The sequence below is a fragment of the Mus musculus genome, chromosome 6, assembly GCF_000001635.26.
Source record: "Mus musculus strain C57BL/6J chromosome 6, GRCm38.p6 C57BL/6J".
Taxonomy (NCBI): Eukaryota; Metazoa; Chordata; class Mammalia; order Rodentia; family Muridae; genus Mus; species Mus musculus.
The window spans coordinates 3947018-4019106 of NC_000072.6; the positions used below are offsets into that span (position 1 = coordinate 3947018).

At 38.3% G+C, this 72089-nt stretch overlaps 3 protein-coding genes across 12 annotated transcripts; 2 read left to right on the forward strand and 1 right to left on the reverse strand.

Moving 5' to 3' along the window:
* Nucleotides 1-15571: 15571 nt before the first annotated feature.
* On the reverse strand, nt 15572-41961 carry Tfpi2 (tissue factor pathway inhibitor 2). Of its 6 annotated transcripts, NM_001381908.1 has the most exons (7): nt 41806-41919; nt 27514-27633; nt 21220-21339; nt 20851-21033; nt 18340-18522; nt 16789-16959; nt 15572-16430 (listed from the first exon to the last, which is right to left on the reverse strand). In NM_001381908.1, the coding sequence occupies exons 2-7, from the start codon at nt 27587-27589 to the stop codon at nt 16363-16365; spliced, it is 801 nt and encodes a 266-aa protein (NP_001368837.1). In that variant the 5' UTR covers nt 27590-27633; nt 41806-41919; the 3' UTR covers nt 15572-16362. The 6 variants fall into 6 exon arrangements, 5 of the variants coding, with proteins under 5 accessions (NP_001368837.1, XP_011239357.1, NP_001368836.1 ...); XM_011241055.3 differs by lacking the exon at nt 27514-27633 and having other exon boundaries at nt 41806-41960; NM_001381907.1 differs by lacking the exon at nt 21220-21339.
* Nucleotides 41962-42064: 103 nt separating this feature from the next.
* On the forward strand, nt 42065-50419 carry Gngt1 (guanine nucleotide binding protein (G protein), gamma transducing activity polypeptide 1). 5 transcript variants are annotated; one of them, XM_017321388.2, is made up of 3 exons: nt 42065-42282; nt 47200-47302; nt 49635-49884. In XM_017321388.2, exons 2-3 carry the CDS (start codon nt 47207-47209, stop codon nt 49761-49763), a joined length of 225 nt encoding a protein of 74 aa, XP_017176877.1. In that variant the 5' UTR covers nt 42065-42282; nt 47200-47206; the 3' UTR covers nt 49764-49884. The 5 variants fall into 5 exon arrangements, with proteins under 5 accessions (XP_017176877.1, XP_017176878.1, XP_006505049.1 ...); XM_017321389.2 differs by lacking the exon at nt 42065-42282 and adding an exon at nt 44855-45476; XM_006504986.2 differs by lacking the exon at nt 42065-42282 and adding an exon at nt 45861-45995.
* Nucleotides 50420-56969: 6550 nt separating this feature from the next.
* Nucleotides 56970-61428, forward strand: Gng11 (guanine nucleotide binding protein (G protein), gamma 11). Its single transcript, NM_025331.2, has 2 exons — nt 56970-57394; nt 61018-61428. The coding sequence occupies exons 1-2, from the start codon at nt 57299-57301 to the stop codon at nt 61141-61143; spliced, it is 222 nt and encodes a 73-aa protein (NP_079607.1). The 5' UTR covers nt 56970-57298; the 3' UTR covers nt 61144-61428.
* The last annotated feature ends 10661 nt before the right edge of the window (nt 61429-72089 follow it).

Here is a 72089-nt window from a genome sequence, read left to right on the forward strand (position 1 = left end):
TTTGCCAAAAATTTATCAAGAAATTTAACCATAAATCCTCAAGAAAGTATATAGAATTTTTTATTTCCCATCAATGAGCATATAAACGTTTCTTAATCTGTAGATAGAAAGAAAAAATATAGAAGAGAGTAAAAGTGATAAATTAGACTTAATGTGACACTAATTCATCACCAGACCCTATGTGGAAATGAACAGTCAGCCAAGGACTAAGAAATAACCCTGAAAGTTTTTTGTATGTGCACTAACTTACATCCAGAAGACACAGAAATTTCTTTAATTCAGCAATAGAAAGAAAATAATATAAACAGACAGTGGTTTTCAGTAAATACTTCAGAAAGAAAAATAGCATGAACTAAGCACATGAACAACTTCACAGTACATTGATTACCAAAGGAATGTAAGCTAAAAGCACTGTGAGTCATTATTGCCATGATAGCTTTAAAAAATGGCAAATGACATAAATGCAGCCCAAAACAAACACAACAGCAGCAACAACAACAGTAACAACAACAAAGGAATTAAGTGAAAGAAGTATACTTTGCATTTCAGAATAGAGGAGAACTTAACAGAGCATCAGTGCCTCTATTGGAAGATATGTAGATGTAAGTATGAAAATGAAGGAAAATTTTTTTGGTGATAGCAATAGTTGTCTTTATTTTACTAATCCATTTTATTGTTTGCATATTTTACTGCAAAACCGCACACTTACTGTGAGGGACGTGAAAGAGCAAAGTGAAAGGTATAAGATGAGCTAATAAAGAATGAATACCATCAAGTACATTAAGCATAGGTATGAAAACATCAAAATAAAATATTACTTTGTATTTAAATATATGCTAATAAAAATCCTAAATCCAAAGAAAGAAATGAACAGATTCTGAAGCAGGTCTTATCCTGGGAGATAGGAACTATGTATCTATAGGATGAATGAAACCAGTCTCTGTGTGCACTTGTACTTTTGATAAAATATGTAATAAGTATTGTGATTACTTTATATCAATCTGGATTTCAGTGAAAATGAACAAACACAATTAACTCCATAAAATTCTATGTAGATTCCTATCAAAACAATAATTTTGTAGACATGAATAGTTTGAAAAACTATTTCATGAAATATTATTTTTAAAAAGTCTTGCTAACATCTCTACATACTTATTTGTTCCAGGCCTTCTTCAACATGAAAATAATCGAGAACCTTCTAGAAGTAGCACAAGCTTGCAGTCATCTTTAATGACAGCTCAACCTCTCTGTATCCACTCTGCTAACAAACAACCTGTCTCTGGGGGGATTTCCCATGTGAAATATTGGGAGAGTGACTACTTTTCTATGTTGGATGCTCAGCCTCTGCATTCTCCAGACATGTGGATGTAATAAGATTCCCCCCTGAACTAGATCTTCAATGAGCAAGGGACATAGACATGTTCGTTATGGTCCCCTGATGCTTCATAGGTCTGTTTCTTTGCTGGTCTATTTTCTCTTCCGTTCTTTAACAGTGTCCTTCTGGTCTCATCCACAGCTGAGTGTGTGTGGACCATGGACCACTCATTGAAAGCTTTGGATAGAGAAGAAAAGCTTGGGTAGGGTCAACCTGAAGCAAATGAAGCACGTCCTGCAGTTCTCTGTGTTTCCAGTCATTTCCTCAGGATAGATGCCATGTTCTCCCGCTCACTACCCTGCCCAGGGTGACTTTCTATTAGCTACCAATATGCTATATGCTCAAATGTACTAATTTGCCTAAGAACCTAAAGATCACTGTGGTCACTGGATATTTGGTCTCATTTGTGATGTTTATACTACTCAAGTACTGCTTCAAGTCTTTTCCTTCTTTGTATGGAAGCATATGTCATCCTCAACCCCCATTGTTCCATTAGTTATTTTAAAAATCAACTCAGGAGTTGGCTGAGGAAATTAATTCATGTATATTCTCACTTACATGCATTTATTTGTCCATCTGCCAAGTCTTGAGCCAACATATCTTCAATATCCTGGTGCATTTGTTTCCAGAGCCTCACATTTAACAGGAGGACATCCACTTTCCACCCTTTAATGTACTGATACCCATCACCCCAGAGCACTGGAGAATGTTACTTCCTGCTCTTACAATACTCTCCCTTACAATGTCCCATCTCAATCCCCCTCTCACCAGGTCTTCTTGGTAGAATTAATCCATCTATCACCCTCCTGAAACCTGCCAATTTGAGATTGCAAATAAGTTTTGCAAGTGAGAGGAGTTAACCACCCTGCAGCGTCTGAACCCACTGAGCCCAAAGGCTGCACTCTGAGCAAATGGTGCATGATTATGCTATCTCATTATTAGTAATGCTCATTTCACTAATCTAAACCATGTGTGTTACACTTGAGTTGCCATGACTTGGTGCTGAGGAGCAACACAAAACTCTAATTAGTCTAGAGTTACAGAAGAAAAAAAAAGGTGTCATTTTGTTTCTTATGATGTTAGAAAAAATGTGGACATTATTCTGTAGAAACAAAGTTGTTTTCCTCCTAATAAATGTAACTTTGTAATTTGTATAGAAATTTGCAGTATCTATTTGTAATCACCCACTATTCACAGTCAAGGAGAAACTTCAATATGAAAAGAAAAATCAAAAACATAATCCCATTTACATGCTATCTTGTATGTCTTGACTCCTATTCTGGAAGCCCAGTGGAATTTCAGATGATGTCTCTCAATCATGCCTGAATGGTGTGAACTAAACATTTCCATTCCTGAATTCCCTGGCAGAAAGAATGCCTGCCAGGCCTAGTTTGTACTTTCAGAGTTGTCAAGAGCTGTCTGTACTCCTTTGTTGATGGCTTAGTCCCTGGGAGATCTGGGGTGGGGGGTCTGGTTGGTTGATATTGTTGTTCTTCCTATTGGGTTGCAAACCCCTTCAACTCCTCCAGTCCTTTCTCTAACTCCTCTATTAGGGACCCCACACTCAGTCCAATGGTTGGCTGCTAACATTTGCCTCTGTATTTGTAAGGCTCTGGCAGGGCCTCTCACAAAGGACTACACATGGCTCCAGCTGCATATATAGCAGAGGATGGCCTTGTCAGGCATCAGTGGAAGCCCTTGGTCCTGTGAAGACTTGATAGATGCCCTAGTGTAAGGGAATTGAGGGCAGGGAGGTAGGAGTGGATGGGTGGATGGAGGAACACCCTCATAGAAACAGGGGGAGGGAGGATGTAACAGGTTGTTTCTCGGAGGGAGGGAAACCGGGAAAGGGGATAACATTTGAAATGTAAATAAAAAACAATCCAAGAAAATATAATATACATGTATCTATATCTATAACCAAAAAATAAATAAGGAATTTCAGCATGTCAAAAAAAAAAAAAAAAAAGAGCTGTCAGTACATGTAGCAATGCTCTGGTCGTTAGCAGTCCTCAAGTAAGAACACAAACATGGCATGTTGGTTATTAAAAAAAAAAAACACACTGACTGGTTAGTTTAAAATCAATAGCTGTAGTGAATGATCAAGAAGCCACTTGGTCTACCATAATTAACTCCTGTTATTTTATTCCTAAGCAAAAACAATCTGAGCACTTGTACAACCAGGCAATTATTACACACATACAAGTGTGATTTTGAGTCTTTAAACAAACTACAAGTCAAGTCTGAAATACCAAAATGATAACACAAACATATGAAGACCCTTAAAATGTGATATTTTAAATTTCATTAAAAATAGTTATCAGTGACCTTAGTTTGCTAATCATTTAAAACACACAGAGAAAAGTAGAAACATTAAAAATGTTTTCATAGTTGGGGAAATGCCTCAGTGGGTGAAAGATGGTTATGCAGCCATGAGGACCTGCATCTGAGCTCTCAGAGCACCTGTAAAGCTGGCTGTGGCTGCATGTGTTAGTATCCCTAACGCTCCCAAGGAAACATGAGAGGCAGAGATAGATGAATCCCAGAAAATCACAGGTCAGTTATCCTGGCATATACTGGAGCAAAAATAATAAGAGAACCTGTTTCAAATATAGTGGGATCCTGGAACTGAGGCCTGATGTTTTCTTCTTACATTCATGTGCATGCCTTTCACATTCATGCACACACACATGCACGTACACACATATACACAGAGAGAGAGAGAGAGAGAGAGAGAAAGGAGAGAGAGACAAACAGAGAGAGAGAGAGACAAACAGAGAGAGAAAGAGAGAAACAGACACATTTAGAACTAATTGTTCTAAAATGACTAGTTTAGAATAACCTGAAAGCTCATTACATCAGGTAGCATGTCAAAGGCAGTCTGTGAGCAATCGAGAGTAAATGAAGGAGACTACCAGTTCAGAAAACACAGCATAGAACCCTTTTCTGTTCCTCCCCTCTACTAAGTACAAATGGAAGCTCTTGGAATGGCATTAGAGGCAACTAAGGAAACTTCTGAATGGTGACATGAGAGGTCAAGTTTAGGTAGTAGCTCATGCGTAGATGTGTGATACATCCAGACTGCCCATCCAATGAGGCCAAGTCAGGCATCTTGGACAAATAGTTTCCAAAACTTCTAGGAAAGTTCTAATAAAATGATAACAACATAAATAAATATACTGCTAAGTGGATTGGGTAGAAAAACAGGAGCCGTGAAGTGCAGATGTATAAACTGGGGACAGACTAAAAGAATTTATTCAATAAAATAAGCAGAACCTGGAAATTTTCCACTCATAAGAAAATACTCAAATTTTACATCACAGGATCCTCAGAAGGAAATAATGCAAGCAGTTGTATGAAGATTTTGTGATGGAGCAATGATTGGAAGGTCCCCAAACTGAAGAAAAGCGAAGAATCTGGAATAAAAAACATCCTCCAAACAGGATTGTTACCAAGCAGTTAACACCACTGTAATCAAAGGAAAAGAAAAGACCAGGAAAACATCCAGACAAACAAGATGCATTGCCACAAAGACAACAGTTTATGGGACAAAGTTTCTTATCTAAAACCATAGAGGACAGATGAAATGGGTCATATTTTAAGTACTGAAAATATAATTTTCAATTATGTATTTTCTATCCAGAGGAATTTTCCTTTAGCTAGGATTAAACAAATTATTTTTTTCTAACACACCTACCTTTGAAGATGATTGGCTAAAGCAAGTACCTCATATAGAAAGGGAACATAAGACAAAGAATTCCATAGTATCAGGCATGAAGGAGGAGCAAGAGAAAAGAAGTACTGCATCTAGAACACAATAATATTTATTGTTGCTTTTTAAAATTATGCTTGAAGAGAAAAATTAAAATTTATATCTATCAAAGCATTTGTATCTGAAGGTGGAGAAAATAAAGCTCTACTAAATAGGATAAGCGCCTCCCACACTTCACTTAAAGTTGCAAAATGTTGGTATTACTTAGCTATAACAAGTCACATGTTTACATTGTAGCACACGGGGCAAATGCTTTGAAAACTATGCAGAGATGCACTCCCAAGTCCCTTAGGCAAGTAAGGAGAGCATGAAGACAATAGAGAGTTAGAGGAAGAAAATAGAAGATATGATTGTGTTTATAGGTATCTCATAGGCAAGTGGTCTAAACAGACTAACCAAAGGACACATATTGGTTAAAGAGAAAAAGAAAATCCCAGCAATATATTGCTTATAGGAAATTCAGTGCAAACCCCAAGAGGTCAGTTGAAAATACAAACAGGAAAGTTATGTCAAATAGTGATTTTCTTAAAGAGGAATAAACAGCTGCATTGGTGTGTGGTAAATAGACTTCAGAACAAAGAGACAACATGGTAACAGGAGGAAGAATCTTTCAGGGATATGCAATCAGATTAAAAGTGTGCACAGCAGATTCCTGTCGTTCATGGTGAAAAACATGGTATCCCCATGAAAGGAGAGGAGAAAGTCCAGCTCACATTTGGAAGGTGTTCACACAACACCATAACACAATCCACAAAGCAAACACCTATTTATTCAAAACAATAGTTATTGTACACAATTCTCTGTAGGAACTGTGGATAAAATTCGAGTCTAAGTACTTGCTCATGTTGAGGATTTCTTCAAAGAGTAACAAAAGTATCCACAAGTACATAAAAATAAAAGAAAGAAAACCATAATGACACTGAATTTTAAAGTTACTAAAATCCAGTTATCAGAGTCAGAAAAAAATGTACATGTATAAAAATATTAAGAAATTTATTAAAATGCAAAAAGGCACAGTGGGATCACATCTAATTGAATGTTTATATTAATGTCTAATAAACTAAATGTCTTAATATTAAATGTTAGTTTTAAAAAGGTATGCCATTTAAAATTGTGAAGGGCAGTCAGAGCAGAAACACCAAGGCAGGAATGCAGGCACAGATGTAGAAACGGAGCCCATGGAGGATTCTGATGAATGGCCTGCGTCTCAAGCTCACATTCAATATCTTGCTTATACTGCCCAGGACCATCTTTGCTGTCATTTTGTGGACCGCTGTGGGCTGAGTCCTCCAACATCAAGACCTGTATTCACCGTGCAGCTCAAACTGAAATCATTGCATTGACCCTGCAGGCCAATCTGATAGAGACATTTTCTCAGTGCAGGTAGCATTGTCCCAAGGTGACCCAAGTTCTACTGAAACTGACAAAAAAATTGATCAGTACAACAATTATATTAAAAGTTCTAATATTTGTGTAAGTTTTACAGTTTCAGAATTTGCATATGTATTCATTTTGAGTTATCTGAGCCTTTTATTTCAAAGGGTTAAAAAAAGAGAATAAAATATGATCATTATATACACAGATTTCTAACTAAACCCATAATATATATTTGATTTAGAGTAAACTTCCTACTAAATTAGAAAGATTTTTTATACTGCATTAATTTGATAAGCAATATGAGAAAGAGAAAAAAGTTTATAAAAGCTAGGATAAAATAAAATTATTATTCTTCATTAAATGTGTGGTGTTTTATCTGGGAGGTCTGGGCAATAGAACAAGAAAGGAGAAAAATGAGACGTTTCATATTGACAACGCAAGGACATATCACTAATTGCAATTTTATGGAAGCAGCTGAAATACTACTATAGCTAATGGAAAAAGTATTGCTTGCTTGACAGAAAATAAGGACACCAAAAGTGTTCCCTTTCTGCCAATTAGTGTTTGGGAGCAGGGGAGTAAGGTTTGTGACACTGACCAATAACAGAAACAATAACATTTTTAAAATTTTTCAATGTATTTGAGTTAATAGTGATGTTCCTAAGAAACATTTTTTCTGCGATTTTGCTGTCATGTCCTACAGAGAAGAATGTTTGTGTCATCTGTTTCTTTCCTTTTAAACAGAAGGGATCTCATCTTTGAGGACAGCAAAAAGGCTTCAATGTTGAAAATTCTGGGAACAGAGCGTGGATTTGGAGTCCATCCTTAGGATATAGGACTGAAGCTCAGCACATGGAAAGAATTCAGCCAGCGTTTTATTCCTATGGGTTTTTAAAATAAAATGTGGGTCCCAGAAATCTACTAACACTGGCAAGAGAGCAAGCACAATAGGATCTGTGGTTAAAAGACATCAGATCTCTTTTAGATAGACCTCCCACAATCATCTCTGAATAATCTGGTCATGGGTGAATTAAAAAGACATAGCTGTGTTAGAATTACATATGTATCTTGTCTCTTGTACTACAAACAAATTGTATGTTCTATATAGACCTATGTCCCATTGAAAGACAGTTTGTCTGTGCCAGTGACTGAGCAAAAGGGACATGAGAGTGACTAAGGAGACATAGATTTGTTGATATGTTCATCTAAAGTGTAGACACTTTGAAGCAGAGTTGTTTTCAGCAGGTAAGGATTAAACTGCTATTATAACAGTATTCTTGTTCCTCTAATATGCTTGAGAAACAACGAGCTACAAAGATATTCTTGAAATTAAAAATTAGGAATGAGTCACTTCTCTGTGTAAAAAAAAGTAAGTAAAGTTACCAAGAAGATTAACTTTAAAACACATGATACAATATGAATTTGTTGGGACAATTACAGTGCTGTGATGCGAATGAAATATTCCCAAAAGAGGGAAAGAACAGAGGGCAGACCTCTCCAGTATCAAACAAGAAAAAAAAGCCTTCCAAGCAAATGGCATAAGATTAATATAAGATTTGCATTCATTTCAGACCCAGAGGGGAGCAGCTGGGCTCTGCTGCAGACCTCTTTTCCCGGGTCATATCAATTTGTGCCTTTGCTAAAGAATCTATTAACGTCAAATGCTAGGGAAGCTAAGGTTACAAACGCTTGCATGGGCTAAGGAGCTTAGGCTCTAAAGGCAGTGTGGAGATACCTTTTCTATTCTGTAGGCATTCAGAGGTGTGAATACAAAAATCATATTAACCTAAAAAAGATAAAAGAAAAATTGATTCACATGTGGTCTTTAAAATAAAGATTATTTTAACTTTAACAAATTTAACAAATGAGACACCCATTTTCCCTAGGGTGATAATCAGTTTACATATAAATAATAATCTCTTCATGTCCCTGTCGTAGTAACAAGATCCATAATGAGATCTAATGAAGCCATGCATATCTTAAACTTAGATGAAAATTGAGAAGAGAAAAACCATAAACCTCAATTTGCACTTAACTGGAGAATAAAGGTAAAAAGTGTGTGAAAAGGAGTTGTTGAAACACACATAACCATACTCTTTTCAAAGTAATAAGGGTTTTACTGTGAAGTCTTCAGTCTGATGGGTCAGAAAGACAGCTATTGGAGAACTTCAGGAGGGGAGAGGTTTAAACATTTCAAGGTCAGGTGTAGCAGCCCTGGGTGGGGTGGGGGTGGGGGTGCTGAGAAGAGTGTGGGGAAGAAGAGGAACTCCAGGTTCAGTGAGAGAATCTGCCTCAAAAAAATATGATAGACACAGAGTAAGGAAGACACGTATGACCAACCTCGGGATTACATACATACATACATGCTTATGCATTGGTACACGCACACATGCACGCACGCACAAACACACACACACACAGACACACACACGTATACAAAGCTATAAAATTCTGAGGAGAAACACGGGGTTTGGGTGATCTCCTTGGAGTTGGATTCAACAATGATTTCTTGGATGCCACCCCACAAGCTCAATCAAACTGAAACATTTATGCACAGCAAAGGAAACGACGGGCAAATGAAACGCCATCATGTTAGATGGAAGAAAATGAATGTGTATCACATGTCTGCTATGGGTCACTATCCAAACCACATAGAAGAACATACAACTCAATAGCAAAACTAAAATAGGCAAGAACCCTGGACAGATATTTTCCCAATGAGCTTTAAAACAGTCGACAGTAAAATGAAAAAGATATTCCAATCACTTTTTAAGGAGGACATTACGATGAAAACCACAGTGAAATATCACCATGTTCTCATCTTCTATTACCTAAATGTCCAGAAATGATAAATTTGTGGAAAGGGCAAGGAAAAGGGAACCCTAACACAAACTGGGAATGTGTGTTGGTGAAATCATTGTGGAGAAAAGGATGGAGGGAGGCTCTTCAAAAAATCTGAAAATATAACTCCAACTATCTTTCTTCTGGTCATGTTCTCACACATACACATCTGCATGGCCCTATTCACTGAAACATTATACATAGCAGCCAATCCATGGATTATACAAATGTCCACTAAATGTCAGTTGATGAGCAATGAAATTATGAATGTCTGTCTGTCTGTCTGTCTGTCTGTCTGTGTATCTGGCTATTTATAATCTATTGTCTATAATCTACCTATTGTCTATAATCTATTTATCTACCTAGTACAATATTCAGCTCTGGAAATGGAGATGTTTCTATTGGTAACACTATGGAGTGTCTTAGAGGACATAAGTCAGGAAAACATAGAAAGAAAAATACTTATATGCATGCATATTGGCAGATTGCAATATAAGCAGAATCCAAACCATGGTTAGTAGGGATAAAGGAAAGGAAATGGGAAGACATTAAACAGAGAGTGCAGTTAGGTGAGATAGACAAGCCCAGGAGGGATCTAATATATGGCAAAGGGATTACAGTCATTAACTTTGTGCATTGAAAATAGGCTAAGACAACTGATTTTGGGTGCTTTTACCAGAAAAAGAAGTTCATAATGGAAGGTGACAGCTAAGTTGGTTACCTGTGATAACCATTTAAGGACATCTATATAAAAACATTAGGCTGTACAGCATACATTTATACAAAAACAAGTTTGATCTCTGTAATAATTTTGGAAACAGTAACTAAACCCAGATCGAAAAGACATTTTGTCACAGGTGAATGATGGATTTTTCTTACAGCCACAGTATTTGTCATATCTGAACAACTGCAGTTGGAAACAAACCGATGTAATGTATCAGTGCTCCCAGACAAAATGAAGTAGCTCTTCACCCAGTGATTTTTACCTCAAGCAAACAGAGTGCACATCTTAATCACTTGCTCGGATTCTGTATTGCGTCATTATTATCTTTGTCCTTTATTTTCAACATACTATAAGATGAATACAATAATACCTTTGAAACTTTAAAAATCTATTACTTTCCGATTCTGTTAGGAAAATAATTCAAAGGAGTATTAGTGTAACTAGAAATTTGCCATTACCCAAGTGCTTGGGAGCTATGATTAAACCTGCTTGAAGAGGTCTGGGACTTTTTGGCAATTGAGAGAAGAGTCAGTTTATGAGATGTTTACAGGAAAAGAGGATAACTCTTGAAAGATAAAATGTTGAGTAGAATAGAAGAGTATTTCTCAAAGCTTTATCATGGATTCTTCCTAACCTTTCAGAGCCCTTGATCACCATGCGTGTCTTTACTGGCACCGTCATGTAACAGACTGAGCTGTCAGGATTAATGTCCGTCTGTAAATACCATTGCACCCGCCCCGCCCCCAGATCAAACCCCTGGACACACAGCACATAACCATACATAGAATCTGAGAACCACGGCCTATAAAGCCTAAGCTCTATGGCATGTTTTCAATTTTCAGATAATTCAGTGCTGAGTTGTGGTTGGAGGTGAAACCAGAATTGAGAAGAATATGTATAGGATACAGAATACTCTGTTCATAAGCAACACAGTAATGACTTGGACACTAGTATAAAAACTCAAGAGGGAAACGAGGCTGAGGAGATGGCTGGTGGGTCATGTGCTGGCTAGACAAGCATAAAGACTTGAATTCAGGTCCCCAGCAGCCATGCTAAATCTGTGTGAAGTAGCAGACGTGGGTAAAAACAGAACGTGTGTGTGTGTGTGTGTGTGTGTGTGTGTGTGTGTGTGTGTGTGTGTGTATGCAGAGACAAGTTGATCTCTGGAGCTCATTGGCCAGACAGCCTATCTCAGTTGATATACCAAAGTAAAAGATCCTCTCTCAAAAAGTAAAGTGGAGAAGAGAGGTCAAGAAAATGTGTGAAGTCCATTTCTGTCCTAAAATACAGTTGCATGCACCCATGTAAGTACTCACCTGAACTTCTATGTACAGCACATGCATGCCACACACACACACATACAGTGATTTAATATAATTACAAAACTCGACAGAGTTTTGCCTGTTGGAAGCACCATGGCATTAGTATGGATAATTAGATTTGGAGCAGGTCTCAGCAGGATGGCAACAAGATTGTTTTGAAATCATAAAGAATGGTCATAACAAACTTACAGATATATACTTGATAAATAGTTATGAGTGACTATGAGACTGAAGGGAACAGGAATTATTCTGAATGGTTTTGACTCTCAGGTCTGCTTCTCTCCGTGTACTCTAGAATAATCTAATGCATAGATACTGTAGAATTTGACACTTCTGAACATTTTCCCATTTTTATTTTCAAAAAAGCAGAAGCTTGTAAAGATCAAGTCTTGTTGCCATAATGGGGTTCATCCAGTTGAAAGAGGATTAACACACACCATTCAGGTAATATTTTTTTATATCTACTCTTCAGGGTCATTCTATAAATTTAACCCTGTTGCACCATCTCAGGGACTTTTACAACCCAAGAACCGACATGAAAAGATATTCTCTTACTGGATAAGATCATTAGCTAATGATCTACAAGGCTTCAAGGCAAGATGGAGACCTGGAGATAGCACAGCACAGGGATTTTGAACCCCCATTTCCATTTCCATGGTTGTTACAATGCTTGTGATAAGGGAGATAGTAGTCCTACCCCAGAATACTTTAAATAAACACCCTATGCCTTCTGTTATGTGTCCCTGGGTGCATGTACATGCGTGTGTGTGTGTTGTGTTACCAAAGGAGACAGTCATCTATCCCATCTGTCTGATGAAAACACAAACGGGATTTTTTTTTCAGGCTGACAGTCAGTGATAAGAAGGAATTTCCCTTTTGTCTGGAAGATGTTCCATGACTAATTTAATTATTTTTTTCTTGTTTTCTAATTTAATATTACTTTACTTTTAGTATTTAATTGGCAAACAGTGGTTGTGCTTGACATATTTTTAATGAAATGGCAGGAGCCTGAGCTTTTAGAATGACTGTGTCTGTGGAAGTTCTACTTCTGACCAATGCTGAACAGATGGTATGTACAAAGGCTGAGTTGGGCCATGATTTCCTAAGACTTTTGATTATAGGGTGGTGTCTTAGAGTTTTCATTGCTGTGAAGAGACACCAGGATCAAGGCAACTCCTACAAAGGAAAATTTTTAATTGGGGCTGGATTACAGGTTAAAGACTTTCAGTCCCTTCTATCTAGGTGGGAGCATGGGGAAGGAGCTGAGAGTTCTACATCTTCATCTGAAGGCTGCCAGGAGAAGGTTACCATCCTCAAGCAGGCAGGAGCAAGCTCTCAAAACCCACCCCGATAGTCACACACTTCCTCCACAAGGTCACACCTACTCCAACAGGGTCACACCTCCAAATAGTGCCACTCTCTGTACCAAGCATATTAAAACAGCCCCAGGTAGCAATGACAGCAAATATATTAATTTTCCTGTGGAGAATCTTGGAGCTTCCAGAATTCCTAAAGGCTTTGCATTATTCAGTCTGTAATCCCAAAGCACAAACAACTCTGTTTATCTTCATTGTCTATAGTCACTGAGGAGTTCCAAACACAGGCTTTTTATTCAGACAAAACTTTTTAATAGCATGTTACTTTCTCTTGTTGCTATGGCACAGATTGTATTTCCTAGCCCTGGAAAACAAATGTGACCAAAGGATGAAACCATTTCATAAAACACTGGATTTGGTTGAACACTTTCCCTGGCTTCTAACGACTTACTCATTGTATTTCCTTCCAATATGGAAATTTGATTGCAAGGTTTAGAATCTTGGCTAAAGGATTCATTGTGTGTGTGTGTGTGTGTGTGTGTGTGTGTGAGTTTGTGTATATATGTGTGTATGTGACTGAGTGTGTGATTGCGGGTGCATATGAGTGATTGTGTGTATGTGCATGTATGTGTATGACAGATATGCAGGTCCTATACATTTATATTTATCTATGTACCAAAGTCCTTAGTTATTTTGATGCTCATGCTGCTCCCTTTTATGTCAGTGTGAGCCACTTAGTGTCACTCTCCTGTCTATCTTCCACAATTCATCAGCCCTTGATTGCTTCCTGAACTTTAGAATAATGTGTCCCAGGTTCCTCTGAATAGCTCTTGGGTCAGACTTGTGTTTGAGGACTTGGAAGGGAGCTGATTCTTGTTAGTAACATATATGATTATGAGAACATGAGTGAAGATCAATCGTACTTAGTGCAATGCAGTTGTCATAGCTGTAAGTAGTTTTAGTGGAAGGGGAATAGCATATACCCTAAGAAACACATGGTCTGTGCTCATATTAACATTTCTAATCCAAGCTTAAGGTTTTGAAGATTTCTATGTTTCTTCAAAGATTATATGCTTCTATGTATTACTTCTCTTGAAACTAAAATCCTATCGTGCCATAAAATATCCTATACATTGTAGATTCAGAGTAGTAGTAATGGCTGAGCAACAACCAATCCTAGTTAGAGTACTTCTTTTTTATATATATATTTTTCCAATTTTTATTAGGTATTTACTTCATTTACATTTCAAATGCTATCCCGAAAGTTCCCTATACGCCCCCCCACACACACACCTGCTCCTCTACCCACCCACTCCCACTTCTTGGCCCTGATGTTTCCCCTGTACTGGGGCATATAAAGTTTGCAAGACCAAGGGGCCTCTCTTCCCAACGATGGCAGACTAGGCCATCTTCTGCTACATATGCGGCTAGAGACACGAGCTCTGGGGGTACTGGTTAGTTCATATTGTTTTTCTCCTAGAATACTTTCTCTAGCTCCTCCATTGGAGGACCCGTGTTCCATCTAATAGCTGACTGTGAGCATCCACTTCTGTGTTTGCCAGGCACTGGCATAGCTTCACAAGAGACAGCTATATCAGGTTCCTTTCAGCAAAATCTTGCTGGTGTATGCAATAGTGTCTGAGTTTGGTGGCTGATTATGGGATGGACCCCTGGGTGGGGCAGTTTATGGATGGTCCATCCTTTCGTCTCACCAGCAATACCTCTCCTGGGTATCCAGAAGATGTTCCAACTGATAATAAGAACACATGCTCCACTATGTTCATAGCAGCCTTATTTATAATAGCCAGAAGCTGTAAAGAACCCAGATGTCCCTCAACAGAGGAATGCATACAGAAAATGTGGTACATTTACACAATAGAGTACTATTAAAAACAATGAATTTATGAAATTCCTAGGCAAATGGATGGATCTGGAGGGCATCATCCTGAGTGATGTAACCCAATCACATAAGAACTCACATGATATGCACTCACTGATAAGTGGATATTATCCCAGAAACTTAGAATATCCAAGATACAATTTGCAGAACACAGGAAACTCGAGAAAAATGAAGAACAAAGTGGGGACACTTCGCCTCTTCTTAGAATTGGGAACAAAACACCCATGGAATGAGTTACAGAGACAAAGTTAGAGTACTTCTAAATACTTTCTCTGATTTCTTTAGAATTTTTAGACCCTTAGGTTGTATATTGCTGAAGATTTATGGTCACATATTGTTTCTGAAAGCCACTGAAATTAAAACTCTATATTTGTGTACATATTCTACTATTCAACAGCTTCTTGGATCCCCAATTCCATTTGTTTTGGTTTTCTTTAACTTGTTTAAACTTATGTAAAATATAATAACAGTTTCAAAGTCAAAACTACAAAAGAATCATTTATCTAAACTCATTGCATATCCATTAACTCTTTCTTGCCTCCATCCTGTTCCAAGTTTATATCAATGAAGTATGTCAACATCTTCCACATTGTCTGAGAGTGTGAGTGTTTATTCTTGTTGCCCTAGTCCCGTTACCTCACTGTCTTCCTTGGGTCTGATCATACACACACAAACACTTTGCTCATGCCCCACGTGTCACTTCCTTGGCCAGTCTCATTCTGACATCTGGTTTGTTTACAGTTTTCTGCATCAGACAATATTCTCAAGCATACCTATCTTTTTTAAATAACCATGATAGGTTTTCAGATGTGTGTCTTTTCAGGCAAAGAGTGGATATACTTGTAATTTTGTTAAAGAGTTACTTTTAAATGTTAAATTTACTAAAATGATATATATAGGTTTTTTTTTCATTTTTCCTTTTACAAAGAAAGAAAACCACTATCTTATTGTAATAACCACTTTTAAAAATAATTTATTTGTGAAATTCAAGTCAAAGCATACATGCATTTTGGTGCAGGATATATCTTACATAGTACAAAAGATCCAGAAATTTCTATTCTCCCAAACATTTTGTCTGAGGGAATACTGTAGCACATATGGTCAAAGAAGATTTACTTGTCAAATGTGGAAAAATAAAGAGACACAGAATTAAATATATAATGATTTTTTTCTAGGAAAAATGTGTTTCTTTTCATAAATCACCAACATTTTAAATTCATCCAATAACAATTATAGCTCTTTTTTGTAATAACTCTTATTCTTCATAATATTGCAATATGGCAAGAAAGGAATTCAAGGACACTTGGCAAGGAATAAGTAATACCTCAGTGGAATGATTGAATAAAGTGTTCATGAATCGGTTACTGGTCTCCTGGAGCCTAAAATGCAATCTAAACCTTTAAGTTCATAATGAAGTGGTTTTGCCATTCCTAATGATGCCCATGTAGGTTAAAACTGCACATCTAAATTGTTTTCTGTTATTTTAGTAACTGTTGTCTTCTGAAATTAGTACTAGCTATCCCAAGAAGTTGGGCAAGTCATGTTCACATTCATATCGGATACATCACAAGGATTCAGTCTCTTAGACATTTGAACAGTACATCGAAAATGATAATTTCACATTTGGAAGGCAGCTTGGTATGAATAAAAGCACACAGATTAAAAAAAATAACAGATCAGTAAAATCAGAGGAGCAAATTACTAATGATTTGTTTCCTTCAGTATGAGAAAATGCTTAAGAAAGATGCTTCCAAAATCTGGGCAGGAAGTCACCTATCTTCCATCTCTTGGGCTTCTTCCAGCCTAAAGACAACAAAATAACAATTATCATGTGGCTTCAGTCTGACCTCCACTTTAAACCAACTTTTGTACCATACTTTTGATCTCGCCTCATTTCATCTAACTTGATCATAAAGTCATTAGTCACTCAGTTGCTCCTCTTCTACATGTGAAACTGAAGCTGTGACTACTGTCTCCTGTGGCTAGACGGTATAAGCCTACTGTCCGAGAAACCAAGGCAGCACTCACGGAGGCACTACACTTGTAGGATTATCGTTGAAGTGGCCATTTGGCACTAATAAAATGAATACAGAATGCTGTATTTGACTTTGGAGCTATTCATTTTCTTTGCTGGATGATTGGATAAGAGAAGTTTTATTACCTTTAACGCAGGCACGGTGGCAAGCATCCAGGTAATAAAAGTTATTCTCATTCCCACCACAGCCAGTATAGGTGAAAGTCTCACATGTTTTGTTTCTTGAATTAAAATAAAAGCGTGTCACATTGGCAGAACACAGACCTTCATCCTTTGGACTGGAGCAAAATGATGGAACTGTATGAAAAAGAAAAAGAAATTAGAAATACTGTAATACGAGACTAAGAGACAGTGATGCTCAGTGGAGTCTAGCTGGCAAAAATCCCACAGACAACTCATGCTGAATCCAAAATACTGAACCATTCAAAACAGGTCTATCTCGAGTCACTGGGACGGGAAGCTTACCAGCTCTATTTTGATTGTTCTATTTTTTATAAAATTCAGAATTTAAACTTATATGTGTGTGTGTGTGTGTGTGTGTGTGCATGTGTGTGTGCATGCGTGTGTGTCCTATGTTCTATGTTTATATCATTCTGCTCTCTAGTCAACACCTCCCATACCCATCCTTCTCAATTTTATAAGCTAAAATAATGCCTTCTAAACCTGTGTATTTACATACTTTTCAATGTAAAGAGTCATTAAGCCTCCAACTAGACATCCTAAAATGGGCTTAAGTTTCAGTACATGGCATACTTTGACATTCTTGGGCGAGTGCCATCACCTGAAACATTTACATGCATTCAGTACTTGATTATTCAGTACTCAACACAGTACAGCAACACAGCTCTACCAAACTCTTGGCCAAAGAGGAGGTCCTGATTTAATTATTTTAAATCTGTGTGTCTCTGCTACAAGAACAGAATACTTTTTGTGATATAATTACCAAAAAAAAAAAGAAAAAAAGAAAAAAAAAAGAAAAAAAAAACAGAAACAATACTTGGGAGCCACAGCTTTTCACATTTCAGGGTTTTCCAAATTCTGGAACATCTGCATATGTGCAATGAAATATCTTGCAGATGGGGTGCTAGGATTCAGTTCTAAATAAGAATTTCATAGTGCTTCGTATCCCCCCTCTATGCAGGATTTGAAGATAATGTAACTCAATAATATTAGTGCACCTGCTCTTTTACTGTTATCCATCAGCTGAGGTCAAGTGTGAAAACCTTCATTTTGGAAACAAGGCCAGTGCTAGAAAATTTCTGATCTCCAGTTTTTACATTACAGAGTTTCTAATTAGAGATGCTCAATTGATGTTCTCCAGGAACAAGAGAAAACGTAGCAACTTTTTGCTAATAGCCTTGTCACAGTCCAAACTTGAGAGCTTTGCACATCATTAACCTTCAGCTTGTACCCACACATGGAAGCACATAATAAGGACATAATGCTTCCTACAGGGCAGAAGCTGTTAAAGTCAACACACACACACACGAGAGAGAGAGAGAGAGACAGACAGACAGACAGACAGACAGACAGACAGACATGCAGTCACACAGGTACACACATAATTGTATAATCACCAGCATACAAACAATATTAATTTCAAATCAAATTATTGATCTTCATATAAAAATTTTAAAGGAAGACTTGAAATAGAAGTGCCACAATTAAAGTACTTACTATGTTTCCGTGGTTCACACAAGCCCTTACATGTAGCTTCCTCAGAGAATACATTTATAGTCCTGCTACACAGACCAGGCCTAAGGGGCTCACATGTCATGGTATTCAGGTTGAAGAAAAACCGTATATTGGGCTTATCACATGGATATGTTTTTAGCTCTGATCGACAAACTGGAGGAACTTCTGGGGGACAGGAAAGCAATAAAACACGTTATTCAAAGTAATCTTTCAGTTTTATGAAAAAGAGCAATAAGTCAGTGAGGAGTTGGGGCAAGAAGAATAAACCTTGTTCACTTTCAATAAGAATGTCAATGGGCCTCTCTTTGACTAGGCCATCTGATACATATGCAGCTAGAGTCACGAGCTCCGGGGGGTACTGGTTAGTTCATATTGTTGTTCCACCTATAGGATTGCAGATCCCTTTAGCTCCTTGGATACTTTCTCTATCTAGGTCCTCCATTGGGGACCCTGTGATCCATCCAATAGCTGACTGTGAGCATCCACTTCTGTGTTTGCCAGGCCCTGGCATAGTCTCACAAGAGACAGCTATATCAGGGTCCTTTCAGCAAAATCTTGCTAGTGTATGCAATGGTGTCAGCGTTTGGAAGCTGATTATGGGATGGATCCCTTGGTATGGCAGTCTCTAGATGGTCCACCCTTTCATCTCAGCTCCAAACTTTGTCTCTGTAACTCCTTCCATGGGTGTTTTGTTCCCAATTCTAAGAAGGGGCAAAGGGTCCACACTTTGGTCTTCATTCTTCTTGAGTTTCTGTGTTTAGCAAATTGTATCTTATATCTTGGGTATTCTAAGTTTCTGGGCTAATATCCACTTATCAGTGAGTACATATCATGTGAGTTTTTTGTGATTGGGGTCGTGCAAACTTTATATGCCTCAGTACAGGGGAACGTCAGGGCCAAGAAGTGGGAGTGGGTGGGTGGGGGAACGGAGGGGGGAGGGTATGGGGGACTTTTGGGATAGCATTGGAAATGTAAATGAAGAAAATGCCTAATTAAAAAAAGAAAAAAAAATAAGGACATATGCTCCACTATGCAAAAAAAAAAAAAAAAAAAAAAAAAAAAAAAAAAAAAAAGAATGTCAGTGGGCATAGCAACTATGGTAGTCATCAGGGGAGGTCTTCCAAAAGTGAATAGTACTATCATATGACCCAATTCTATCAAAGTCAAAGGTGTAGATAAAGCGTCCTGAGTGTACACATCACAGAAACATCTGCATATGCTTCTTTCTCCCCGTACTGAAGAGCTGAAGAACAGAGACACCCTAGTTGTCTAGTAACAGATGGATTTTAAAATAAATGTGGCTGAATTACGATGGAATATTTTTCAGATGAAGGTAAGGATGAAGTCACAATGTTTCTATGGAAATGCAAAACATGCAACACTCAGAAAGACAAACAGCACACATATCCTCCCGTAAACACTCTAACTTGAAGAGTATGTATGATGGAAGTATGTATGATGGCAGGTGGACGAGTGAAGCTTGGGAGGAAATAGATGTGGGAAGAGGGGCAAAGAGTGTACAGAGCACATGTGCCATGAGAACTGGAGATGTGACTACTTGGGGATAAGGGCCAGCAAAATGGGACAGAGGATGAGGAAGGTTCAGAGGGAAGGCAAGAACAAATAGTGGTATGTATGTATGAATGTATGTATGTATGTATGTATGTATGTATGTATGTGTGCATGTAGGAATGAGCCTAATAAAGCCCGGCATTTTGTATGCTAATCCAAGAAACTAATAAGATGCTAATAAAAGCCAAAGCAGCCTTCTTAGTAGTACTTTCAAAACATTACCATCATTTCTGAAACTACTGGGGGACGATAACCTTATTTCATACTGGAATAGTGAACTCCAAAAGTTCGCCCGCTCATCTGAAGGTAAGCTTTTGATAGACAGAGTGAGCAGGTTTGACTTGATTGTGATACAGGTTTCAAGTTCCGTAGAAGACCCTGTTATTCCCACCAATACATATTTCTTCCTGGCTGAGTTCCTTGGTGACCAAAGCCCCACACCATCCTTAATTGACCATCCATGTATAAAATGACAAAGTAAAAGAAAACAGACTCTTGTGAAGCCTGGCTGTCTATACCTCTACACTAACCCAAGTGTAAGTTAACAAAAGTAAAGTCAGATAGTGAGCTAAATCACACTTCAAAAAATAAGAACCAATAAAAAAATATTCTCTATGGACGGGTAATCGACAAGAGGCAACAGTGGTCTCAAAGACGTATTTCTGCAACTAATGTCCTGTCTGATGCGGAAGAGCACTCCTGTTTTCCCCTTGCATTTATTGTGACTTGAGAAGGGCTCATTGTATCTTTCCCAGACAGAGGTGCAATGGAATCTGGTAGTGAGATAAACTCTGTTAGTGGTTGTAGATTGGGAGTTCTTTTGGAGAAGCTTCAAAGCAATCATGTGGGAGGTGGGCATAAACTCTGGCCCGCCCCTTTTGTGCCGAGGCCGGTTATGTTCTGTCACCCCCAAACACTTACTCTCGATACTTCCGCAAGTCTGTTGGCAGAGGTCCCGACTGTGGAAATTGTTGGCATTGCCCAAGCAGCCTCCATAGTTGAATCTGCGGCACTTTTGCTGGTCTCTGTCATAGTAGAACTTGGGGATGAGGGCCTGACAAGGTCCTGCGTCCAAGGGCAAGAGGCAGATCTCTAAATTATTCCCTGTAAGAGGTCAGAAGGAACGAAACGAGGGAGGCGGTCAGATTTGGTGCCTAGCAGGGACTGGAAGATCTGACTCGAGTTCACCACAGAAGTTTCTGAACCAACTAGGGCACGACTTCCCCTCGGTGGCGGCAGGGACCTAAAGACAAGGAAGCGGATGCGGCAAGGGGGATCCTGGGCAGATACCTTGGGCAGACACTGAAGTGAGACCAAGAACGGAGCCCACCAGGAGCAGCGGCAAATTCCACAGTTGCAGGGGCATAGCAGGGTCCATAGTGTTGGGTGGTGCTGTGGTTCTCTGGACGCCTGGAGGGAGGAGAGTGCTAGTCGCCTGCTAGAAGAGCAGCCTTTAAGCCACCCCTGGACCCCCGACGGGGCGGAGCGCATAACGTGGCTGATTCACGCCTTAGGCAGAGCTCATCCCGCCCCCGCGTTCAGTGTGTTCCAAGAGGAATTTCCTGGGAATTGAGAAGTTGAGCCTGATTCCCAACGTTTTGCTTGCAGCCAAGGGGTGATGCCTGTGGAGTGCATGTGTGTCAGTGATGATGGGAAGTGGGCTAGCCAGAGGGAAATTACGGTGGAGGATTGCTCAACGCACCAGTTGCCAATTTGCACCTTCACCTAAAAGAAACCTGAATCCCAGAGCAGGAGTTGGAGAGAGAGAGGGAAACGACAGATCCACTGTTCTTATGGACTCTTGATCATCCCAATGGACTCTGAGATCAGAAATCTATTCCAAACGGATTCCGCTCAGTAGAATTTTTAGGGTAATGCTGATGGAATCTCCCTATAAAAAGTCAACACCATAATCAAGAATCGCAGCACAGTTTTTTCCTTTCTTTTCTGATTTTCCTTTTTTCTTTTGAGACAGTCCCGTGGATTCTAGGCTGGCTTTGAATTTGTTATGTAGTCAAGGATGACCTTGAAATTTTATCCTCCTGCCTTCACCTCCTCCTGGTTGTTGAAGAACTAGAGTTTCCATCATTGCAAAGGTTTCCTTTGAGATACAAGCCTGTACTAAGGCAGGGCAGCTGATTTCTGTGCCCATACAGAAGCTTTGGCCATTCTTAAATTTCATATGCATGAGATTCTAAATGAAGTACTCTTTAGGTTTATATTTTTGTTAGTTTTTTTAAATTTAGTTTTATTTATTTACTAATTATTTATTTGTTGATATTGCTTTTTGGAACAAGATCTAATGTAGGCCAGGCTGACTTCCAATTGGCTGTGTAGCGAAGGATAAACATTAACAAACGACTGCTGCCCCTTACTCTACCACCTCCTAAATGCTGATACTAGAAGCCCATGTCATGCTGACTGCCTGAGGATTTGTGATTTTTCTCAACTACTTTTTTGGTAATATGCCTATGTTGTGTTGTCAGTAGTTCAAATTTGAAATCCAACATACAAATACCACAGAGTCTCTAGCTTATACGTATGAATGAAGGTGTGGAATGTAACTTTTATGATTCCTGCATAAGGGAGTATAAGAAGCTGCCACATGGTTATCTGGGATGGTTTTCCATCCTGAGAGCAATGATGATCTTTGCAAATGGAACATAAAAGTCCAGAGAGATCTGCCTGGCAAATGGTCAGCCCCTTCCCACATATCCTAGTCAGCACAGCTAATAAAGTCCAGTACTCTCCTGATATAGATTAGATTATGGCCAACCTTTTGTTTACATGGCATCAAAATCAACATTTAAATTTTACATAAGAATTTTAGGGAAAATCGAGGGGAACTTTAAAGGACTCTCTTGATAAACATGTCTTTACTTCTTTCTTATTTCCTCTTGTTTATCTGACATTCTTTTAATGAGTAACTATCCCTGATTTTTCCTGAAAATACTAGGAATTTAAAGAAGATCTCTTTCAAGCTTCTGGAAGATTCTGAAGAGTACAGCAGACTGGTTCCCAGTAGTCCAGTACTCTGGGTAGGTTTGTGCATAACAACGTGCCCTGTTTTCAGGTCAAAGGGTAGAGTCAGATGACTTTGGAGACTAGCCTGGTCTAAAAGTGCGGCTAGCATTACTAGATAGCAACGATAAAGGACAGTCAGAGCCCTGAAAGCTTAACCACCAACTGGGTGGGGGAGATGAGGAGAAAGAATGCGCGAGAGGCAGTTGTCTCCCTGATTTACAGGTGCCATACTTTGAAGGTGGCCAGTTTCCAGCCAGGCCTTAAGCTTCATCTAATGAAAAGTTGGGCAGAGGTGAACATTATCCATGAGCCAGAGCCAGCTTAGCGTAGAAATCACTGAGATAGCCAGCAGATTCTAGAAGACAATCAACTTCCTCCCACATTCTAGGGAGAACGGGATTGGGTCCTCCTAGTCCTTTCCATGCAGTATCAGAGAAGGGGAATTTTCGAGATATTTCACCAGGTCATGTTCAGAAGAAAAGGTAGTTCCAAATTTACATATTTACGTATCCCCTTCTGGAATGCAATGACATATATCTCCAAATCGAACTAAGATAGATTTCAAAGACAGGTACCGAATGGGAGTTTTACCTCAATGCTGAAGATTGTTATTTCATGGCCCTATTTTGAACTAGTGGACATGTTTTAGCCTGCTGCTTCTGGCATAAATAATGAGCCTTTTGAAAGGGGGCAGCTTTTTTTTTTTTTTTTTTTTTTTTTTTTTTAATGGAAGGTGGCTGCTTTGCTAAGGAGATAGACTTGGAAAAATCAGAGATTAGAACTTTATTTCTCATTCTCTTAAACGCTCCAAACCTCAAAGACTAATTCAGTAAGAAAGTTCACTGCTGGGCCGCGATGTGTGATGCAGGTTAGACAGAAAGGGTCTGAGTGCAGGAAGAGGTTGTCAACTTCTTACACAGAGACCATTCACATCAGACCTAGCCAGGATCCCATTGACAGCCTTGGCAGACTACTTTAGTCTGGGTCAGGAAGCAGCAGTAGGGAATGGCCTTGTGGGACTCAAAGGTAGTCTTCTTCTCATCAGCTCACTCCTTGGAGTTAAAGAGGGCACCTCCTTGCATAGGAGGAGTTACACTGTTTGGGCTTCACTGTGCAGTGGATCTCAGGGAATAAGCCCAGGGAAGCTGATTCCAACAGTCAGGACCCTCAGAGCAACTCTCAGGCTCAGGGTAGAACTGGAACTTAAGAGACCTCTTCTTGATCCACTTAGACTTGAGCTTTGTACAAGGAGATAAGAATGGATCAATTCGCATTCTTCTACATGATAAACGCCAGTTTGTGCCAGCACCATTTGTTGAAAATGCTGTCTTTTTCCCATTGGATGGTTTTAGCTCCCTTGTCAAAGATCAGTGACCATAGGTGTGTGAATTCATTTCTGGGTCTTCAATTCTATTCCATTGATCTACTTGTCTGTCACTGTACCAGTACCATGCAGTTTTGTTTTTTTTTTATCACAATTGCTTTATTTAGTACAGCTTAATATGAGGCATGGTGATTCCACCAGAGGTTCTTTTATTGTTGAGAGTAGTTTTTGCTATCCTCGGTTTTTTATTATTCCAGATGAATTTGCAAATTGCCCTTTCTAACTCAGTGAAGAATTGAGTTGGAATTTTGATGGGGATTGCATTGAATCTGTAGATTGCTTTCGGCAGGATAGCCATTTTTACTATATTATTCCATGAGCATGGAAGATCTTTCCATCTTCTGAGATCTTCAATTTCTTTCTTCAGAGACTTTCAATTTCTTTCTTCAGAGACTTGAAGTTCTTATCATACAGACCTTTCACTTCCTTAGTCACACATAAGTATTTTATATTATTTGTGACTATTGTGAAGGGTGTTGTTTCCCTGGTTTCTTTCTCAGTCTGTTTATCCTTTGTGTAGAGAAAGGCCACTGATTTGTTTGAGTTAATTTTATATCCAGCTACTGCACTGAAGCTGTTTATTAGGTTTAGGAGTTCTCTGGTGGAATTTTTGGGGTCACTTATTTATACTATCATATCATCTGCAAATACTAATATTTTGACTTCTTCCCTTCCGGTTTGTATCCCCTTGATCTCCCTTTGTTGTCGAATTGCTCTGGCTAGAACTTCAAGTACTATATTGAATAGGTAGGGAGAAAGTGGGCAGCCTTGTCTAGTCCCTGATTTTAGTGGGATTGCTTCGAGTTTCTCTCCTTTTAGTTTGATGTTGACTACTGGTTTGCTGTAGATTGCTTTTAATATGTTTAGGTATGGGCCTTGAATTCCTGATCTTTCCAAGACTTTTATGATGAATGGGTGTTGGATTTTGTCAAATGCTTTGTGGCATCTAACAAAATGATCATGTGGTTTTTGTCTTTGAGTTTGTTTATATAGTGGATTTCAGTGATGGATTTTCATATATTAAACCATCCCTGCATCCCTGGGATGAAGCCTATTTGGTCATGATGGATGATCATTTTGATGTGTTCTTGGATTCAGTTTGCGAGGATTTTATTGAGTATTTTTGCATCGATATTCATAAGGGAAATTGGTCTGAAGTTCTCTTTCTTTGTTGGATCTTTGTGCGGTTTAGGTATCAGAGTAATTGTGGCTTCATAGAATGAATTGGGTAGAGTACTTTCTGTTTCTATTTTGTGGAATAGTTTGAGGAGACTTGGAATTAGGTCTTCTTTGAAGGTCTGATAGAACTCTGCACTAAACGTGTCTGGTCCTGGGCCTTTTTTGGTTGGGAGACTATTGATGACTGCTTCTATTTCTTTAGGGAAAATGGGACTGTTAAGATCATTAATATGGGTTTGGTGGCTAATTATGGGATGGATCCCTGGCTGGGGTAGTCTCTGGATAGTCCATCCTTTCATCTTAGCTTCAAACTTTGTCTCTGTAACTCCTTTCATGGGTATTTTGTTCCCTATTCTAAGGGGGAATGCAGTATCCACCCATTGATCTTTCCTCTTCTTGATTATCAGCCAGCAAACCCAGACACTATTGCACAATGCCAGAAAGATTTTGCTGAAAGCACCCTGTTATAGCTGTCTCATATGAGGCTATGCAGTGCCTGGCAAACACAGAAGTGGATGCTCACAGTCAGCTGTTGGATGGAACACAGGGGCCCCAATGGAGAAGCTAGAGAAAGTACCCAAGGAGCTGAAGAGGTCTGCAACCCTATAGGTGGAACAACATTATGAACTAACCTGTACCCCCAGAGCTCACATCTCTAGCTGCATATGTAGCAGAAGATGGCCTAGTCGGCCATCATTGGGAAGAGAGGCCCCTTGGTATTACAAACTTTATATGCCCCAGTACAGGGGAATGCCAGGGCCAAGAAGCAGGAGTAGGTAGGTAGGGAAGCAGGGCAGAGGGAGGGTATAGGGAACTTTCAGGATAGCATTTGAAATGTATATAAAGAAAATATCTAATATCTGTCTAGGAATTTGTCCATTTCTTCCATGTTTTCTGGTTTTGTTGAGTATAGCCTCTTTTTCTGTGGTGTAGCATCCTTTAGACACAGGCTAGAGATACACCATTGGGTGTGTTAGTTTCTGTCCTCTTTACTGTGCCAAATGGGGTGCATCTTGAAGGCTTCTGTGACCTTTGACTGAGGGAAGAAAGTTGAATAAGAGGGACAGTACCAAGCTTGAGAACACCAAGCCAGGCTGTGGGGGGAACTCCTGTCAGGGAGGAACCGACTCATTCTAATTGAAAAAGACTTGAGTGTTCTAACATAAGGGAATTTAATTTCTGAGAGAGATTCTGATATCACAAGACATACAATTTGAGGCATTTGGAAGGAGAAACGTGACTTCATGGCCACATGGCCTGACATGTCCATGTCCCTAAAGCTGTCAAAAGGTTTCCACAAGCCTAAGGACTGTTCCTTTGTCCAAAGTCAACAGGAAGAGGACTACTATGAGGAAACTGACAAAAATGTCTTCCTGATTGACTCATCCTTACCACAACAAATGACAGTTATAGTGTCTGTGGCCAAAGAGACACTCAAAATAGTTTAGTGTCCTGTAAAATATAGGTTACTGGGTTCTTAGGTTTTTTTTTTTTTTTTTTCAGAGCAACAAAAATAAAAGCTTTTATTTGTTCATTTGAATATAAAACAAGTGTTATCACAGATGTACAAAGCGTACTGGTGGTTGAACATACAAGAAGGTTGCTGTCCTTTGCACATAAAATTTTTGTTTGAAACTGTGATTGGTTGAGTACATGAGTTTTCTCTAACCAGTCACCACACTCTGAAGTAACGCTTTTAACATTCAACTGATAAAGGGACCGTCCCCTTGGGTAAAGTGTCAAGCAGGGTTAAATATATATAATAAACAAGCACCACGAGGAATCTGCTCCTGTTTGATTAGGTCTGTGTACCCTCTTTTGTGCAAGTTGAATACACGGTTTTGGCTGACTCCAAAAGCACATGGTCACAAGACAAACATTTTTCTTTTTAAAAAACATTCTCATGAATGATTTATCTTAGTTTTTTAATACGACACAAAACCAGAAGTATGTGGGTTTTACAGAGGTCAAAAGTAAGCTCTAGAATCCAAACTTACCTGGCCATGTCGATAAACTGTCATTGCTTGCAGAGCTGAGATTCAAACCTAACACTCTGGAGTCCCAGATCTGCATTCTTTCCAACTTCCAGGTCTGAACCAGGTGTCAAGATTTAAGTACTGAAATTCCATACAAAAGCTCTGGTGAGTCCCGAGCCCCTCTAGATGTACCTGATGTTTGTTCCTGGTTCCTCTCATATCTACCTTGGCCATAACAAGTGAATCTGGAGGAAATCTGCACTGTATTGATATGTAGTTTCCGATCCTTCAGTGTATTGCCCAGCCCTCATCCACAGACTCTACATTTGACTGAGAACTTAGAGAAAGAAGTGAGACACACAGTTTCCATCTTTGTTAACCTCTGAGGAGAAAAGTACTGTTTCTAGGTCTCTAGCAAATCATTGGAATCAGCTGAACCATGTGACTTGGGCTACATTTTATAACTTCATCTTACGGAGTTGGATTGATGATATAAGAAGCACTTCAGAGCTACCATAGCATAACAGGGCACAGTGGTGATAACTATATAAGCAAGTTCAGTAGAGTTCTTTTAATGAAAATTTAAGACTATTAATGTGTTCTAGGTTCCCTCATCAGCTGATTTTGTTGTCTGTTTCAAGGGCTTTACCTGAGTATATAATGAAACGTCTTGGGGATTGAACTCACATGTAAAACCCAAATTAATTTTTTTCATATGTAATTTGTATATAGAGTAAGAAGGTAATTTTATACACTATTTTAGGGTGTGTGTGTGTGTGTGTGTGTGTGTGTGTGTGTGAAGACTTTCGCTCAGTTGAAATCATGTAAAAGAGTTCTCAAGGCTGAGTGTTAAGTCATTCCAACTTTTATTCTTTGGTCAGAGGAAATTGAACCAACTGATTAAGAAAGAGCTGTCAACTAAGCAAGGACAAATATGAGAATGTGACATCAAGAAAAATAAGAGAGATGATTCAACTATGAGAAGAACTTAATATTATCACACACCATTTTTTTTTTAAGTTAGAAATTGCATAGGTTTTAAAAAGTAGTTTTCTGTGACCTTAATGACATTTCTTTAGAGTGTCCTATGTAGCTCTTTGAATATGTGTGGATGAGTCAGGTATGGGATTTTCCACACTGGTGGAGTTTTATTAGTGCACAGAAAGTTTCCTATTTGGGGGTATTTTGCATTTAGGATTTTAGGATTAGGGATACTCAATCAATAAGACATTTGCTTATTGACACTGTTCAGTACCGGGATAGCTGTAACTCAGATGTCTTTTACCCAACCATGAAGTTCATAATTCACCTGAGAGCAAACAGATAGAAACACAGTAAATATATTGCCATAATGCTCTAGAGGAACATCTGCCCAAACTGATAATCAGATTAGAGGATTGAGAGAGGTAATCACCAAAGCCCTCATTTTCTGTGTTATATTTAGCATAATGCAATAGACCTTGACCTTTCAAACATAGACAGTTTTTCTAGCAAAACAATGGACATTTGAGAATTTAGACAAAGTCTGTGTTGGCTATGTATTAATTATAAATGCTATATGCCCTCTAAATTTTCATTTGTTTTAGCTTATATTTGAAAGATTTTATATCTTAAAGTATACACAGGAGATAATCTACCATCTGTGCAACTGGCAGACAGTAGATGCAGTTTGAAAGGGATATGCATCTCCCAGGACTGTCAGTGCCTTTCTCAGATGATCATTAGCTATGGAGAGACTGAGTTGAAAGAACCTGTGCATTGGAAAGAGATGAGTATGCTGGCCTGCACTGCTTGCACATCAGCAGGGAAGCATGGAATGCTCCTGTCATCCAAATGAACCTACTAAGCACCCTATCTTTCAATCTCTTACAATCGCTATACTTCCCTGTGTATGGCTAAGGACTCCTGCCTTTCTCCTCACACCCGTGTAAGCATACCAACTGTGGTTATTCTTGTTTAGCTCATGTTTCTCCAGGAAAGAACATACCTATTGATTATCCAATACCAAATAGTCAGCCCTGAGAACATATATACAAATCACATTATACAGACCAAAAATGCCTTTATGTATTTATGAATATATATGTATGTACACGTAATTGTGCAATGACAGTTAAGGAAAGAAAAGATGTCATGAATTTAAAAGAGAATGATGAGGATACAGGAGAGGTTTTGGAAGGAAGAAAGGGAAGTGGAAAATGGTTTAATTATATCATAATATCAAAAAATAATCTTAAAGGAAGAACTACTCTGGATCAATTTGAAATAAATTTTTTGACTGCTGCTTGAAGTCTTTTCCTCTCTTGACCTTTCAAAGGCATTTCTCTATAACTCAATGTCTAATAAGACTCCATTTCATTGCTTAAATTTTCAGCCAAATTTACCCGAAGTGCTTATGGTTCTATCTGCCTCCACTTCCTCATCGCCTGCTTTCCTCTTCCTCTGCATTCCCTTCCACACAACATTCCATATTATGGACAGAAATAATAGGAGATGCTTTTATCAAAGACAACAGTTGTCACATTTTACAGGACTTCCTGGTACAGGTTATACCCCAAGCAGTTGTAGCCAAGATTACATTTCTATTTTGTCCACCTTTTTACCACTGCTTGACAATTGTTAGTCCTTTCTCATATTTGAAATGTTTTTCTTAGTCTTCATCTCACATTCTTCTGCCTTTCACCTACTTAGTCACCTCCTTCCTCTCAGTGGATCTGTTCCTTTCCCCTGGCTAAGCAGGAAAGGTTGCAGGAACACAGCAAGCCAAGGCTTCGTTTTGCCTTCACACTTCACATTCTAAAACCTTTGTACACATGCAAGAATATACATGCCTACATCAACGTATGATTGCATATACCTTTTATCCATCCTTCGAATCATTAACATTGACTACTTAATATCACCATTTAGCTCTCCAGCAGACATCTTGAACATTCTATGTCTTAACTGATCATGTATTTGTGTATCTCCAATTTTTAAAAATAAATAAATGACACCTCAGTGAAGTGTCTTAAGTCATGGTCTCTAAATACATTTCCATATGGCTTTTCAAAAGGCTTTCAGTATTAGCTATTCCTCACTGTAGTCTGTCCTCTGTGTCCTCTGTCCTCTACCCTGACCTCACATCGCTCCCATGTTTAATCCCCCTTTTTATACCCCACTTAATTCTTTTTTTTTTCCTTTTTCCTTTTTTTCCCCGTTTTTCCCAGACAGGGTTTCTCTGTGTAGCTCTGGCTGTCCTGGAACTCACTCTTATAAACCAGGCTGGCCTCGAACTCAGAAATCTGCCTGCCTCTGCCTCCCAAGTGCTGGGATTAGAGGCGTGCACCACCGCTTCCTGGCCCCACTTTCTTTTTACAACACTGTAGTCTATTTCCTTTTCCTCAGGAGATCACACAGTCAGTCCCTTACTTGCTCACCAATCTTTGTGGATACTCTTTATTTAAGTAAACAGCATTTTTAAGACACAACAGAACAGATGCACATATGAACTCACAGAGACTTTGACAGTATGTGCAAACACAACACAAGCTCGGGGCAGACAACATTTCAGCATGGAGGAGGGAAAACGGGCATAACCTCCTACCTCTAGCCAAGAAGCTATTTGAAAGTGATAGCCACCAGGGAAAAGAAAAAGAGTTTTCTTTACTGAAGTGGCATTTGTAAAAGTATCTTATGTTCAGCTGATGTGATTGTCTTGGAGGCTTCCTGCTTACTGCCTCTCTCTGCTAACCTAGCTTAGTCCCGGAAGCCTTCGCACAATCTAATCTAGGCCTGCAATGTTTTCAGCCTCTGAGACTTGCTGCTGAATAAGCTCACCCTTTCTAGTTCTTTCTGAACTTGGCTGGCTGATTCAACTCAGCTTTTTCTGGGTCAAAACTCTCGAAGCTGAAAGCACCCAAGGAGCTGAAGGGGTCTGCAACCCTATAGGTGGAACAACAATATGAACTAACCAGTACCCCGGAGCTCTTGACTCTAGCTGCATATGAAGCAGAAGATGGCCTAGTCGGCCATCACTGGAAAGAGAGGCCCCTTGGTATTGCAAACTTTATATGCTGCAGTACAGGGGAACGCCAGGGCCAAGAAGTGGGAGTGGGTGGGTAGGGGAGCAGGTGGGGGGGTATAGGAAAGTTTCTGGATAGTATTTGAAATGTATATAAATAAAATATTCAATAATAATAATAATAATAATAATAATAATAATAATAATAATAATAATAGAAAGAACCTCTCTAAGCTGACTGCTTTGATCTAGTTTCTCTCTCAGGCTTTCCTGAATTGCTTTGCTTGGCTTACACTTACTTTGGCAATGCAGTCAAATCTTTTGGCTCCTCCTCATTCTCTGGCTCATTCTGTCTTCACCTGTTCTAGCTCTTTGCAAGCTGTCTTTGTACAACTGTGCTGGTAGACCTGCCTCCTTCTCTCTCTATGTTGCTTTCTCATATGTTACCTCGCTTCTCTCTCTCTTCTTGTAAGAGATGGGCAGATCATATTCTGTCAGATCTTTCTCTTTTTCTGCCACTCAATTACACATCACTTTCAAACATGGGTGCTTCCTTCATCAAACTATCTTTACCTTCACTGTTGGGGATTAAAGGTGTGTGCTAAGGAAGTGTCTATGTTCCTGCCAGAGGGATTGAAGGTGTAAGCTAAGGGTTGAGCCACACCGCAACTGGAAGCAGGGATTTTATTGTTTTGCTTTTGTTGTTGTTGTTTTGTTCCGTAAATAACACAATCTCAGGGTCATAGCATGACCAAATATCCTACAACAGACACAATATGCCAACCACACAGAAGACAGGCTCCACGCTCAATAGTTGCCAACACAAATCAAACCTCAGTTTTTTCTTTGTTTGTTTTTGTGTTATTTGGCATGTTTTTTGGTTTTTTTTGTTTTGTTTTGTTTTGTTTTTGCTTTGTTTTGTTTTTGATGTGGACAAGGGATGGCCATTAAGGGAACTAAAGATAGCTCAAGATAATTGTATTAGCTCTAGCCCAGCAACATTTCAACCTCTCCATGGTCACTGAAACTGTCATCAGCCACTGATCCTTGTAGGAAGTTCAGCTTAAGGTGTGGGTTTTTCAGAACCTTAGTTCATGTTTCCCCATGTTGGCCAGGCATCCCAGTTTGTGCATGCAGGGACAAATGTTAATTGCCCCTGGTTTTTGGAAAGCTCAATCCTAAGGTCTGATGTAGATAAGAATGTGTAGTAGAGAGCAAAGCAGCTGTTAGACAAGAAGAAGAGCCTGTAAAGACCTGAAAGAAGAGCTTCCTTGACTGAATGAAGTCATTAATGAAGAGATTGAATAAAAACCTATGAGCTGCTATGATCCAAGTCTTACTTGTTTTATCTTATTTTATATTTGACATAGCATGGGCCATATAATACTGTCTGGCTTAACATGGTGAAGGGACTAGAGGAGGGAAGCACAATTTAACCAATCAAGTTACAGTGTTTTAAAACTTACTCATGCTATATTTATAATTATTTGAACCACATAACTTATTTTAGTTTAATTCATATTTGTTATCTTTTAGGGTATTTATTCCAATCTGATTTTATATCTATAATTTCATACTGAGTGGCAACTTCTATGCTTAAGAAAGATTGGCCTTTGATATTCAGATTAGTTTATTAATTGTTACCTGTGGATACTAACCTGACTTACTTCACTTGTATTGTACCAGATTTTTAGTTTGAGAAACTAAACGAAAAAACACTGAAGAAATTGAATAATTTAACAAGATTTTTATATTGAATATTATTAATAATAGTGATTCACTCGTGATTAAACTTGTTAAGATCAGAATTTTATAGACTTTATAGACATAATAATCCATCTTATTCTTTTAATTCTTTATAGAAAAGAAAATGAAACTCCAGAAGTTACTACGCTATTATCTACTTTCTTTTTTATTAGTAAAATATCAATATTGTTTAATTAGTTTTTAAAATCCTGGCAAATTGAAGTATAGGATATCTTAAATACTCAGTCAAGAAATGACTATAGGATATCTTAAATACTCAGTCAAGAAATTCTAACTTTTAAGGTATAGAATATTAAGATTGTTGTGATTATTAGAAATTGGCATCTTAGCTGGAAATATGGCTCAGCTCACTACTTAAGAGAGATTACATTTGTTCTTCCAGAGTATTTGGTTTCCAGAACCAATGTCAGGGGCTCACATCCTTCTGTAACTCTAGCTGCCATTCATCTAGAACCACATAACAAATAGTTTAATTCATATTTGTTATCTTTTAGGGTATTTATTCCAATCTTATTTTATATCTATAATTTCATATTGAGTGGCAACCTCTATGCTTAAGAAAGATTGGCCTTTGATATTCAGATTAGTTTATTAATTGTTACCTGTGAATACTAACCTGACTTTCTTCACTTGTATTGTACCAGATTTGTATTGTACCTCTGGCCTCAGAGGTCACCTATACCTGTACATACCCAAATGCAGACTCACACACTTCCTTACACAAATTAAAACAACAGCATGCACGCATGCACACACACTGAGACGGGGTTAAGACAGTTTCAGCAAGGCTAAAAATAAGACAGTTGCAGCACTTCATCTTGTCTTCTTGCTGAATCCATGTCAGGTTTAACTAGAATTTGATCTCCTTGATGAAGAATCCCATGATCCCATAGAAAATTACCCAGCTCTCTTCTTCCCTTAGGAACCAAATGTCAGGATGTTTTAGCTAACTTACCTTAGCTATTAATGAAATATTTTTCTTGTTCTACAGAGTCAGTACAAACACTTGAATCTTTTGAAACATGAAAACTAGATCATAACTTATAAACTTTTGGTAAGCAAACAGTCATTACAGCAGCATGGTTAATGAAGAGATGATATCATTCCTATTTAGACCATTTTAAAACCAGAGTTAGCCTTATTTGGATTACTGAGGAATATATCCTTTGAAGTATTAAGTATACTAAGCATTAGAAAACACATAGTTGTGGTTATAAATGGCTTCAGGAAGCATAAACAGTGAGAAAGATCAGTTGCTCGAGATGCTTGCTTTCCACTGTAGTTGACGGGTGTCACTTGGTGATTTTAAAGCTGATGACTTGTGTTCTAAAAAGCTGGCACAGATTGCTGCAGGGCATCTTTAGAGAAGGGCTCTGTAACTAATTTTGAATTTTTGTACCACATCTTAATACCTCTTGTAATGCATGCTGTTTCAATGCAGATGAACTATAGTTTTTTACCTATTTTTTAAAAGGAGGGAAACTTTTTAATTTTGTGGAGAGATAGTATCTATCTCTTAAAGTTGGTGAAGATCATAGAAGAAAACCAAATTGTTTGTTAATCTTGATGCTGTTAGTATGATTTATTTATCAAATAGGGCAAATTTTATAAATGATTTAAAATAGTTGTCCAATTTGAAAATGAACTTCACAACAACTAGATAACTTGGTAGAAATATCCCAAAGTAATTTTTCCCCCCAATGTTGAGACAGTGGCTACCCATTAATTGACAGCGTTACTCAAGGGCGATTGTATAAAACATACAAAAGCAGAATCTAATTGCAATTTTTATTTTGGGGCAGGGGAAGTAAGGATCATATGAAGTCCTTGGTTTTTAAAGCCATATTTAAAATGATGTGAATGTGTTGTGGTGTGTGTGTGTGTGTGTGTGTGTGTGTGTGTGTGTGTGCGCACACATGACTGTCATTGGAGGGTACAGGCATCAGATCTTCCTGAAGCTGGCTACAGGCATGTGTGGTTCCTTGAAGTGGGTGTTGGGCATAGAAACTCAGCCCCTGCAGACACCCCACATGCTCTGAACTGCTGAGCATCAATTCATTCCGGTTTTTATTTTTTATATTTTATCTTTTATTTTACCTCTGCAAACATCAGTAAGAATGGATCAGTTCTCAATAAGACCTGGTTATCATAGAAATTTAATAACCCTTAATTCTAATCAACGTAGTTGTTAACCACATTCTCTCTTTTAAGGTTTATGTTTTTCACAATGTTTTAGAACACACTACCATTTTTATTTTAATCTATTTTCATACTGGAATAACCTTTACTTTACTCTGTAAGCCCTTCTCATCTAAAAGCGTTTTTCTTTTCTTAACCCTTTCAATGAAATTATATCTCATATGTATAGCCTTTTTATCTCTTTATTTAGTAATTTCATTTTGCCTTCTCATTATTTGTTATTTTATTTTTATAAAATTTAGATAGAATGTACTTTTTAAAATAGGACAATTATTATTAAGATAATCCTGAAAACCCAGGAGTCTGTAGCTAAATCACAAAAAGCATACGTGTGTGTGTGTGTGTGTGTGTGTGTGTGGATTTTCTAATGAATGACTCCTCGGTTAATCATTGAAGCCATATAGTAGGTACTTCAAAATTGCTTGTACTTTAGCATTCTCTTTTTATTTGAACTTACAGAACATCCAAAGCAGAAGAAAGTTTGACATTTCTGCTAAATTGCTTATAACAGCAGGTGACAGAAATTATCTTCCAGGGGAAGGCTGTATCTGGGAGCAGGATAATTATCTTAAAAACAAAAACCAAGGCCATCCCTCAAGCAATAAAGAGCTTAGGAGTAAACTTGTAAAACCTGAACTGGGACCAGGGTCAAGCGGATGGCATTGCTGCCGGAACATTATGAATATTTTTCCCCTTTAAGTTTATAATTTGCATTTAAAAACTCATGTTTATACTGTAAAAAATAATTTTTGGATCAACAGACCCCGTTATTATTATTTTTTCTCTCACAGATAAACTATTCTTTCTTTTGTCTGTCTTCATACTGTCTCTTTAATTTGCTTATTGAGACACCTAGCAAAACTTAGTGAGTTAGCCTACTGGGTCTTCTCCCCTTCAAATCCCAGTTACACTATGAAAGAAAAAGAATTAGCTTTAATTCAACAAATTGAATTTACCGAACACTTACCAACTAATATCTTGTCACAAAAACAATATGAAATCTATGCATGTGCAGACACAGTTCTACATACTGTAGATTTTACAACCCAGGATTTTGTTGTCTCCTTTAGGCTAGTAGTCAATTGTTGTTCCGATAGAACCAAAACAATGAATAATCCCAAATATATACTTTCTTGGCAGAAAATGAGCATGTTAAAGACATAAGGCATAGTCTGAGTCTTACAGCATACAGATGCACCTATCATGATAATTGAAAAGGCTTAAGACTTAAGTAGATGCCCAGTAAAAGTACAAAGTCAACCTAGTCAACCCACTTAAGTAATATCTGTCTCTATCTGAGAAGTAAAGAGGAGACAGCAGGTGCCTTTATTGAGGGAAAGATGGAAATGTCTTCCTCAGTGTGAGCCAGTGCTTTTTATTGCTTTAATTTATAGTGATGCTAACTTATATTTTATATGTTTCCTTTTGTATCTAAAGGAGAAAGAGACAGGCAGACAGATAGTCAGAGATGAAAAAAATACAGATATCAGATTAGACATTATTAACCAACCTAGAACTGGTCTGGGATATACTTCTCTTTCTAGGTCTGGCAACCTCAGCCTGGATTAAGCAACCCTTAGCATTTGGTCATCACAGATGTTCAATGTCTAATTTTCACTCTGGACATCTCTAAGGGCCCCTGGACCATAAATCATTCTTCCCAATGAAAAGCTAGGGAAATTACACTGAATTCTTGACCTGAATGATGCATAAGTTCCCTAGCTTTTTACTGGGAAGAATGTATAACTAGTATAAAGTTTGAATATATATATAAAGTCTGACTATATAAGTTTATTTACAAAACATTAAGAAGTTTATTAACAAAAGATTCAAGCTGGGCACGGTGGCACACGCCTTTAATCCCAGCACTTGGGAGGCAGAGGCAGGTGAATTTCTGAGTTCGAGGCCAGCCTGGTCTACAGAGTGAGTTCCAGGACAGCCAGGGCTACACAGAGGAAGTCTCTTCTTCAAACGTTGTCAAGTGAATGGCTAGAATTAAGAAGGACATTAGAGACTCAAAGGAGGAAGCTTGGCCCTTTCTCCAGTAGAGAGGAACTGGTTATGGAAGTTACTCTTAATTGAGGCTGTAAAACATTGAAAAGAAAAGAAAGAGGAATTTGCAAATTAATCTGGAATAACAAAAAATCCAGGATAGCAAAAATTATTCTCAACAATAAAAGAACTTCTGAGGGACTCACCATTCCTGACCTCAAGCTGAATTGCAGAGCAATTGTGATAAAAACTGCATGGTATTGGTACAGAGATAGGCAGGTAGATCAATGGAATAGAATTGAAGACCCAGAAATGAACCCATACACCTATGGTCACTTGATCTTTGACAAAGGAGCTAAAACCATCTAGTGGAAAAAAAGACAGCATTTTTAAGAAATGGTGCTGGTTCAACTGGCAGTCAGCATGTAGAAGAATGTAAATGGATCCATTCTTATCTCCTTGTACAAAACTCAAGTCCAAGTGGATCAAGGACCTCCACATAAAACCAGACACACTGAAACTAGTAGAAAAGAAAGTGGGGAAGAGCCTTGAGCACATGGGCACAGGGGAAATTTTTCTGAACATAACACCAATGGCTTATGCTCTAAGATCAAAAATTGACAAATGGGACCTCATAAAATTGTAAAGCTTCTGTAAGGCAAAGGACACTTTCAATAGGACAAAATGGCAACCAACAGATTGGGAAAAGATCTTTACCAATCCTACATCTCATAGAGGATAATATCCAATATATAATAAGAACTCAAGAACCAAAGGCTCCAGAGAACCAAATAACCCTATTTTAATATGGTGTACAGAGCTAAACAAAGAATTCTCACCTGAGGAATACCGAATGGCTGAGAAGCACCTAAAGAAATGTTCATCATCCTTAGCCATCAGGGAAATGCAAATCAAAACAACCCTGAGATCCCACCTCACACCAGTCAGAATGGCTATGATCAAACAATTCAGGTGACAGCAGATGCTGGTGAGGATGTGGAGAAAGAGGAACATCCCTCCATTGTTGGTAGGATTGCAAGCTGGTTTAGCCACTCTGGATATCAGTCTGGCGGTTCCTCAGAAAATTGGACATAGTAATACTACCTGAGGGCTCAGCTATACCACTCCTGGGCATATACCCAGAAGATGCTTGAACATGTAATAAGGATACATGCTCTGCTATGTTCTTAGCAGCCTTATTTACAATAGCCAGAAGGTGGAAAGAATCTAGATGTCCCTCAACAGAGGAATAAATACAGAAAACATGGTACATTTACACAATGGAGACTAATCAGCTATTAAAAACGGTGAATTTATGAAATTCTTAGGCAAATGGATGAAACTAGAAAATATCACCCTGAGTGAGGTAACCCAATCACAAAAGAGCACACATGGTATGCACTCACTGATAAGTAGATATTAGCCCCAAAACTCGGAATACCCAAGATACAATTCACAGACCATATGAAGCTCAAGAAGAAGTTAGACCTAAGTGTGGATACTTTGGCTCTTCTTAGAAGGGGGAACAAAATACCGATGGGAAGAGATACAAAGTGTGGAGCAGAGACTGAAGGAAAGTCCATCCAGAGATTGGGGATCCATGCCATATACAGTTACCAAATCCAGACAGTATTGTGGATGCCAACAAGTGCTTGCTGGCAGAAGTCTGATTTAGCTGTCTCCTGAGAGGATCGGCCAGTGCCTGACAAATACAGAGGTGGATGCTCTCAACCAACCATTGGACGGAGCACAGGGTCCCCAGTGGAAGAGCTAGAAAACTGAAGAAGCTGAAGGGATTTGCAGCCCCATATGAGGATCAACAACACGAAACAATCTGAAACCCCAGAGCTCCCAGGGACTAAACCACCAACCAGAGTACACATGGAAGGACCCATGGCTACAACTGCATATTTAGAAGAGGATGGCCTTGTCGCACATTAATGGGAGGAGACACCCTTGGTCCTGTGAAGGCTTGATGCTCAGTGTATGGGAATGCCAGGAGACAGGGTGGGTAGTGAGCATGGGTTGGGGGGAGGTGGGGTGTGATAGAGGGGTTTCAGAGAGGAAACCAAGAAAAAAGATAACATTTGAAATGTAAATAAAGAAAATATCTAATAAAAAATTTCAAGACGGGCATGGTGGCGCACATCTTTAATCCCAGCACTGGGGAGGCAGAGGCAGGCGGATTTCTGAGTTCGAGGCCAGCCTGATCTACAGAGTGAGTTCCAGGACAGCCAGGGCTATACAGAGAAACCCTGTCTCGAAAACAAACAAACACCAGAAAAAGTCAACCTTACTTCTGTTTCTATTTTTAGAGAGAGGAAAGGAGACAGGAAAGGAAGGAAGCTGAACAACTTTAAGATTTTAAGCTAAGAGCAGATTCAACTTGGAAAACATAAAAAGAAAAATTTAAAGTTGAGTAGGTAGGAAAGTAGGGTGGGTCTGGGAGGAATTGGGGGATGTAAACATGATCAAATACATTTGAATGGAATTCTCAAAGAATTAATAATATTTTTAAAACGATTATAAGCCAAGAGAAACAATCACTTTTAATGTGTTTTGGATACAAAATATGTTCATTTTACAATAATTATGTTATTGTGTCTTAGCCTATTGCCTCAGAGGTAGGATGTTCACTTGGGACTTCTGAGGGGTCAGCCCTTATTTCAATGTCCCTTGGAAAAACCATGTATTGTCCTATTTGACCCAGGACAGGGAATAAATCTAAAATTTTTTATCATCAATATCCATGCACTTAATATAAGTTAAGCATAGTTTTGACAGAAACAAACAAACAAACAGAAAACAAATAATATCAACAACAAAGGCAGAAGCAGATCAACCTGAGGTATTATATAAGCCATGTATTTAAGGAGAGTCTGGCAAAATCTCAACGTAGCACAGGCATTCCTGGTCCCTCATATCACAGTGATGGATATGAGACACCGGAAATGCCGGTGCTAAAGGTAAAGAAATCATTCCCTATCTTAGCACCCAGGGAGCTTTCTCCAACTTTAAGGACGTCTACTAAGGCCAAACCAAAAGTTTTGCTTTGACACAGAAAAATTTTAGGGCTAGTTGTATAATAATTATATTTTAATACAAGCTTAAGCATTAGGGTTAAGAGAAAGTCACTCAAGGAGAAAATAAGACATACTCGAGTGTGATGATATTTTTTAAAGGAAAGTAGCTTTTAAAGGGGAAATTCTTAGTGTAAAATGGCATCTCTCTTTCCCACATTTTAATCCTAAAACAGGCCATAATGTTTTATGTGATCCTGATTTTTATTCTGTTACAAAATGAAGAGGAATGTTCAGAGAGAAAAATAAGGGTTAATTTAAAATGTATTTCTAGGCTTTATATAACTTTTAAATATTAACATTTACCTTTTTAACACTGTAAGCTTGCAGGTAGTTTTTAGAGCTCCTACTAATTTTTGTAAATTACCAATCTTATCACTTTGGGTAATTTTGAATTTTAATTTAAATACTCATGTATGTATGATTTTCTTTGATTTTCCTATCTAGTACCTTTAGTTAAGGACACAAAACTAATCAATGTAGAGATAGTAGATGTCCACCATTGAGTCAATGTAAAGGCAAGATACTTTTAATTCAGTTTTCTCTCTTTTTAAAAAAAAAAAATGTCTTCAGACAGTGGTGGTGTACGCCTTTAATCTCAGAAAGCAGAGGCAGGCTGTATCTGTAAGTTTGAGGCCTGCCTGGTCTACAAATCAAATTCCAGGATAGCCAGGAGTATGCAGAGAATCCCTGTCACCAAAAACCAAAACCCCAAATCCAAAACTCAAGAACAAAACCCCAAAACTAAGCCTAAACAAACAAACAAACAAGAAGACCAAAACAAAAATCAAACATACAAAAATTAAAAAAAAACATGCAAGGTGAATTAATATACCTTTCATATATGAAACCCATTGTGCTAAATCTGGCTTTCTTCAATCACGTTCTCCCCTTGTTAAATCAAATAGGGAGGAGAAACAGAGGAACAGACTGAATTTAGTGATGTAATAAACTGAAAGGTCAGAAACCATGCCTTTAGAGGTCTGAAAGCCAACCCAAAACAAAATCCAGAACTGTTGAATATCAGGACAAAGCTAAGAAAGGAACGTGGTATTTTAAACCAGATACATTGAAAACAAACAGAAAACGAAAATCTAACAGTATCCTAAATAGCCACCTCAGAACATACAGCAAATGAACTTTAAACCAAACCCGGGGACAGTCACATCTCAGAAAGAATCAAAATTTTCCCAACCATGATTACAGCTCCATGAAATTCTTATCGGAACAAAACAAAAAGAGTCACTAAGCAAGACTACATTTCAGATATACCTGTGATAGCAGCAGGAGAAAAGATGGCAGCTAAGCAGAAAATTCTCTAGGACATGGTTCAGATGCTTGTCTGATAACACTGTTAGCCATTTGATTGGCGGAAGACAGTGGTCTGGCAAGTCAGCACACTGCAAAGGGCTTCACCTGTTACAGGGACACTAGGTCAAACACAAAGGAGAACAAAGGTGGCTCTTTACATGGCTAAAGATTAACTTAGGGTAGATGAAAATTAGGCTCTGATCTCCAGCTTCCAGAAAATCACGAGTGAGACTTTCAGCTATAGACAGAGGCTTCAGCCAATGTATTGGGGTGGGGGTGGGGAGTGTTTGTTTTGTTGTTTTTTTGCTTGGTTGTTTAGTGTTTGGATTTTGGTTTATTTCTTTGGTTTGGTTTGGTTTGGTCTGGTTTTCTCAGGAACTTTCTTCATACCTGTTTGCTTGGCTCGTGTTCTTCTTTTCCTGGTTTATTTGATACCAGGTAAATGTGGATAATATACTTTTAAATACTATCATCTACCTATCTTGCTAGAGTGCAAGTTTCTAGAGGGTGAAGTGAGTTTTTCTCTTTTATCTCTGATTTACACTTAAGATTTTAGAATAAGTTCCACAGAAAATAGGATCTCAGTATGTCTCTATATTTATTATTGGACAAATAAAAAGATGCTAGGTCTTATTTGTTCTACAACCCCAAATATGATAAGAAATGGTACTATAGAAAAGTTTATGTCTGTATGATTTTAAGTTTATTAAGCATAATATCATTTCTGCAAAACTATGCACACTGTGTGTTTCTAAAGCAAGAAATAACTAGAGCATTCGCAGTGCTGTACGCCATGCAGAACAAATGGCTTCTAAGCAAGAATTTGAATAATTTCCCCCTCTTCTAATTCTTCGTAACAAATACTTTATTTATCTGGAATTCTTGCTTGAAACACACATGTGTCTAATATGTGGAAACAAACAGAAAGCAAGTCCACTTGCACTAGCTCATGTTAACTTGCACTAGCTCATGTTAGTTAATTCTGGGAAAAACTCATTGGGAATTATGACAGATATCACGGAGGAGACATGGAGTCCACACTTGCATAGTTTCATGTTTTAAAACCCCCTCACTGATGGTGGAGCTAAGGGAACAGTGGCCTTTGACTGCCCAGCACTGACCCCACTGTGAAATATGGTTGCTTGCTTCAGTGCGAGTCAATACAAACCATTTTTAAAAGAATTCTCAATGTATTAAGATACAAGCATAGAAAACATCTTAGTAGAAATTTCATACCAACAGCTATGTTTAACTCCTATTTTCCAATGTGTAGATTCTCTTTAATACCCTTTAGATAAATGGCATTACTGTTGGGCATATTTGGTTTTTAGTTTAGCTTAGCACTTAAGAACTAGAAAAGTCAAGGGGACCAGTGCTTCCTTCTCTTTTCTGGATTTATGGTCATGAAGTTTGTATAACTCACGGTCTTATTCATATAGGAAATATTTTATAGGGGCCTATGTAAAATCATCACTATAGTACTAGGGTTGTATTTGTGGAATATAAAAACGGAGGCTCATTTTAAAGCAAGAAGATGGGTTTTTGGAAAAAGACAAAAACCAAGAACGTTTATTGAGCTGTTGTATTGTGATACAGCCCACAAGCTGCTAATGTGCAGCATCCCTGATGACATGGTGCTAAATACAATCCCATGACTATGACAGGTCATACAATTTTCTAAAAGGAGTAGAATACTCTTGTACCATGGTCTTATTTTTCTTAAAAATATATATTTTATTACTATAAAACATACTGTAACTAATAACCATGATATATTTTTGTATTTAGTTGTAAAGTGAAGTTAAGCCCAAGTTTGAAATAATTATGCATATGTTTGTCATGCAAATGTTTGTCATTTACTGGCAGTCAGTCTAGAATTAGGAAAGTTTGTCTTATGTATTAAGGCCACAAAACTGGTGAAATGTAAACTTCTCCCCTAGGGGTCTTGATTTTTTCCATTGGGAACCAGTCTTCATATGGGGTACATCTCATGGGCTTCTCTTTCCCCTTGCTGCTCTCTGCTTTGCCTTTGCTTCTTGCAGTCTTTGATGGCATATGACAGAAGATGAAGAAAAGGAGCGAGCATCTTCTTAACTGGAGTGTGGTCCTCTATCCTCATCCCAATGAGCACCAGCCATTACCTTACCTTATTGGGCTTTGGCCTAACCTGAAAGCTTAGACTATGAGGGATGAAGAAAAATTTAGTGTTGTCTGTTTTCAATTTTCAACTGCATTCTTGAGTATGAAGAAACAACTAAGCCATTTATATTAATTTAAAAGAAGTGTGTGGAAGTAGAATTCACATCAGACCAGAAGATGAGCTTTTATATTGGAAGCATCCCATCATTGTGTGATTCTGGGTGTTTGCATTCTGGACAAGCGTTGTGTCACTGTAAGATGGTCAGACCACAAAGAAGAAAAATTGTGTGTGTGTGTGTGTATATATATATATATATACACACATATATAATTTAATTTTTTACATTTATTTACTGGGGGTTGGAGGGTATTAGCATAAGTGTAGAGATTCTCTAACATTTATGGCCCAAGGGATTGAAATCGTGTTGTTAGGCTTAGTGTGACTAATACCTCTATCCACAGAACTGTCTCACTAGCTGTGTCTGACTTCCTTGAACCCTTAACTGCTATTTAACTCTAAACATTAAAAACCCCCTCCCCACACACGTAAGCTCTTTCTCATCTGTCTCAGTATCCTTGAGGAGGTTGAAATTTGTGTTCCCTGCTTTCGGTATGTGAAGTCTCTTTGACTTTTTTCACACAGACCTAGGGCTTTCAATTTGCAAGCTTTCTAGAATTTTCTAAGACTGTTCTCTAAAATAAAAAATGTATATAACATGTATTAAATATAACATATCTAATTTTAAACCTCGATTGAGAAATCACCTATTAAAAATGATGTTAGATAGATGTCATGCTTTCCTATAGCAAGGGAATATGCCGTAAGGCGGTGATTTCATCTGCATGTTTGATTTTATTCTAGTGAATATTATGCAGAACAATGGGCAGCTGTGAGGACTGAAACATCTGACAAGTATTAGACTTCCTTGAAGCAGAGCCCAGATGCAGGTTGTGGTTCAGATCACTGAGTCATCCAGGAGAACACTCATGGAGAAGCTCTAATTTAGTGAGGAAGTAGGATCGGCAGAAGATGTTAGTAACAAGAATTCTAGCCTCATCCTGACCTTCCTGGAGCACTAGAAAAATTTCAGTTCCAGCAAAGATTTCTGTCAAGACAAAAAAAAGTTATGTTTTTACGGCACCACCCTGGCAAGTTGTCTGCTATATCCTTTGGGCCTAGATAAGAACATAATCTCCCAGGCGTGTCCAGGCAAAGTGTGTTCTACAGTCAACAACCAACTTGGGACCAAGATTTGTCTGTAAGAGTCAATAACCTCAGGAGATGGTGGATGAATACCTGACCCTAGGAAAGGAGATCTCGGTAGACTACAGCAACATATATTCTCAAAGGAGCCAAATTATGTGCACATGATATCTTTAGGAGTGTGTAAAGAGGTCTCAGATAATGCCACATAAGAAAGTACAGTCTAAGAAATTGGAGATGCATGGATACCAATTAATAAAGGCTTGTTCTACCATCATCTATATTTCAGGTAAATAAGTCACAGGCTTAATAATTGGTCAAAATCATACAGTTGTCAAGTACACAAGGATGGTCATTTGCTTTTGGTAATTGACTAGAATATTCTGGAGCAGAAAAATCAACTGGTGGATCTATCTCAGATCTGCTTAAGTCAAAATTCTTTTCATTGTTACCCTTATAAAAGGCACTCTACCGTGTATAAACCTTAACAGTCAACTGTGATAACAATACACACCGAATTGCTTCTCAGACATACTGTGGTGCTACAGCCAGTGTGGGGAAGTTTGTGTAAATGGTCGTATCAGTGAGTAAGAAGTCAGAGGAACACGTGTGAAGTTCTACAGTTATTCCTTTTACAGAGGAGTCAGAGGGAAAATGAGAATAAGACAGAGACTGGGCTTCCACCTGCCAAGGGTCTGGTAGAACTGACTCTGTACTGTTGCATCATTTCTTACAGAGCAGAGTCGGGGAAGTGAACCTAACAGGTGACAGTAGGCTCCTGTCGCCAGCGTTGGCTGCTCCATTCTAGGTCTGTGTTGCATATGCGGAGTTTTTATTTAAAAAAATACATGAAGTACCTCTTCCTCGGGAAGCATAGGACAGCTTAAGGCTAGGAGGCATACAATATTTCCCTAAATGTTTTGAGAATGAAAACAACACATACTTAAACAGTAGTTGTTGTGATGCTGCTTAGCAGAATATTCTCCTGGAAATGTACAATGTCATATTGCCTGAAACAGTGCGTGATCTGAATAGTTCACGTTTCATACAAATATTTCCATATGAAAATTAAATTGCAGATGTAAAGCAGAAAAGGAGAGGAGCAGGGGACAGACACGGTGTCATTTAAGTATAACAATATGTCTTTCAAGTAATTTCAGCTATGCCAACAGCCAACAAGCCATCTTCTCTATTACCCGTGAGTCTAAGTAAGAGGAAGATGCTAGAAGAGTTTATTCCTCTCACCAAAGTTACATTGGTAGATCAGAACCAACATGTGCCCTTTAACAAGTTAGAGCTGCTCAACACCCTTTGTTCAATGTGCTGCAGCGGTTACCTATAAATCCTAGGTATTGTTGAATGACATTTCTAAATTTTATAATAGCTTGTTTCTGAAGTTTATTTACGATATTCAGCTTCACTGGTTCACATTTCAATCCATTCTCTATGATACATTTAATAATGGTACTCTTTATAAATAGTTCTCTTTTAATACCAGATTAATTCAAATACTCAAGCAATTTGGGGATTAATAGGCAGTCCTCCAAATAACCTCTGACTCAACTAAGTGGCATCGATTCTTTGGCGGGTGGCTTTGATGCAAGAGAGGAGTGTTAAAAACCCAGAAGTTCAGACCGCAAAAGCCCAGAAGAAAGGAAGGGCGTTACTACTTTATATTACATGCTACTAAACAGTCCCCTCCCCTCAACTCTTCTGGCAGGTGTTGGAAGAGAAATGCTTAGTTCAATCATATTAGGGGGGATTATGAAGAAGCTTTAAAATCCTAAGCCTGGTATGCAGTGTGAGCAGTGTTCAGAGAGCTTGTTCATGAGAGCTGGTTATCATAGACAATTTGAAAGAAACCCAAAAAACAGCTTCCCTGGTAAGTGCAAAGCAGAGGCATGGGCTGCCTGTGGGCTCTGTGTGTGTGTGTGTGTGTGTGTGTGTGTGTGTGTGTGTGTGTGTGTGTGTGCAGTTCAGGTGTGTATGCTTACACTCTATCTTTATCACAGACAGAAGATGCCAGTGATCAACATCGAAGACCTGACAGAAAAGGACAAGTTGAAGATGGAGGTAGACCAGCTTAAGAAGGAAGTGACACTGGAGAGAATGATGGTAAGCGGGTGACCTCTGGAATTCACTGGAAGAGACAGCTTGGCAAATATTCAAGCCTCTCAATTCCTTTAGTATATACTGGAACAGATCAATGTATTTAAAAATAAATTATTGGTGGAAAACAATCAGTGTTGAAGAAAGATAATAATTAAATTTATTTCATGAGCCCAAGTGTTAGAAAGCTAGTTTTCCCGATCCAAGTGTGGCTCTTTGCCTGTTTTGGTACGACCAATGAGCTAAGAAATGTTTTATAGCTTTACAAAAAGACCAAGTAGAAGAAAATAGGGGAAAATTTGAAACAGATGGTGTTTTACCTAAGTACTAAAATGAAACAAGGCATGGAGACATTTTGGTTTTCTTCCTTATAAGTTGATGAGATAGTCTTCATTTTATATAATATTTTGATGTTGGTGGTGTATTTAAAAGTACAACCTTATTCTCTCCAGCCCTGCCCTGGTTAGTCACAAATAAGTCCACCTTCGTCTTCCTTTACAAATAAAGATGATTTCAGCCACAACACCTCACGAGTTTCTCCTAAAAAAGAAAAAAATTCCCATCTGATAGCTCTTGAGAATAGTGTGAACCAGAGTCTCTGCATTAAATGTAATAGAAAAGAAAAGGCAATAGAAAACTTTCACCAAACAGTAACTGAATCTCAAGGAGTGTAGATATGTGTATTGGGTAAGTTCACTTCACTTTAGAAAAATTAGCAAAACAAAAACTTCTTCATGAATATGTGTGTGTGTGCATATATGTATGTATACACATCCTTAATAGAACAGAGTGAAGAGTTTATATTCTTGTCATGCATTGCTCAAACCTTACTTCTAAACAAATACATTTAAGATTTTAGCTTAGTTTTTTTTTTTTATAATTGCCTCCAACTGTCATGTCCATAGTGACAAAACCTGTTTTGATATAAAGATAAACTCAAATCTTCAATCAGCACAAAAGAACACAAAACTGACAAGCTAAAGTCCTTATTATACTAATGAGCTCCTGAGTGTCCTTTGGTCAGTAATGTAAATATTTTAAGATTTGTTAATCACCTTGGAGTTATTTATTTAGGGTAAACATGACATATACTATCACCCATCTCTCCCACTATTTAGAATATTCTTGCTTTTGCAAGTTTAAATAACAATATTATACTGTAAACCTCACTCTTTTCAATCCTATGTTGTCTTCCTACTACTGTTTATTTCTTCCTTTTCTTCTCCCACCTCCTCCTATACAGATATTTTGCTGTATATTTAGAACACATGTGCATGTTCGCATGTACACACACACACACACACACACACACACACTTTGTTTTAGTCTATTCTTGCTGCTGTAAGAGATTAGAACACATTGCATGCCTTTGCATACGTGGTAAATCATTTTGATGTCATTCTCTACAGTTCTGGAACTGTGCTCATCCAAGTCCAGGGCCTGTGCCCTCATTCCCAGGTAGTATCTTCTCAGTGAGTTCTTACATAGTTCAAAAAGACGAGGGAGTGAACCTGTCCTTTTCAGTGCTAACACTGATCGATCATGAGCTAACCCTCAGGGTGAAAGCTGCTGTCAAAGGTTTCATCTCCTGGTACCATTAGATTGGGACTATTTCCAAATATAGAATTTAAAATGCACATATATATTTATGCATATATACAATTGTACATGTATGTGTATATGGTATACAATTTTATGGGGAAAAGTCACTAAATTATTTACATAACTTACAATATTACCTATGTAGCTCCAGCACTGAAGCCTGGTTGTTTTCTAAATCATAATCATAAGGCTATAAATGAATGCCCGTTTCGGCAGACATTAGCTTGTTAGCATCAGTTCATCACAGGCTCTGTTCTAGGTGTCTGGGCTACTAAACAAAATAGCCAGTCAGTGACCTCTTAGAGCATATGCTGTACACTGTTAGGAACAGTCACTGAGTTAAAGCTGCAAGTCTGCACTTCTGAGAATCTGACACTGAGAGTAAGCCAGGAATTTAGCAACTGCTCACTCTCCTCCATCTTCACACTAAAGGTTTAGGAAGAGAAGAGAGACATACTTTGGAGAAATCTCCCACTTGTGTTTCCTTGACAAAGTTAGAGGAAGGGCCTGTTAGGAAATGTTAGCTCAAGGGTCAGCTTTCTATCTTCTGGAGACATCTAAAAGGGAAGTGTGGGAATGATTTTTTCCCACCCTGGAAAAGACGTGTGCAATGGCAGAAAACAGATGGAATCATCTTCAAAAGCTGTGACATAGAAATATATTGTAATAAATACATTTGTATCGTCTGCAGAATTCTGTTCTTATTCTGAGTTATCTCTGTCTCCTTCCTTTTAAGGTTTCCAAATGTTGTGAAGAAGTGAGAGATTATATTGAAGAAAGGTCTGGAGAAGACCCTCTAGTGAAGGGGATTCCAGAAGACAAAAACCCCTTCAAGGAACTCAAAGGAGGCTGTGTGATTTCATAGGCGGGAAGGCATTTTCTTAGAATATTTAGAATTTTAATGATAATGCAAACTGTTCTCCTATATAATTAAACTGTGTATGTTGTTTAAATTATTAAATTTTAATAAAAATAAAGATGTAATAATATGTAAACTCATTTTTTCATGAAGTATTTCACATAAGGTTTAACAAGGAATTAGGTGTAATATCGATGAACCCTGCTTTAGAAGCAGTGTATTCTAAACTGCCTTTGCAGTTTTATATTCCTTCATTTTTCTTTCAATATTAATGATACTTTTCTAGAACTTTTTTTTGTTTATCTGTTTTTTTTGTTTTTTGTTTGTTTGTTTTTCAAGACAGGATTTCTCTGTGCAGTCCTAGCTGTCCTGGAAATCACTCTGTAGACCAGGCTGGCCTCGAACTCAGAAATCCACCTGCCTCTGCCTCCCAAGTGCTGGTATTAAAGGCGTGCGCCACAACCGCTCGGCCTCTTCTAGAATTTTTATAGTTAAACATATTTTATTCTCAATTTTCTCACAGGCCTACAAAGATTATTGTTTCAATACGCGGATAATTTATTTTAGCAAAAAACTATGTATATATATACTTTATATGTACTGTATATTGTAGTATATTGTATACTACATATTGCCTATTATATATAATATACATTAATTATTGAAACTTTTTCAGTTGTTTCTTTTTTCCCTCACCCCAATCAATAGGGCTATTGTTAACATAGTTTCGTGTACATTCTTACTCAGTTCTACCTGTCACTAATGATGTGACTTTTTTCCAGAGTGCCAACTGTATTAAGAGTTCTGTCTGTGGTCACAGAACATAGTGAATTTAACCAGTTATGAGCACAGGGTTTGGAGACATAGAAGTTGGCCTTTGCCACTTTCCTGCTTAACCGAATTTGATGCTTTCATGCTTCTTCCTAAGGCATGGTTTCTTCTCTATGAAGATGAAGATAATACTGGTTGTGGATACAACTAAAATGCTCAGCATATATTGTCTGACACATGGTGAGACACAGTAACATTTAGCTATGAACCATCACAAATTAGAAAAAGAACTAGAAAAAAAAAACTTTCAAGATGTTATCAGTTATAACCCTTTCCATTCCATTCCCATAAAAGGTCCTCACTATCACAGTGCATACCATGCTTAGGGCAAGTCACACAAAACAGGCATTGCAGCCACCATGTCTCTGGTTCTGTAAGAAACAACAGGTATAATTACATAAAGCAAAGCATTTTATTATCATTGTCTCCTAATTGCTACCTCCCATGGACAGTGAATTTTGAATACTTTAGTCATCAGAATACCACAAGACAAAGTGATGCCCATCCCTTCGGTGATAGAAAGCAAACTGTGTACTATTTATTGGTTCTGGCTGACAGTCTGAAGGTCCACTCAGTGTTCTCCCACTAGATCATAGGAAATAGTCAACCCAACCCATTTTCTCCCAAACAGGCAAACTATAGACTCAGGATGTCTGGCAGACGTCTGAGGTCAGGGCTCAGGATCATGGGCTGATGTCGACATCCTTTTCTGAGTGTCTTCATTTGAGAAACCATATGTTATAAAGACTCCAGGGTAAATTATGCAATCTCATCAATTTTTCCTAAGGAGAAATTACTTTTCTTCTACTGAGAAGTACAAAAGTCAATTATTCCACCGACCCCAGCATTTCCATCTATTGTCTTTACTCCCTGTTCCTCCATAGCAACATCACCACCCATTTTACTATTACATGTAATTATTTCTTGGACTGAAGTCTGTCTTTAGGGGTTTTCCACCCACAAGTTAGTGTTTATTTAACAAACAGTTCCATATTTCCTTTCTGTTCTAATTGAATGCAAAGTCTTTGTTAGGACATTCAGCAACAGGCAAAGCAGACTCTAAATGCATATCTCTAGTTTCTATCCTACACCTTGATACAGATGTTGAAGTCTGATGGTTCAAAGTTAAAACCTCAGTTCATCTCCTGCATGGAGAATTTTGAACAAGCAAATATAACTCTTTGAAATGTATAAAATGAACTAAGGATGATCTTTATTTGGGTTTTGTAATCTCTTAGCTCAGAAACAGTCACATAGAAACCTTAATGAAATTCACTGCTGTAATCCCCGTAGAGTCCCTGTATAAATAAGAATAGCTGCCAGGGTACCCTGATCTTCCCATTAAAAATTGGTCAAGTTGATCTCCTCACCTGAAAGGTCTCCCAACTCCATTTCGGCCTGTCTTTTTTTTAGATAATTTCTTATGCCCCCTCAAGATTATATTTATATACTTTGAAGTCATTTAATATTACTTTACTTTGAAATATAATTTTAGAGTCTTCATTTAAATGTGATATCATAATTTTCCAAAGCCTAAAGTTTGTAACAGCCAAACCTATCACAAATTGTTACTAGAATTAGACTGACTTCATTAATATTTAATTCGACTAAAAACAGAAAAGCATATACTTGCCAAATGTTTATAGTGGGCAAGGCAGAATTCTTATGTACTACGTTAAGTTTATTATTGAATAAAAATACATATTGTTGGATTTTCAATAAGCAAGAACACAAAGGAGAGAATGGCAGAGGAAGATATCCAGACAGAAGGAAACGAAGCTGTGACTGTCCCCCAGACAGCACAGCTGCCGCTGACAGTGACTCTGTTTTCTTTAGAAACTGTCATTTCAGAGCCAGGGGTTACTTGGTTCAGGGGAGTTGGCTAATGCAGTCAAAAGCAAAACAAAAAACAAAGAACAACAAAATCTCCTAGAATGCCTCACTGTTTGGCTCTTCAACAAAGCCTGGTGGCGTGTTAGTAAGCATGAGTAATTATACAATGCATCATTTGAATCACATACACTTTGCGGTGCAGCTTGTAGGGCAGTTCACGGTGTAGCGAAAGACAGAGAGGAAGACCAAGATGAAGACCAAGAAGAGGAGCCAGAAGAGGAGGGGGAACAGCCCAGTCTTATTTGGATTGAGTGGATTTTAGTCAATTTTCTGAAAATTCTGATCACAAATTTCATCAGTTCCAAAACAGAGTCATATGTGAAAGCTGGTTACGTTTGACTACCAGAATTATCATTTGTGATAGGGTCTTAAAGTCTTATATGAACATCATAGAGGAAGGAACTGGTTGGTATAGCAAGTTACAAATGCCTGTGGAGGTGTTCTGGGACTTGAAGGCATCTCTGTCTAAAACAGGAAGCACATGCAAATGCTTAGCCTTGAATGAACATATAGTTCTACAAGTTGTCCTGCGATTGCTTTTTTTTTTTCAAATCAAACTCCTATAAATATCAAATGAATCCAGAGCAAAACACTTATGTGCTAAAATACCTTTCTTAAACCGTCATTTTAATAACCTATGCTATTATCATTTATTTTTATGATTTCAGAAGGCAGATTTTGGGATGTGACCTAGTTTGTTTTTTTCCTAGAAAAGAGAAGCAGAAACGAATGTGGATTTTTTTTTATTCTTTTATTTTTTTATTATTTTAACACACATGATAACATAAGGTCCAGAATACTGTTCCAAGAATTCAAATTAGCATTTTTTTTACTGCAACATAACTTCTTTTGATGTTTTTATAAAGAACCTCCTTCATATGATTTTTAGCAGTAAACTTGATATATTTGGAAGAGAATTTTTAAAAATTTTAAGTTTTAAAAGTTTAATTTCAAGATCATGATTTTTTTACAGTCTATAAGTGCAAATATTTGCTTTTCTGTGTGTGTGTCTGTGTGTGTGTATATATAGATTGTTTGTTTGTACATGTATGTGGAGACCAGACATCAACACCAGGTATCTACTGCTATTAATCTTCACTGTATTTTGCTATTTAATTAAGATAGATTTTTTGCTAGTTTTGTACATGCATGTAGTACATTCTGATTACTTTCTCCACACACTACTTTGTTTCTTTCTTGTGTTATCAACACTCAACTCCAAAGTCCCTTTTCAAATCCAAGTCTTATTGTTTCTCTTTCTGACCCACTGACTTTAATCAGAGCAACTGTCAGCCCACAAGTATGGAACTGGAACTGTGAACTGAACCTAGAGGGATTTCCAAAGGGGAAACAACTGATGTAGTAACTCTCCTCCCCAAATCGACCAGTAGCCAATAGTTCGCCAGTAGGGCCCCTGAAGCCACTCCTCCATCCATGCTAGACAGCCAACAGACTCACTCTTGTGTAACCTCAGTACAGAAGTCTGCATCTACTGTAAGCTCATGCTTGAGCCCCAACCAAAAGTTGGTGTTTGCAGTCAGTCCCCCATCCTTCAATTCCTTTCATACCACGATGTTCACATTTCCCATGCCTTGGGGAGGAGATCATAGATGGCTTTCTTAGGACTGAGAAGGCATGCTTCACTTATTATCAAATTCATGAGCAGCCATGAGTCTCTGCATTCACAGTCATTCACTAGCAAGCAGATCATCTGATCAAGACTTAGAGTAGCACTTGTCTATAAAAATGTTTTCTGGAAGGCCGTTTGACTGTATATTAGTTTAGCTAAGATACTCCCAAAACTATGACCTCACCACCCACAAGTTTTGTTAAAACAGATTTATACTTCCCAGCACAAATTTCCTCTTGTGGAGTCGGCCTTGAGTATAAGCACAGGACACTTGGTCACTCCCACAGCGCTGGTACCATCACTGCATGAACATATCTCAGTTTTTTGGGATGAATTCTTAAGCAGAGCCCAGAACTCCTCAAAGGGCTAGACACACTAGCTGTGCAGGAAGCTCCAGGAATCCACTGATTTCTGTCCCAACCTGCAACCTATCGCTGTAGATTATTAACAAGTTCCACTGTTCTACGTGTTTATTAAGGATCTGAATTGAAGTTCTCAGGTTTTGAGTGGCAGGCACTTTTACCAGTCACATCATCTCCGTACTCTTTTTCATTTATTAAACAGATTACTATAGATTTTGGCCAGATGCTTAACAAAAGTTTATTCTGTCTACACCTGCAGTTTCCTTATGGTATGACTTAATATCTTAGTCATGCTACCCTGTAAATAACTTTCTCATGGAATAATGCACAGTATAAAGTTGTAACACAGTTGAATCCGCCAGTACAAACTATTATTTTTTTTTTAAATATATACTTTTAAAATTTTTTTTTACTCTGGGTGCTGTATAGGTGATTCAGTTCTTGCTTAGCATGTATGAAACACAGAGTCCTCGGAACAACAGCAGGGACAGGAGCTAAAGAACTAAAACAAACGGAACTCCTACTTTAGAATACTGGCAATGGAGCATCTCCACAAGGATACTTGGGAAATTCCTTACTGTGACTCTTCTTTGGGTCTTAAAGTTGAATGCCTACAGACCCCTCCACTTTTTAAAGTTACTGCATCATTTTACCACCTAAAACCAAATAACAATAAAACATTTCCACATTTTAGTTTACTTTATTCAAACAAGATATGCTGTGAATTTTCTGAGAATGAAAGCAAAAATATAAATTAATACTTAAACTTTAAGTCTCATAGGCTGAGGAACATGCTCATGAACCAATATGGATTTATAAATATATATCCTTGCATGCAACTAGCTGATTAACAAAGAAGAAATTTACTAGCCAAAATAGTCTATCATTTAAGACAGATATAGGTACCTTAATTTTCTTTGCCAACTTATTTAATTTTGGTATAGGACCTGTTTACTTTAGCCCACATTCATCTAAGTTCCTTTCACTGGCTTACATAAGCTATTTTTAGCCAACCTTTTGACATTAAGACATAGGGAATTTAAAACAACAACTGGGTTCTTCAGACAGATGTGAGTTTGTCTTGACAGTTCACTAAGAAGCCAAACTTCACCAGACAGTCCAACTCTCAACCTGACAAATTCTGGTATTTCAAATACAAAAAGTCCAACGTTTAAACATTTCCTTTGTTAAAAAACAAAAACAAAACCAAAAACGATTGAGCATATTTAGGTCTTAGAGACACCACACACCCCAGCAGCTCACTCTCTTCCTTCACTTCATAATTTTAAAATGGGAAAACAAAACATAAGTGAATTTTAGCTATGATGGCTCAGGAAGAGTTGGAAGGACTACCAAACAGCACTCATTAAATAGCCCATTGTTCTTTTCATCTTAATATATTCAGTGAGGACAGTCAGCAGAGCCTGGTGAGAAACTGCACAAACAAAGCTTGTGCTTACTAAACAATGATGGGTATCTAAGGTCAGGTACCCTGAAATATTCAGTTAATGGCTCCACTCTTCATCCACATTTAACTATGAGTTGGGAGGTTGTCTCTGGGAAGAACAGGGAGTCGAGTACTGCAAGGGCAGGTTTCCTACGTAAACGTTATATTTTACTTGTCCTTGAGCAGTATGACCAACGGAGCCAGTAAAGGTTGGCATTGCCTGCTTAAGTATGTCCCGGTAGACTCTCCTGGCTATCCAAGGCTGCTCTCTGTGAACCATGTTCTCATAATGTAGGGATTCTTCTGCTTCTAAGTGATTTTGCTGCTTACATCCAGGAAAGGAAGTCTGCCAGGAATTCAAAACGTTAAAAAGCAAGAAAACTGCCCCTTCGTGTAGAGGAGTATTCCCAAAACTTGCGGGGATGGAAGAAACTCTGGAGGGGATTTTGAGCCTCTGTTAGGCTTCTCTGGGTGTCCTCTATTCTCCCAGAGTTACGTCTTCCTTCCCCAAAAGTGAAAGCTCTATTATTGAGAAGCCAGATGGTCATTTAATGACAGGAAACACCCCGCATCTCAAACCACTTCTGTCCTCCAAACATATTTTTGTGAAAGGCCTTTTGAGCTTTTAGGAAACCACGTGGAATGTGTCAACACAATTCTGCTGTATACTTCTGAGACCTAGCTAGGTTCCATATTGCTCTTCTTTTCCTCCCCAATATCCACTTTCCCCACTACGTGTATGGAAAAGTTATATGCTGTGTATTTTTAAAACTTGGAGAGGTGAAGGATCTAAGGATCCTTAGTTATTTCCTGCTGAGTAGTGTTCCTTTCCTGGCTTTAAACAAAACCCGGATGTTAAGTTGGACACACACACACACACACACACACACACACACACAGAGAGAGAGAGAGAGAGAGAGAGAGAGAGAGAGAGAGAGAGAGAGAGAGAGAGAGAGAGAGAGAGAGAACAAAAGTAAAACTTCTGTCTCCAGCCCAGCAGCTCCCCCGGGCGTGGCAAGAGTCCTGTGGCAGTCCAGCCCAGAGCTGCGACCTGGTCCTGTTCCTGCAGGGTCTGCAGCCTGCCCAGAGCAGCCAGGAGGATGTCCCATATTTAGGCAGACTGCCTGGCTACAGGGCTGCTGCGGCCTGGAGAAGCCGCCCTGAAGTTGGTTGGAGTCTGGGAAAGGCCATCGGGAGCAGGCTTGGGCAGGAAGCCGAGCCCCCGGGGAGCTGGGAGCTGCGGTTCCCGAGCCAGTCACGTCCTGCGCGCGGGGGGCGGTAGCCTGGGCCCGCGGGTATTTGGGGAAGCGTCCCAGTTCTAGGCGCTTCCAGTGGCTCCCTTGCACAAGTGACTTCTGGGCCCAGTTCTGGGGCAAAGATGCCTGCCCTTCACATCGAGGATCTGCCGGAAAAGGAAAAACTGAAGATGGAGGTTGAGCAACTTCGCAAAGAAGTCAAGTTGCAGAGACAACAGGTAAGGTGGCTGGCTATTTCAGAATTCACTCTCAGAAATGCGCCAAGGTCAGGATTACTGGATTAAACGATGAGGGGTAGGGGTGGGTGTCTTTTTCTGGGAGCTTCTCTTTAAGGGGGCTCCACCTTCTAGATGATGTGGGGGAATCGCAAAAGGTGAGAAGAGCCAGGAACTAATAAGGAATCTAAAGCCAAATGTTATCAAGACAGAGTCCCAAACAGGGGAGACAACCAATCCCTTAAAGGGCAGCTGGCTTCCATTCTGGAAAGGACGGTGTATGATAGAATGTTTCTAAAACCACATTGAAAATCTCCCAACAATTTTAGCTTTAATTTTGCAAAGATCCTGACTCCATTGGGACTTGAGAGCACTGCCTGAGTTTCTGTTATTTGCAAATTGTATGCAATTTCCATTTTGTCTTGGAAGTGTGTTAAATGATTAATAGACTTTACTGTATTGACTTATAGACACATAATTACATTTATACTGTATGGGATATGGCTGCAAAGTAAAATAAATAAATAAATAAATAAATAAATAAATAAATAAATAAATGCAGGGTGTGGTGGTGCATGCCTGTAATTTTCAATCACTTAGGAGGTGGAGGCAGGAGGGTTAGGAGTTCCAGGCCACCCTGGCCAGTCAATGAAAAAATACCCAGGAGTGTTCACTGAAACTCCATGGAAAACTTGGAATTTTTACTTCAATTCTTTGTTGATAGTAAGCGCCTTGATTACATTAATCTTCTTTTCCCACTCTGTCAAGCAACCAGTCGTTTAGAAAAAAAAAAAACTTTTGGATAGCTTGTTCAATTTGAAGAAAAGTAATTTTTTCCCCAGAGCAAGAAAAATTTGGACTGATATTATTATGACTTGTACTTTTTTACAGCCCAGTCATTTCCCTCTCCCAGTTGGTCCGCCCTCCCACAGAGTTCCACATCCCATCCTATCCCCCTATCTCTCCCACCTTCCCTCCCCAACGAAACCTCCCCACTCCCTGGGGTCTCAAGTCTCTTGCAGGTTAGGCACATCTTCTCTCACTGAGGCCAGATCAAGCAGTTCTCTGCTGTATATGAGTGGGGCAGGGATGGGGGGCTCATACCAGCTACTGTATGCTGCCTGGCTGGTGGCTCAGTGTCTGAAATCTCAGGGATCCCCACTAGTTGAGACTGCTGGGCTTCATATGGGGTTGCAGTCCTCCTCAGCTTCTTCCAGCCTTTCCCTATGGAGTGATGTTATTTTTAAGAGTTTGGGATTACTAGGGCTCAAACTCTGGGCACTGTGTATGTGGTCACACCTGAGCCACACCTCAGGCTCTTTGACATTAGCCTTCTGTTTCAATTATTTGAAAGAATGAAGAAATAGAAATGAAGCAAATTATATAAACAGGCTCCAAACACATTCATGATAAAGCTTAATACTCCTGAATTGTTTTTGGGAGGTGCTGGAAGTTTTTGAGTTTTACATTTTTATGAAATTTCCACTCTGATTTAGCCCGTTGCTTCATACAAATTCACACTCTTCCTCGATTTTGCAGTGGGATATTCTATTTTTCCTGTAACTTTAAGAAATCATGTGATTAGAGGAATAAGACAGCTGAGAGAACTAAGGGATAACATTATTTCTTGGAGGGGGCTGTTTTGACTGATGACAAACCCCAGAGTTTGGCCAGTCTCAGCCAGAGGGATTGCACATTAAACAGCATGGTGTATGGTGTGTGCTGAAATAATACTTAGCCTTTGCAAAGCTGGAAAGTCAGAGTATTTAGCATCATTGTGTAGAATTTACAGGGTATAGGAAAGGACAAGTTGCAAAGTCGACATCAGGCAGCATCCTGGGTGTGCCGATGTACAAGTCAAACATCCTTATTTACAGTTTCCAGGTCAGCCACCACAGCCCTGGGGTACACCCTACAGCACAGGTTTCCTAGAACATTCTTGGTGTTTGCTAGGACAAGAGAAAGATTTAGAGTGATTCTTCCAGGACACAAAGTGGATGGTGGATCTCCTTTCCATTCCCAAACTTTTTATTGTAGCTATGACATATAGACGATTATAATGATGCTGGGTAAGCACTGTGGTGCTTGGTTTTCACTCAATCCCTCACTTGAAAGAAGAAAAACCCCCTCAGTCCCAGAAGCGATAACCAGTTCCTCACTTAAAGCCACAGAGCATAAGGCAGGTACTTCAGTAGTCTTTTTCCCTGCACCCTTCCGGTCAGCCTGTCCATCCTTCGTTAACACCTGAACTCTGTGTTAACTCAGGCCAAGCAGACAAAGACGCAGGTTATATCTGCCTGCAGATAATTAATTATTCGTCAGGTGTATCCTCTCAATCACAGAAGGAGCAATTACCCACTTTTGGAGATTAGGGATCTTTTCAGAACCCCAATGAAAGAGCCTCTGCAGGAAGAGTGGGGACCCGGATCGGATCATACCGTACCGGGATCCGATCCGTCTGGGACCACAGACTCCGGATTTAAACACTCCCTTATTAGCACTGAGAACTCCCTTAGAACATACACACTAGAAATGCTAGCAGTAGTTAGATTTTTGGAAAGATAGTATTTATTATCATATTTTAATTCCTGTAACTGTTTGACCTAGTTTTCCATTTTGGATCAGTGGGTCCCACACGCGGCCGTGCAAACAGTACTTTAGGGTATGGGGAGGAAATAATGAAACGATAAGATTCCTATTTCTGTTTATTTTTGAATGCCACTTTTTAATTAGTAGTTTATTTTTCATAATTATGCAAAATGCGTTAACACTGTGCTATCTACACGTGCTTATTACTGGTGCATTTTGGAGATGCATATGTAAGCACATTTAGAGAGAGTCACTCAAAGGCTACTTTTCATCAGTCTCTAACTTTTACTTTAAACTTACCACTTGCAAAACAGACTGTTCTGAAGACACTCAGTCTCACTCTTCATTTCCAATTTAGTCTCTCTTTAAAAAAAAAATAAACCTGCAACTTGTCTCTTAAGGATAGAATTCTTAGAGAGACAATTCAATCCTGTCCCATGAGAAGAAAAGTTTAAGCAGATTCCCTAAATTCCAGAGTCTCAGTTTACCCTGCTAAGCCTCTAGGGAAGCTTTTAATATAATATTTGTTTACTCATCAGAGGGGTTTTGAGGCAAGACTCAGAGTGAGTTGGATAGGAAATTCTAACATCCCTGTCAGCCTTTCCCTGCTGCTTCTATGACTCTAGCTGTGACTCCATGGAATTCTGGAGTACGGCATGCCCCCTTGCATGAGACATGGGGTGTGGCACACCCTTAACACCTGGGAACTGCCTTATAGCTGCCTGGTATCCAGAGATTTTGAACGTGGTAGCTCTGTTATATTCGCGTCTTAGAGAGTAAGGAAATCATGGGACAAGTATGAATAGAAGATCATGGGTGAACTATTAATACAATGACTTTCAATTATTTGTTTCTTGAACAATATTTTTCTCAAAGATTATATGACATATAAATAGAATAATAATCTTAGAGTAGGAAAATATTTTTTTAGAAATATGATGGTTTATTAAACTATATGAACCTTACAAAAACCAGTGGCAAAGTTCAATTTCCTTGTCATAATTTATTTCTTTTGATCCCCTCTCCCTATACTATAGGTATCTAAATGTTCTGAGGAAATAAAGAACTACATTGAAGAACGTTCTGGAGAGGATCCTCTGGTAAAGGGAATCCCAGAAGACAAGAATCCCTTCAAAGAAAAGGGCAGCTGTGTCATTTCATAAGTAACTCTGGGGGAGGGAAATTCTGTTCTTTTGTTTAATTTTCCCCCAAATGAAGCCAAAGTGTGTGTTGAAGAACTGAGAAAAAATAAAATCGAGAAAAAGACTGTCATATAAGCACTCTCCAAGCAGTTGGGGTGTGAATCATACCTGCTTCTCACCTTGGCTCCCCACACACTCTCTCTCAGAGGAGAGCATCTGATTGCAGTTATGGAATGAAGGCATGGCTCCCCCACTTTCAGTATACTCCTTGCTGTCTCCAATAAAGTTTTATCTTGGAAAAATCAATGTTGGTGACTTAAGACGGCACTATTTGTTCGTTAACTCTTGAGTTGTTTTCTACAACCTGTTCAGTGTTTGGGGGTTTATATCAGAAGACTAGGGATATAATGACATGTTTTCCAATCCAGCTCTCCCTGATTCATGTGTTTACAATGCCAAATTCTGACTTGTGGAATGTGTTTGATGTAACTTCAACTATTAGGGAACCCAGCGGGTAGAATTCCTAATGACATTAACAGAAATCAGGCGGTGAGTCAGGAACTTTGCCAAACCAAGTTGACATTAACACTTCCCTGGTTTGTGATGAGTTAGCTTAAAATATCCCAGCATTGGTGTCCTTGGGAATGGGACAAGTCTGTGAATGGGAAAGAGAACCCTCATCCCAGCAGTGCTTAGGTGGCCAACCCTGGCTGCCAGGGCTGCTCTTTTGCTGACCCAGATCTGCATTCCTTGTTCTCTTCAGGTCTGGGGATGGTTCCTCTCTAGCTCTGTGGCCTCTGGGAAGATGTTTGAATATTTTGCAGTCACTCTGCCAGCCCACTGTAGGCACAGTTAAACATGCCTCCTCCTCCTCCTCCTCCTCCTCCTCCTTCTCCTATCTCCTCCTCCTCCCTCTCCTTTTTTCCTTCTCCTTCTCCTTCTCCCTCTCCCTCTCCTCCTTCTTCTTCCTCCTCCTCTTCTTTCTCCTCCTTCACCTTTTTTTAATCTTCTCCAAAAGCAATAGTGAATTTTGACTAATTGTAAAAGATCAGTTGGATGTTTTTCTATCATTGTGGAAAAAAATGTGGAAAAAGCTCATGTCCTCCATTCCTCCTCCATTGTTGCTGTGCTTTACAAGACCCCCCTTCCAATCAATGGCTCCACTTTCTGTAAGCTTCTGTAGTTTTAGGCAGGAAGTAGAATAGCCTAGATACAATTCCCGCTGAAGTCCTCTATGAAGGCACCTGTGACTAAGACAGCAATGAAAGAGACCTTTCTTCCTTCAGAAAAAAAACTTTTTCATTCCCCTCAGTTTCTTGTTTAGGGAGTGCTAGAGGTTTGGAACAAAAGAGAAATAAAATCTTTACAAGTAGGTTCTGGTTCAACCAGATCTAGCTCCTAACTTGCTCTATGGTATTAAATGTGGGACCTAAAGCCTATGTTTCTCCTCCAGTGTATCTTTTCTCTGCATTAGGTTTCCTGGTCCTCTTCCAAGCCAAGTCAGAGGGCCCATGCCTCCAACAGCTTCCTGAAGTCTGTCAGCATCCTCACTTGGGAAGTCTGTTTTTCCCCTGGTGACAAGGAAACAGGATACTCAGGCTTTTGAAAAAGTAATTATGTAAGACTTAACACAGGGACTGTTTCCTGCTATTTTCCAAGTGATGACATCAGTTGGGGTTACTGAGAGCCCAGGGATAATTTTAGCTCAAAGTACCATCTACTGTGGGGTGGGTTTAAGAGTAGTCAGGACATATTTCTTCCAGGCACCATGGAACAACTGATAATTAGGGTGTGGTTTTGCTTTTGGACACTTAACATTTAATATGACATGTGATTTTGGTATTTTGGTGCTTATTAAGTTTTATTGTAATAACCTGGTTCATTTCTTCATAGTTATCTATCACATTTTCATTTTTGCATAAGGAAGAAAACATATTCTTGTTACTCATACTACATAACCTATAATCTTTTACAAAGGTCAAAACAAAGCATTTATTGCTTAGCTACTCTCAGAGCAATGCATACCATCTATACATCCAGCCACCCGTTCATGAGAATTCCACATCCTGCATTTTGTTTCTCATGTCTCCTTCAATCATATAAACAAATCAGCCATCCAACTTCTGTTTTCCCAGTAAATACCCAAGCTTATAGGTGTTTTTATTCAATATGTTTTTGTTCTGTTTCATCTTGGTAACTTAGTCAACAGAGAGTAGCATAGTATCATGTGTTTCAAGTGATAAATGATAATCTGCAGTGAGAAGATATGAAAAAATGCTTATTTGAATATGTTATAGAAGAACATTTAGCAAGTGAGAATTTATTAAGTAGAATTTAAATCATGCGTTCAGTTGCTTTCAACTATATGATTGTGTAATCAATCAGCATTAGACCACAAATGGTTGCTATGTTTTATGCGTTGAGTGAATCTCAAAACCTATGGACTCAAGACAATTTATTAATTTCTCCTCTTATAGATCATACTTTTGGTGTCGTCTAAAAATTATATGCATGTTCTTAGCCTTATATACTTTTTCCTTCATGGCTTCTAAAAGGTTTATATTATAAGTCTCTAAGTCATTTTGGGTCAGTTTTCAAGTAAGCTGTATTGTTTTGACAGAGGTCTCACTTACTTACAGATTGCTGTGAGAATAACTCCTTGCCGAAGCACCCTTTATTGAAAAGGTTATCAATCCTTCTTTAAATAGCTTTTGCATTTTTATCAAAGCTCACTGGCAACTTCTCTGTGTTCATTTCTCATTCATGTGTTTAGTCAGGGCTCTGCTCTCCTCATTGCACAGCAGCAGCAGCAGGGAGAGAGAAACCTCACATGGTTTCTTTTTGTTTTTAAATCTTGAACATAGAGCTTGGACAGAAACATGCATAACTGGCTACAGAGGGAATACTTACAAAATGACCACACATAATTTCCACAAGAATATGCAAATGGTGTATCCCCAAATCCCAGGATTTGGGAGGTAGAAACAAGATGTTTAGGAGTTTAAGGCCAACCTTTGCTACATAAAGAGTATGTAGACAATCATATAGACATGCTTTGTTAGTCATGAAACGGGTTCTGTATACTCTTTGTGGTATTTATGTAGTCATAACTAGTTTTTTTCCTCTTTCTAATCTCTATTTAAATGTTGTTTGACTGCAGTAATTAGACATTTCAATATCATATTAAGGTGCTGTGATAAGATTAGTTCTACAAATTAGTCAACATGTTCACCTAAAATTGAGAACTCTAACTTTAAAATCACGGTTTAAAAGGTACTGTAAACATGTGAAAAGAAAAGGTTAAATGTTTAATTAAGATCTGTAACTATTGATAACCCCTGAGTAGAGAAAATTTTCATAAATTATACATGCCCATTTAGGCATAGGCCAAATTAAATAAAAAGAGACAGGTGAAAATGATAAAATTCTATTTAGCTACATTAAATTTTATTTATTTAGTATCCTAGGAAACTGATAAAAAAAAAAACATAAGAGCTGATGCTAGCATCTCTCATTCCTTCTCACATGACACTGAGAAGCTCCAAGAAGGATGCTCGACAGCACCAGTTCACCTGGGCAGACCTGAATAGCACCACCAGGGCTCTGAAACCCAAACTGCCACGGACCAAAGTTCAGGCAACTAGATAAAAACCCACTTGGGGAAATAGAACAGGGACAACAGAATCATTTCAAAAAACCTAGAATGTCCTTAAAGTCTTTGTCATAAGAATCTCAGGAAATCCATAATTTGATTATAATAAGATAATCAACCACAATCAATAACAATGGCATCAGATGTTAGAACCACTCAATAAGAACTGTAAAGAATGTCATGTGATGGCTCTTTGATCCCAGCACTCAGGAGACAGAGGCAAGAGGATATCTGTGCATTCAAGAACAGCTTGATTCATATATACAGTTTCTGGAAGTTCAGGGTTACACAGAGAAACCCTCTATCAAAAAAAAAGTAAACAAAAACAAACAAAAAATTGTAAACACCACGTAATAAAGTTTTAACATCAATTATATAATATCTTGATGTCAGAAAATAAAAAGACAATAAGAGCAAAAAGAGACCCAATTTCAGCTAAGTAGTAAAGCTATATGAAAGTCCTTAGGAGACTTTGTAACATGTCAATCTCCCTGGGTAACCTCAACAGTTGTGTAGGCATGATAGGATAGAAAGAGTGGGCTTAAAGACAGATCTTTCTCATGCTGAACTTCAGAAGCTAGATAAAAAACAAATTCATAAGACAATAACAAAGGACTAATTGGTATTCCCAAGTGGTAGAAACAGAGCAAAAAGTGTAGACTTGACAAATCAGTAAGAGAAAAGCATAGTAAATGAAAGTTTCCAAAAATTTGCCAATGATAGAAATCACAGGTTCAAGAGTTGGTTAAAAGACAAATATAGAATAATGCTATATAAATATACACTAGGCCATGTCATAATCAAGTAGCTTTAAAATAAGAAACAAGAAAACAATATTTTAAAAATTATGTTTATTTATGTACATAAGTATTTCACCTGCATGCACTTATGTGTGCTATGTGAATGCTTTGTTGACCAAGGAACCAGAGACAAAGCATTGAGTCCCCAAGCATAAGATGTTGTTCTAAGCCTTTGTGTGGGTACTGGAACCTGAACCTGGATCTTCTGAGAGAGCAGAGAGAGTGCTTTTAACCACTGAGTCATCTCTCCAATCCTCATGAAAAATGTCTTTAAAACCATAGGTAAATGGTACATTTTATATTGACGAAGAACATATTGAATTAAATAAATTCATCCTTTAGAAACAATGGAGGCCAGAATGAATACATGATCTTATCATTGCCAGAAAAAAGAAAACTGATCCTATACCCATGAAACTATCTCCCAGAAATGAAGAGTAAATAAAAACATTCCCAGATGAGGGGAAATTATGAGATATTGTACCTGAATGAACTCTTAAAAAAAAGGGCATTCACAAAACTAAAACAACATGCAAACAATAACAAGAAATGCTCACACAGTCAGAAAAAAACTAAAAGTAACAGGTTAAAACTGAAGCTAATACCAACTTATGAAATGCACAAACTTCAAAGAATAGTCTAAAAGCATGTCAAATTCACTTACATCACTGGAGGTCTAATCTGCTGTCAATGGACTAACCTAGTAATTATTTCATTATTTCACATCAAAATTTCATCATGCTCCCACCATGCTAGGCATTGGTCTAGACCTGATGAATACAGTGACAAGCTAGAGAAAATCTTTAACATCGGATACTTATTTATTTAGAGACAAGGCTTCACTCTGTAACCCTAGTTGGCCTGGAACTCCCTATGTAGACCAGGATGGACATAAACTCACAAAGATCATCTTGCCTCTATCTTCTGAGTGTTGGGGTTAAAAGTGTGCACCACCAAGCCCCGTTACACATCAAAGACTTTATAGAAATTATAACACCTCATGAATGTGGTGACTGACTAGACAATGTCTTTTACATTAGAGAATTCACAGGAATTATAACTAACCAGATGCCATTAGATCCTACAGAGTGGACTATGTTGTATCAAATATCAGTCAGAAAGCAATTTTTGGTATTTTTAATGATGAGTAATATGTTAGCTTATCCATACAACTGGTTTTTTTCTCAGAATTGTAATAATTTTCTTACATTGATTATTTCATTTAGTTCTTGAAATTATTTTATTTGATAAGATGCAGAATTGTCTTAGTCATATAGCAACTAGAAGCAGCGACCTGTTCTTTAGATGCTTTGCCATGCTGCCTTCCTTGCAGGCGCTAATGCTTTTGAGGTCTGAACAGACCATTAAGTCACTGGTCTTCTGAAGTATCTTCCAGCACACATATAACTTACTACATATATATACATATATATACTTATATACATATAACTTACTACAGCCTAGAAAAGTTTGACGTTGATGCTGAATGTAATGTTTGAAAGTATCTCATTTTAGTTTTCTTGGTTGGTTGCCTTATTGGATTTCCATAATCACAGACTAATACAATTATAGTAATTTTAGTCTGCCAATTGCATGAATTTGGCTTTCATAAAAAATTCATTACTCTAAATTACTTTGACAGTGATGAACTCTAATTATACACCAAATAGCTTTTGCTCACTTGTTGAATAATATAATTTCTCATTTTAACAACAGAAGAAATCTGGTGAATGCTACACAAATTATGTAGATTGCCTATAAAGATTTTCTTGAAAATAGCCAATTATTAAGGAATAGTTAGCCACCCCTAGAGAGCTGTTTATAGGTGCCACAAAATCTCTTCTACAAAATGATCAAACTCATCATTTGCAATAACTTTGTTTTGCTTAATCAGACTAACTATGGGCTTTAGCATGTCTCACTTCAGCCTACTCATGCATTGGAGACAGAAGATGCTAAATGATAGATTTCACAGTCTTCATTTGGGAATGAATGAGTCTAATTCCCTAGGCTGTGACCAGAAATGTTAAACCCATTAAAGCGCTCATGGCTTGATGCTTATAGCTATTCATCAATACGCAGCACCAACTTTCTATAGAAGTAGTCAGACTACATATAAGTGTATATTAATGATTCCGTAGCAAGGATAAGTTTACTCAAACCTCCACAGTTCTGATACTGTGTAGGAAAAGAAGAAAAGAGGTTTGGTCTTGCTTCCTTCAGTATTTTAAAATAGCACAAAACTTACATGTATTTTAATCCAAGAGAAGAAAATTTTGATGCCTGGTATAGTTCTGTGACTGTCTGATAAAAGTTTAACATCCACTTTTAATTAAATGCTTCCTTTAATGTGTGGAGTTCCGTCTTGATGCAGAACATATTATCATGGATGTCTTGCTCTATAATTATCAATATGCAGACCAGATTTTCTGTTTTCTTCTTTTCATAAATCTTTAGAAGAACACCATGCTAATTTCTGCTTATATTTATTATTAGAGTATACATGCAAATGTGAGTCAATGAATTAATATCTCTTAATATTTAGATTTTTCAGCATGGTTAATCTTAACTGCCAAATTAATAAGCTTTAGAATTACTATAGAAATATATCTGTGGGCATCTGTGTGAAGCATTAACCAGAGGATATTAATTGTCATTGATCTACCCTAGGTGTGGCTTATAGCATTCCCTGAGCTAGAATACCAGACTGAATAAAAAGGAGAAGGGAGTCGAGTGAGCATTTGAACAACCTGTAGCTGCCATACCTTCCTGACATGATACACTGCAACCCCTGGACCCATAAGCCCAAACAAATCTTTCCTTCTTTAAGTCACATAAGAAGAAGGAGGAGGAGGAGGAAGAGGAAGAGGAGGAGGAGGAGGAGGAGGAGGAGGAGGAGGAGGAGGAGGAGGAGGAGGGAGAGGAGGAGGAGGAGGAGAAGTTAAAAAATTTAAAACCATTCACTTAAATTTTATTTAACAGATGACTAACGAGCAAAAGGCCTATAAATACAACACTTTGTCATCGAGTTCACAAAGTATTGTTCACATGCTCTCGGAATAGACAGCTGCAACAAATGACAGTGACATTTATCAAATACTAAACTCATTTCATTGTAGATTGTGCTTGGGAGGAATAATAAATAAATTGTTAGATTAAGTCTAGGACATTCTTGACTTTTCTTCTTGTAATAGTTCATGAAAGAGAAAGTAAGTACCTGAAGTGGAGGTGGAAACATTTGTATTAAATTAAGAGGAAAATGTTAATATATAGAATATGTATTGGTAAGTTAAGAAGTCATTTCATCAAATTTATATAAAAATTAAAAGAATCTACTGGTTAATTGGGTGTGATGTCATTAGTAGAACCTTATTGAGGTACAATTTTAGCTACTGTAGGTAATAGACTATTTCAAATTCTGTGATTTAAAACAAAATATTTATTGTTGTTTATCAGAATACCAGTAGCTTTTCTGGCTCTGACCCAGTTGGTCTTGGCTGACTTTACGGGATCATCTGTGCTTAGTTGGTGGATCAGTGGGAAATTGCTGGTTATTGGATATTGGCTAAAAGTTGACTGTAACAAAATAGGTCAGATGGCATTTATCTTCCCTCAGGGTTGCCTAGGCTTCTAAAACTGAGAGATTATAAGGCAAAATGTAGATTAGGCCTAGGAAGAGAACTGGACACCATCCCTTGCCCTGTACTGAGCAAAGCAAGAAATTAGAATCTACCAGATTCAAGAAGATTATAAACAGGAGCCCCTTCTTCAGAGATAACACTGCAGAAAGACACATGATGTGAGGCATAGAGACAAAGGGGTAGCAAATTAAATCCATTTGATAATTTATCTGCCTAATTGTCCAAGGATTATAGGTTTAGTCCCTTTATAGTATGATGTCTGTGGCTGTGGAAAACAATCAGAATAAACCCAAGGAATTTGTGGGACAAAAACTGTATGTGGATAATTCATGAGGTTTGATGACAAGAACAAGACATTGAGATGATCAGGACAGTAATTAAAACAGATGGGAGGAAGGGTGTCAGCACTGTTGTGAGAGTCACAACACGAATTAGAGTTTTAGAATGTATCAATGCTCATACTTTATGTGTTATTGTATGTGTGCTATGTCAGAAATGCAGGAGGTCATATTTTGTCTTTCCAAAATGTCAGAATTATTGAATAATATTAAATTCACAAGCTATATTGGTTTGCTTGGTTGAAATTTGCCAAGGATTCCAGATTTCCCTTGATAACTGGCTGTTGGCAAACATAGGTTCTCTTATTTCAGTCTTAAGTACTCCTACAAATTCTCAGATCACACACCACACAGAAATACCAATATATGTATATTTGTAGGTTACATCATATCTATACCAGTCTTTCAAAGGACATACAGAGGTAAAGGGGTTCAAAGGAGCTTAAACAGGAAATAGAGGCAAAGGCAGATGAAGATGTAAAGAGCATCTCTGTAGGGATTGCATACAGAACACACGCTAGAGTCAAACTACAGGGTCAGAACTGAGCCCAGCCTTAAGGCTGCATAAAGCTATATAAAGGGGGCCCAAGACTGTGGAGGCAGCAGAGAAAGTGCAGAATCTCATTCACATGGACAAATGGGTGGCCAGTAACTTGAGTAGGCTGCCTCATTAGAAGGACCAAGGAGAGATAAGTCCTTGGGGATTATCAGAAGTTCTATGCCTATAGGTCCTTGGCACACACATTGAGTGGTCACATGACAAGAGACTGTAGCTGTAGCCACCACAGTGTGAGGTGTTCCTCTTTGTGTGGTTCAGATAATGGGATTACACACTTTCCCCAGTCTGAGGTGTTTTATATGGAGTCTCTGTAGTTCTTTGAGTATCGTTAAGGTACAATTAAATCTTCTCTATTGCACTAACAGCATTTATTGGTATTGACCTTGTTCAGGTCTTGTTTATAACAATAATTAAAGAGGTAGAAATTATAATTTGAAAGAGAGCAAGGGAAGGAAACACAGGAAAAAGTTGAAGGAGGGAAGGGAAGTGGAAATGATATAATTATGTTTAAATTAAAAAATGAGAAAAGGGAGTCACCTAGTACAAAACAAAGCCTGAAAGTCACTCTTTGCACAACATAAGAGCAGGGCACAACTTGATATCAGCATGTGATTAAACTTAATTATTCTTGCCATCAGAGTTTACAGGCAAAAATCTCTGACTCTGGCAGCCACTGCAGCCTAGGAGTGTCTACCCATGCCCATTGGGTCAAGCACAACACTAAGTAATGGTGAAATCAGGGAAAAAGAAAGATGATCAATATGCATGCTGGAAAGAGAAAACAATTAAGAGCTGGTCTAGGTGGTATCAAAGATGGATATCTTTGAGATCTATATATTAGCAAGAACCTTAAGAGGTAGATTTGAGTCAATGAGCAAGAGGTAGAAATAACAAATCAGTCCATGTCAAGTATTTCCTTGATCCCTGTCTCAGCCCTGGCTATGAGAGGGGTTCAACAAAAAGTCCTTATTGATGAAGAAGACAAGCTGACTTTACTCCTTGAGGGTGCAGCCTGTCAATTGCCCTTCTCCAGATGTGGTCAGTCCTGTATGCTGCTGCTCCTGAATCCAATGCATCTATCAGCTTAGGATTCTGACAGCAGAATTTTGTATGCTTTGTATGAGTGTTGGGAGAGAGGGGTCAAAATTTTGGAGCTTTAGAGCTAACCATATGATGTCTTTTTACTCTCATCTTTTTACTTTCAATCATGAGAAAAAATGATATAGGTTATGTGTCAACAGTTTTGGGGGGGTGTATTTCTCAAGTGATTAATATTACTGTATGCAGGGGTAAGAAACAACACAAAATGTAGCTGGAGATGCAACGTTTCATCACTTTTTGTTATCTTATGGGCCCAACTAAGGAGTCAGTGCTTTGTAGCAAAAGCAGTTTCTAAGTGCTTCTTATGTGCATATGAGAAAATGAGTGGCCTCTTGAAAATCAATTTTAAATGATTATTAGGCTTATTAATTTCTAGGAAGCAGAAAACTGAAGAATCTGATTATGTCTCGCTGGCATGCTCTATAGTTGAAGAAAGATACCCTGTATTGTGATCATCTCTTCATGCAGAGGGACTCGTCATTAATAGAGTGAAACTCCAAGGAAGTCCCAAACTTCTGTTTCTGTCTCAGCACTGGTCACGATAAGAGTATGGGCCGTGGGGAATCAATCTTACCCATATTCAGGAGCCAGTGTGCCATGCCCCTCAGTCTCCACCCGACTCCAACCCGACCTCTGTGGCAACCTGAATGGCTTTCTATGTATTTCTTCACACGGGAATATTATTATTTAAGTATTTATTATTAGATATTATTTCTTTCAGCAGAAAGAAGACAGGTACCCACTGAGTTTGAGTTGACCACATTTGTACTCCCTATTATCTGTACTTGCTTCTCTATCAAATCTTCTACCTGATGAAGTTTTGGTCTCCAGTGAGGTCCTGTTAGTGTATCTGGACCAAGAGGCTTGACTTTTGCC

Bases quoted from the DNA above. Each gene is read 5' to 3' on its own strand.
- Gngt1 (XM_017321387.2), top strand. From the start codon at position 46,982: ATGCAGTGTGAGCAGTGTTCAGAGAGCTTGTTCATGAGAGCTGGTTAT. The intron at 47,303-49,634 runs GTAAGCGGGTGA...CTTCCTTTTAAG, and splicing joins TGACACTGGAGAGAATGATG to GTTTCCAAATGTTGTGAAGA.
- Gng11 (NM_025331.2), top strand. From the start codon at position 57,299: ATGCCTGCCCTTCACATCGAGGATCTGCCGGAAAAGGAAAAACTGAAG. The intron at 57,395-61,017 runs GTAAGGTGGCTG...CCTATACTATAG, and splicing joins TCAAGTTGCAGAGACAACAG to GTATCTAAATGTTCTGAGGA.
- Tfpi2 (NM_001381908.1), bottom strand. From the start codon at position 27,589: ATGCAGATCTGGGACTCCAGAGTGTTAGGTTTGAATCTCAGCTCTGCA. The intron at 21,034-21,219 runs GTATCTGCCCAG...GACCTCTTACAG, and splicing joins CACTTCAGTGTCTGCCCAAG to GGAATAATTTAGAGATCTGC. The intron at 16,431-16,788 runs GTAATAAAACTT...TGTTGTCTTTAG, and splicing joins CCACCGTGCCTGCGTTAAAG to GCTGGAAGAAGCCCAAGAGA.